The sequence below is a fragment of the Quercus lobata genome, chromosome 2 (assembly GCF_001633185.2).
Source record: "Quercus lobata isolate SW786 chromosome 2, ValleyOak3.0 Primary Assembly, whole genome shotgun sequence".
Taxonomy (NCBI): Eukaryota; Viridiplantae; Streptophyta; class Magnoliopsida; order Fagales; family Fagaceae; genus Quercus; species Quercus lobata.
The window spans coordinates 75,724,537-75,796,625 of NC_044905.1; the positions used below are offsets into that span (position 1 = coordinate 75,724,537).

The following is a 72,089-nucleotide window of genomic DNA, read 5'->3' on the forward strand; positions in this document are numbered from 1 at the left end:
TAAAAAAAATTCAGGTAAAATTCCAATTTATGCATATTATACCAGTAAATATTGACAAATACAAAATCATGCAAACAAATTGGTAGGCTGAAATAGTAATTTTACCATGGTACAATGGGAGGACTTCATTCTCTAGAGGCACCAAACCCAATATATAAATTTAAATGCACCAATTAGTGGTTAAAAAAAGAATTAAAAAAGAAAAGAAAAAAAAAAAGGCTCCATACCTCTCACGTGACTCATTATCATATCCACCATAACCCGAATCGTTACGTCCACCCGAACCCCCATCACGACCACCAAAACCAAAACCAGAACCCCATCATCCCACCACCACGAGAATCCATATCACGAATTTCTGGAGGGACACGCTGATTTGCCCCTTCCAAAACTTTGATGAGATCTGAAGCATACTTGGCATCCTGGTCATCGAAGAATGTGTAAGCCAAACCAATGGCACCTGCCCTCCCTGTCCTTCCAATCCTATGAACATAATCCTCCACTCCAGTAGGGAAATCATAGTTGATAACCACCTTGTGACAGAAACTATGACTAATCCTTAACATGATTTTTTACCCCAGGACACAATAATACAGGGAAAAGGAGGATACAGCCTTTTCTTTTCTGGTTTTTTAGGCCCCGTTTGGTAGAGTATCTTAGCAACATGTTTTCAATTTTTAAACAACATTATATGCATTTTTATACACTTTTTTACCCACATATATTTCAAAAAAATGCAAACAATATTACTCAAACTCATCTATCAAATGAGCCCTTATTAACTTAGAAGTTAAAAGCGTCATAACATACTTCAAATAGTCACTTCAACATACTACTATGAGTCACACACACACCAATATAATAAATAGATAAACTACAAATATTTAATTCTCCTACTCTCTAAGTAATCAATGTCGTGCAAAATGAATGTATATTCTCACTTCAATTTCCATCATAGCCAAAGTAGAAGCTAGATACAATCAATTTTTGGGATATAAGATATTTTACTCTTTGACAAGCTTTATCCTTTTCAGTGCATTCATAATTAACTGAAATTTCATTAAGCTACAATTAAAACTTCAACCACATAATGTGTTTTAAAAATTCTCAAGGGATGAGGGTTCATAAAAGACTTAAACCGATACCCCATAATATGTAGTAGATATTGTTTCAGGATTTGTCATTTGAAAAGCTTTGAACTAAGCTTGAAATGCTTCAACAATGGAAGTTTTCCAGTAAAACACTCAAAGAGAAAGAGAGGAAATTAGAGAGAAGAAGTTTGGGAGAGACGAAGAGAGAATTGGAATTTTCTAGAATAATACCACATTATCATTCATTACACTGATGTACAATATATATAATACCAGAGAATCAATAACTGCCTAATTAGAGATCCCTAAAGTCACGGGATTGATCCGTGAAATGTGGAGTGAAATTAGGAACTAAACAACTACCATCAACTACCTAATGAATTGAGCTAACTGACCAACAACAACTATATGAAATGCAACGTATCAATGAGTTAATAACATACAAACAAAATGCAACGTTTCATTAAATAGATTTACAACTCCGTGTTAAATAGAATGACACCGTTCTGGTGAATATCTGAAGTAGTTGTTGTGAACTAGCCGTTGACATCTAGCATTTGAACCTTGTTCTTAGCAATACTCTGTTGATCTCTAAGTATACTCTTAACATCCCCCCTCAAACTCGAGGCAGTGGCAGCTAAGAGTTTGCTGCGTAGAACCAGAAAATGAGGACCAGGTAAGGGTTTCATGAAAATGTCAACAAAATTGTCACGACTAGAGATGAATTTGATCCCCAAAGTGCTACAAAGAACACAACCCCTCACATAGTGATAATCAACCTCTATGTGTTTGGTTCTGGAATGAAATACAAGATTAGAGGCTAAGGCAATAACAGAGTTATTATCGCACCAAAGGATGGGAACATGAGGAAGAAATAGCTTTGATGTGCAATGAAAATTCGTTCAAGTCTTGTCTCGTCCATAGGCGTCGTCCAAAGAAAAGAGAGGAAGAAGGGAGATCCTCGTCCAAGTTCAACCTCGTCCGTCCATCCTTAAAGGACGGACAAGATTACTGCACCATGAACATGTTTAGCCTTGGACGAACATGTCTCCATCAGGTGTGAGAGAAAACAAATCGTCGCTAGTCAAGTCCAACCATTGTGGAATGTAGACTCAAATAATCTAACTTCCATAGCAGTTATGGAAGTTACCTCCGAGCCTTTTAGACTCCTCAACAATAGGAAAGGTTACCAAACAAGTAACCGCTCCCCGCATGCTATATAAACGCTCGCCAACGAAAGAGTAAGGGATTCTGATTCTAAGACTTCCAATTTACTGGGAATCACAAAAAGGCTAACTTTACCATCGAAGGTGTCTTGGCCGGCTTCCACCGGTCTCCTCTGATTTTTTGTTTGTTTTCTCAGGATTCAGTCACAAACTCATCAACGCCCGAGACTTTCAGCCCACTGATATCACAAGATTCATCAAGCTTAAGCTCCTTAAACAGAGTGCGAAGCCAAGCTAACTCTACCACAGTGGAAGCCAAGGCACGATACTCTGCCTCTATGGAAGAACAGGAGACAGTGGGTTGTTTCTTGGAAGACCAAAAAATGGGGCTTGAACCAAGGAAAACCAACATCCCAGTGGTAGACTTCCTGTCAGTGGGGTCTCTAGCCCAATCTACGTTGGAGAAGGCAGAGAAGGTAAGTGGACCAGGAGCAAGATGAATCCCAAAATGTAAAGTACCCCTCACATAATGAAGAACACGCTTGGCTGCCTCCAAATGAGAAGTAGTAGGAGGATTCATAAATTGGCATAGCTGATGGACACTAAAAGCCAAATCAGGGTGTGTGAAAGTCAAATATTGGAGAGCACCCATCATACTTCTGTACTCAGAGGGATCAACCAAAACAAAACCATCAAAAGGAGTAAGACGTACATTTGGGCAACAAGGGGTTTTGGTAGGTTTAGAATTTTCCATCTTAAATCTATGAAGTACATCAGAGGCATACTTGGATTGGCACAAAGTGAGACCAAACTTGGAAGGCACAATCTAAATGCCTAAGGAATAACAGAGAGCACCCAAATCCTTAAGCTCAAAGGCTTTACTAAGAGCAGTGACAAGATGAGATACTTGTGAAGAAGAATTGCCTGTGATTATAATATCATCCACATACACAAAGAGATAAATGATGGTCTGATGAGAGTGAAACACAAATAAGGAAGAGTCTGCCATGGAAGCTTCAAATCCAAGATGCAACAACTGAGAGGTAAATCTGTCAAACCAGGCTCTTGGGGCCTATTTTAAGCCATACAAAAATTTGTGTAATCTACAGACATGATGAGGAAATTGTTGATCCACGTAGCCTTGAGGTTGTTCCATATACACTTCTTCCTTGAGAAAACCATGGAGGAAGGCATTGGAGACATCCAACTGTCTGAGAGGCCAATTAAAACTCACAGGAATGGAAAGTACAATTCTCACAATAGCTTGTTTCACAACTGGACTAAATGTCTCTGTGTTGTCCACACCTACCTGTTGGTGAAAACCCTTGGCAACCAATTTGGCTTTATAACGAGTAATGGTGCCATCACTGTGTAATTTCAGCTTATACACCCACTTGCAACCCACTAAATTGATGCCAGGCATAGCAGGAACAAGAGACCAAGTCTTCTGTCTTTGTAAAGCAAAAAATTCCTCATCCATGGCCTTAATCCATTGAGGAAACTTACAAGCAATTCTATAGGAAGGGGGCTCAGTGTGAGTATAGTCAAGCACAGCCTTATAACACAATTTTGCTTGGAAATGCCATTCTTTGATCTAGTAGTCATAGGATGGACATTCACAGGAGCAATGGGAGATGCAGTGGCAGCAGGAGCTAAAGATTCATTGGGAACATAAATATTGGGAATAGACTGTAAAGATGTTGAAGTGGTAGAAATAGAAAGGAGTGGAGGTGTAGGATGAGAGATAAAGGCAAGTGGAGATATAGCAGCAGGAATAGAAGCAGATGGTTCAGAGTTTGTGGAAGTATCAGATTGGGGAAAAAGACAAGTAGGATGAGATGAAGGAATAGGACTAGGATTTGTGGAGTGTGACATAGGAGTAGAATAGGGTCCTAGAATAGAGTGCTAATTAGAAGAGTGCAAGTATAACAAATTGGATAACCAAGTGTCTGAATTAGGTGGAGTAGAAGGGGAAACAGAAGACAGAGCAGATAAAGGAAACTTGGTTTCATTGAACAAGACATGCCTGCAAGTATGCAGCTTGTGAGTGAGTAAATCAAGACACAAGTAACCCTTAGACACGGTGGAATATCCCAAAAAGAGACATTCTGTGGTCCTATGCTCTAGCTTGTGTTTAGTGTATGGTCTGAGAAAAGGGTAACATGCACAGCCAAAAATCTTGAGGGAAGTGATATCAGGGTGTTGACCATAAAGTTTGAACCAAGGAGACAAAAGACCTAAAGTTGGAGTTGGAAGGAGATTGATCAAGGTTAAGGCAAACTAAACAGCAAAAGACCAGTATGTGGAAGGTAAAGAAGCTTGAGAAAGAAGAGTAATAACAGTCTCAATTAAGTGTCTATGTTTTTTCTTTACCAACCCATTCTGTTGAGGTGGATAAGGACAAGAAATTTGATGGTGAATTCCATGGGAAGACAGAAAAGACTCAAAAGATTTAGAGGTATACTCACCACCACCATCTGATCTAAGAGTTTTAATGTTTGTAGAGAATTGTGTTTTAACCATAGCATGGAACAAGAAAAATTTAGAATAAACTTCTGATTTGTTAGTGAGCAAGTAAAGCTATGTAAAACGAGTGTAATGATCAACAAAAATGACATAATATTTGTAGCCATTTATTGAATCAAGAGGTGCAGGACCCCACAAATCAGTATGTACAAGTTCAAAAGGAGAAGTTGCTACAAATCTTGAACTAGGAAATGGTAGTTTGTGCATTTTTCCATGAAGACAGTGAATACAAGAATTGACAAAATTAGCACTATTATTACAGGACAGACCATTATTTATCAACAAAAGCCTAAGAGTTTGAGCACTAGGATGGCCAAGCCTGTTGTGCCACAAAGACCTACTAGAAGAAGAAAGCTTGACAGAATTGCACAATTTATTAGAAAGAAGTGCAATGGCCTTGTGAGGATAGATGGGGTAAACACCACCTTCACTCCTGCCCTTGTAGAGAACTTTCCCTGTGGCCAAGGCCTGAATTAACAAGGTGTTTTCATCAAAATAACACTAACAGTTATTATCATGGCAGATTTTGTGAACTGAAGCAAGATTAGAAGCAATGGAAGGGACTCTTAACACATTTTTAAGTTGAAGAGTAGAATTAGAAGAAGGGATTAGAGAGTTACCTATATGAGTGATAGGTAAGTTCTGTCCATTGCCCACTGTGAGATGCTCCTGGCCAGTATAGGGTTTGGGAAAGCTTAAGTGATTGAGGCTAGAGGTGACATGGTTAGTGGATGCACTGTCTGCCAGCCAAGGTTGCTCCTGAGTCATCAAAGAGTTGGAAGAGGTAGCCATAGCGACCAACTTTGTAGGTGGATGTTTGCCTTGGTAGGCATAATCCATTCTATGGTAGCAGTCAATAGCTAGATGACTTGCTTTACCACAAATTTGGCAGATTGGCCTTTCTGATCTTCCATTAGAATCTAGAGATTGTGATGGTGAAAAATGATTGAAGTGGTTGGATGATGGACCTTAACCTCTGCCTCTACCTCTTACATTGTTGCCTTTTCCTCTACCTCTATTACTTGACTGATTGAAGGTATTATAACCACCAGTATTTTTGAATCTTGGTGTGGTATTTACTGACATTGCAAAGGTAGAGTCTTTGATCTCAATGCCTTCATTCAATGACTCCTTTTCTACATTCAACAAAGTAGCCAACTCATCAAAGCCTAATATTGTGCTTCTGGTTCTAATTGCAAACTTGAGTGCATTGAATTCTTTGGGAAGACCTCTAATTGCTACATGAAGTAGCTCTTCATCATCCAAGATAACACCTACTGCCATGAGTTTGTCTCTTATCACCTTAATTTTCTGTAGATAGACATCTACAGAATTAGATCCTTTCTTCACATTATGCAGTTCTCCCTTGAGGTTCATCACATGTAACCTTGAAATTGAGGAGAATCTGTTTTCAAGAACCTTCCATACCTCTCGAGCAGATGAACAACCAACAGTTATAGCTAAAACTGAAGGAGTGAGGGTAGAACTGATAAAGGTAAGTAAAGCCTTTTCCTTTGATTTCCAGATAAGATAATTTGGATTAAACACTGAAGTAACAGTACCAATGAGATCCTTGAGAAATTTCTCAGGAGTAAGTGGAACTTCATCAAGAATCTCAAACATAGAGTATGTTTCCAACACCATCGAAATTTGATACTTCCAAACAATGTAATTGGAAGAGTCAAGTTTGACTGTCATCATGTTTGACAGTAGTAGCAGAGGCTGATTAGTGAGATCGATGGAAGTAGATGAAGAAATTGAAGGCATGGTTGTGGAGGTTGAAGACATAATAGTAGAGGTTGGTGCTGAAGTAGTTTCTGCCATTGTTGGATCTATACAACTTTGGATCGAAGTAGCTCTGATACCATGAAAAGCTTTGAACTAGGCTTGAAAATGCTTCAACAATGGAAGTTTTCCAATAAAACACTCAAAGAGAAAGAGAGGAAATTAGAGAGAAGAAGTTTGAGAGAGACGAAGAGAGAATTGGAATTTTCTGGAATAATACCACACTATCATTCATTACACTGATGTACAATATATATAATACCAGAGAATCAATAACTGCCTAATCAGAGATCCCTGAAATCACAGGATTGATACGTGAAATGTGGAGTGAAATTAGGAACTAAACAACTACAATCAACTACCTAATGAACTGAGCTAACTAACCAACAACAGCTATATGTAATGCAACGTATCAATGAGTTAATAACATACAAACAAAATGCAGCGTGTCATTAAATAGATTTACAACTTCGTGTTAAATAGAACGACACCGTTCTGGTGAATATTTGAAGTAGCCGTTGTGAACTAGCCGTTGACATCTAGCATTTGAACCTTGTTCTTAGCAATACTCTGTTGATCTCTGAGCATACTCTTAACATCATTGCCCAAAATTTTGATCCTTGGAAAATAATGTACCATAGAATGCAATACCAAAACCTAGATAATGCAACTATAAAATAAATAGTCCCCAACCTGATGTCTTTCATATCTAGCCCTCAAGCTGCCACGTCAGTGTCTACAAGAACTGGAGATCTCCCAGTTTGGAACTAACTCAACACATGATCCCTCTCACCTTGTGATTGTTAAGAGTGAAAAATCTCATTAACTTGCTTAATGATACGTGGCTTTGATCCTTATATACAATTAGAGACTAACTAACTAACTTAACAAACACAACAACTCCTTAACAGAAAAAATAAAGCACACACGTGCACACTCACGTGCATTACTAAAGCTATTTACAAGATTGACTAAAGTCACTAAACTACACACAGTTGAAGCTATATACAATACAAAGACCAAAGCTACAAGTCGTTTAACCATGAGTATCTGCACTTCTATAATTCTGCTCTGACTCTTCTTGTTGTGTTGAGTCTTCTTGTTGTTGCCTTGATCTCTGATACTCTCCCTCAAGATGGGCACTATTGGAATGAATATTCAAGATTCTCATCTTGACAATTAAGGCTGAAAATTGATTCAAGTTCAAGGCTTCTATTAACAAGTTTACCAATTGAGATTGACTCCTAATATTCATCAACCTTATAACTCCATCTTGCACCTTATCTCTCACAATGTGACAATCTTTTTCAATATGTTTTGTACGCTCATGGAACACAGGATTAGACCCTATGTGAATTGCTGCCTTACTGTCACTGAACAATAAAGCAACCTTATCATGTTTTACACTCAAATCCTTTAGCAAGTAGAGAATCCAAGTCACTTCACATACAACCATAGTCATTGATCTATATTCAGCTTCAGTAGTGGATCTAGAGACAATATGTTGCTTCTTAGACTTCCAGGAGATCAATGAGTCACCCAGGAATACACAAAAACCTGTAATAGACCTTCTAGAATCAAGGCAAGCTCCCCAATCTGCATTTACAAAGGCCTTTATATGCAGTGAAGAGTTTGATGGAAACAATAACCCTTGACCTGCAGTTCCTTTGATATATTGAATGATTCTATATGCTGCCTTTAAATGAGGCTTTCTAGGCTTAGACATAAATTGACTTAACCTATGCACAGAGTATGTAATATCTGGCCTAGTGATGGTTAAGAACAGTAGTTTACCTATTAACCTTCTATACATCCCAACATCATGTAATAACTCCCCATCATCCTTGCTTAACTTTAAATTGACTTCCATAGTTCTAGCAAGTTTACATCCAAGCATCCCAACATCATGAACAATTTCAAGGGCATACTTTCTTTGACACAATGAGATACCCTTTTGTGATTTTTCAACTTCCAAACCCAAGAAATACTTCAAATTGCCTAGATCCTTTAACTTGAAATGCTATCCAAATGCAACTTGAGATCTTCCACAGCTTTAGGATCGTTACTAGCAATGAGTATGTCATCAACATAAACAAGAAGTGCTATAAAAAGCTTACCATGCTACCTAATGAACAAGGAATAGTCTGGTTTAGACTATACAAAGCCATTCTACAGTAAAATGGTTGAAAATTTTGAAAATCACTACTTTGAAACTTGCTTAAGTCCATATAATGATTTATGTAACTTGCAAACCATCTCCCCCTTGCTACCCATCTCCCCCTTGTTGTGCAAACCTGGAGGAAGAGACATGTACACTTCTTCATGGAGATCACCATTAAGAATTGTATTGTTGACATCTAATTGTTGAAGATCCCAGCCTTACACAATAGCTAAAGCCAAGAAAAGCTTAACTGTGACCATTTTAGCCACCAAAGAGAATGTTGTAGTATAGTCCAGCCCTTCTTGCTGAGTATACCCTTTGGCCACAAGGCGAGCCTCATACCTCTCTATACTGCCATCAGCTTTGTACTTGATTCGAAATACCCACTTACATCCAACAACTTTTTTGTTGGGTGGCAAAGGAATAGTAGACCAAGCATGATTTTGTTCTAAATCCACAATTTCTGCTACCATAGTAGTTTCCCAATTAGGATCACCAACATCTTGATGGTAAAACTAAGGTTCTTTAAGAGCAAAAATGCTATTGCAGAAATGAGAATAGCTAGGTGATAACTTGTGAGAAGAAACAAAGTTAGCAATAGGATAACTAGTTGAAATTGTGTTGCATTTGTAGGATTGAAGATATGGAGGAGGTTTGGACACTCTGGTAGACCTTCTAAGTGAGGGAGCAGAAGAAGGAGTGGACAGAGAAGGAGGGATCGGATTAGGATGCAAGGTAGGATCATCAACTATATCATTAGGTAAGTAAACATATAGTTCTTCTGGAAGATCAGAAAAATGATCTTTAAGAATATGAGATGTGGGATCATCAACTTGATTAGAGGAAGGACCATTAACAAGAGGAACAAACTTAGAATGTTGAATAGGATCTCCTACAGGTAAAGGTGGAGCATTAGGAGTGCAAATCTAAGACAAAGGATCAAAAGGAGAAAGGAATGTTGAGGAAGGAATGGACTGAAAAGGAAAGATGTACTCATGAAAAGTAACATCCCTCGAGATAAAATTCCTTTTAGAATGTAAATCAAGTAGTTTATATCCCTTAACAGCAAAAGGATAACCCAAGAAAACACATTTGATAGCTTTAGGATCAAATTTAGGCCTATTATAAGCCAATGTAGAAACAAAACACAAACAACCAAAAACTCTAAGAGAACTATAATCAGGGACTTTGCCATAAAGCAATTCAAAGGGTGTTTTGTCATGAAGAAGAGAGGATGGAAGTTTATTGATAAGGTGCATTGTTGTGAGAATGCAGTCACCCCAATAGGCAATAGGAACATTGAATTGAATTCTTAAGACTCTTACAACACACAAAATATGTTGATGTTTCCTCTCCACAACAGAATTTTGTTGAGGAGTGGCAACACAACTATGTTGGTGTATAATTCCATGAGTCTTGAAGAAATCGGTGATTTGAAATTCAACACCATTATCAGTTCTAAAAAATTTAATGGATTTATTGAATTGAGTTTTGATCATAGCATAAAAGGATTGTAAAATGGACCTAGTATCAAACTTAGATTTCATGAGATAAATCCAAGTTGATCTAGTACAATCATCAACAATAACGAGGAAGTATTTGTGTCCATCAACAGTAGGAACTATATAGGGACCCCAAATATCACAGTGTACAATATCAAAAGGTGAATCAGACATGTGATTTGGAAAAGGGAAGGGAAGTATTTTGTGTTTTGCAAGTGGACAAATCTCATAATCTTTATTAAAAGTACAAACATTATCAAGAAGTACATTCTTTAAGGAAGAGAGTTTAGCATCAGAGGGATAACCTAATCTAAGATGCCATATAGAAGAAGGTACAACAATGTTATTGATTACATAAGATTGAGGTTTGTTGAAAATAGACTTGAAAACAAAGTTAAAGATGGATTGAAAGGATGATCCAAGAACCTTGGAGTTGATTGGAAAGGTACAAGCATCTGAAGGGCTGTGTTGTAGCAAATACAACCCATCATGAACTTCACCCACACCAATATTCTCCAGCAAATAAGGTCCTGTATAAAACATAAATTTGACAAGAAAATAAAGCAACAAGAACAAGATTTTGTGAGTTGACTAACTAACAAAAGGTTAAAAGAAAATGAAGGAACACAGAGAACATTAATAAGAGTTAAAGTCAAAGAGAAATGGAACCTATGTGAGTTACCATTGTTGTTTCACCATTAGGAAGTTCAACAACACAACTAATAGCAGTGAATTCAGTAAGCAATTGAACAAAATGTACAATGTAATCAGTTTCCCCAGTGTCAATAACCCAAGTATCTCCATTAAAGGCTGTCATATTTACTACATGGGCAGAAAAGATTGAATGCTTCAAATCAAGATCTCCAAAAGAAGATATACCTAACATTGTGAGAGCATTGTCAGACTTGGAAGCACTTGTAGAAGATGCTGATTAAGAATCTAAATGAGGCTTAATCACACTGCTAGCCATATGAACTTCCTTGGTTCCCATGTTAAGTTGAGTAGCAGCTTGCATCTGGTTGCCTAGCATGGCCAAAAATTGCTGACATTGTTCTTAAGTAAAAGAGAACTGGGTGGCATCATTGGATGATTGTCCTTTCTCTGTAGTGTCATGTTGAATGCCTACTTGATTCACCATTGAAGTCTTTCCTTTAGACTTGAATCCAGGTAGGAAGCCATGCAACTTGAAACACTTCTCCATGGTATAACCATGTTTCCCACAGTGAGTGCAAATAGGCCTATCCTTACCCCTTGAATTCTTTCCTCCGAAGAAAGCAAAATTGGAATTAATAACAATGGAATTGGAACCTTTCACAGCAAGAGCAGTGGACTCAATGTGAACATTAGAATTTCCCACATTCCTCTACCTTTCTTCTTGCATCAACAAGGAATAGACTTTGTTGATGGATGAAATGGATTCATTAACAAAATATGTCCTTTGATTTGACAATAAGAATCATTGAGTCCCATCAAGAATTGCATCACTAAATCTTGAAAGTGAAGATTCTGAATCCTTTGTGAAATATTACAAGTGCACTTTTCACAAGAACAAGTTGGAGTAGGCCTAAAATTCTTGAGTTGATCCCAATACACCTTTAATTGAGTGAAATAGGTAGTAATTGAAGAATCACCTTGATTGATTGATGCAATGTCCTTTTGCAGCTGAAAAACCCTAGGTCCATTGCCTTGAGAATGCGTATCCCTGAGATCATTCCAGATTTCTAATGTTGTGTCTCTATAAGTGATACTAATTTTGATCTGAGGTGAAACTGCCTTCATCAACCAAGAACCAACCACATTATCACAGCGAATCCAAGCATCAACTGCTGCTGGAGTTTTTATCAATGGAGAAGAAAGAGTAATAGTGCCATTAACAAAACCAAACTTGTTCTTCGCAATCAAAGCCTTCTTTATAGATCGAGCCCAAGCATGGTAATTTTCAACAATCAAGACCTCAGACACAAGCATAGCTCCAGGACTTTTAGCATGGTGAAGGAACAAAGGATTTGAGATGTCTTCTACCAATGCTAGATCTTGCTCAGATGAAGTGGAAGAAGAATTTGACGCAGAAGCCATTGAACCAGCTTCAAGGTTTCAAGAACGAAACCCTAGAAATTTGGGAGAATTTTGAGCAAACTATGGCTCTGATACCATATGAAAGATTGTTAAGAGTGAAAAATCTCATTAACTTGCTTAATGATACGCGTCTTTGATCCTTATATACAATCAGAGACTAACAAACTAACTTAACAAACATAACAACTCCTTAATAGAAAAAAATAAAGCACACACGTGCACACTCACTTGCATTACTAAAGCTATTTACAAGACTGACTAAACTACACACAGTTTAAGCTATATACAATACAAAGACCAAAGCTACAAGTCATTTAACCATGAGTATTTGCACTTCTATAATTCTGCTCTTAATCTTCTTGTTGGGCTGAGTCTTCTTGCTGTTGCCTTGATCTCTGATAGCTACAGCACCAAACTGGTGAGTAAGGTTGTGGGTAAGTTGATCACACATCTTCTTGGTTGAACAAAAGCTAATTATCTTTGATCCTGGTTCTTGAGATCGTAATATATCTGCTCCAGTCGTCTGTGTTTCTCCATGGATGACAACACTTCAATATGCTACAAGATGCATATATAGAATGTTAGGTTCTAAAGACTTAAGAACTAATGTATTTAGAACTCTAATGTGTATCGTTAGCAAACTATGATCAAAACAGGTTGTTTAGTCTTGTTTAGACTTACTCAAAATTATGTCTTTTATGTAAAGTTGGAATCGAGCTGTTGTAGAAGTATTAGTGCATTTCGGCCTAGCTCGATCGATCGAATCTCGGGCAGAATGTTTTTTTTGCAGATTTCTCCAACTCAGGCCTAGCCTATTAAAACATGTAGGGTTTTATTTTTTTCCCTAAGTATAAAAGACAAACCCTAGCCACGTTTTTAAGGTTGCTCTATTTCCTGTGTGTGTGAATCTCTTGTGAGATCTAAAGGTGGTTGCCTTCACACATGCTTAGGATTATAAAGAAGGAGATTTGATTGAGAGCTTGATGATCATTCAGTTACTACACTAAAAAGCTTAAAGAAACACAAGCGGGTGTGCTTGTACTTGCTGGAGAAACCAAGAAAGAAGGAATCCGTGGTCTCGGAGCTTGCACATGGTCGTGTCAGTAAGTTTCTACTGGTGGGTAGCAATAGGATGTTAGTGGTCTAAGTCCTATTGTAGAATTTTCATTCTTTCGTAGTGGATTTGCTTTTTACCTTAAGGATAACTAGGTTAAATCCTCCCCAGGTTTTTACCAGTGTGGTTTCCTGGGTCATCATATCATTGTGTTATTTATATTTCCGCTGCTATGCATGATATGATTGTTTAATTGTAATAACCTAGATCTGGAATTTGGACTAAGTAATAACTTGGCTAATTAACTAGGTTAATCCAATTGTGTTTTAAGGGGTCTAAAAACCGTCAAGTGGTATCAGAGAAGGTAGCTCTTTTGTTTTAGATCTTTTAATCTGAGAGCTAATCATTGCCCCTGTTGTCATGGATAATTTGAAGTGTCTTTCTGATCATGTTTCTACTCATGTTTTTGTTGATCTTATTGATGCCAATGAAACTCTCCGTAAAGAATTATTGAAATCTATGAAAATTGCTAAGAAATTCGAGGAAGAGTTAAAATTGGCTAATCTTGAAAAAGAGGAATTGGTTGCTAGATTAGATGAATATAATAAAAAGAATGAATTTTTGAGAAATCAAATTTCCTCTCAAGATGAGAAGATGAAAAGCTTGGAACAAGAGTTAGTTGAATCAAAAGTTAAAATTGAAAATTTGACTAGTACCAAGCCTGCTGATAACAGAAGTGTTTCTGTTTCTCTTAAGCCTAAAACTGAGAAAATTTATATCCCTCCTTTCAAAAGGAATAATAAAGAAAAGTCTTATTTTGCTAGGTTAGACAAAGGTAAAAGTTCTGATGTAGACGCTGAAGTTTCTAAACCTAAGTCTAAACCTACTATTAGAGAGCATAATTAATCTGTTTTTGTGCCTACTTGTCACCTTTGTGGTGTTGTTGGTCATATTAGACCAAATTGTTCTTTGTTCATGCAAAAACCAAAATCTGAGACTAGATTTGCTGTTAGGAATACTGATGTTCCTAAAATTGTTCCTGTTTGTCACTTTTGTGGTGTCTTAGGTTACATTCGTCATAATTGTCATAAATTGAAATTTAAGCATTCAGTGTTTCAATCTAGGATATGTGATGATATTTCTCCTGCCATAAGTTCATATAAATTGTTTCATATTATTTTGCAAAATTTAAGCTTGTTGGCTTGTGAAAGGAATTTGCAGGATTTCAGTCTTTCTCAGAAGATTGGTGTAATCCCTCAAATACACTGTGCTTCACATGGATTTTCACCTACAAAGCCGAAAACTCGTGCTAGATGGGTGAGAAAAGATTCTCTAAGGTGAGTGTTGCTGACTTGTCCCTAATTTAATTCTTTCAATTATTTGTGGACATGTTTTGTTTCTGATTGGTTGTTTTATTTTTCTTGAGGCTTACATAAATTATGATATCTCTCTCTTGATTTAAAACATGCTTGACATTGTGGAGAAACTTGAATAGAATGTGTTATATATGTGCTAAGCTATTTTTGATTTTGTATGAGTATGTACTAGTTTGTACATGTACTCATAGATTAATTAAGAAATTGATATTTCTTATTTGTGTACCCTCTATAGCTTAGTTAAGCACTGTCATGCATTGCATTTGCATTGTTCATTTAGCATAATGTGTGCTTTTTGTTTTTTGGTCATAAATTTTTTTTAAACCAAAAAGATTTTTGTGTTTTGTATTTCACATCTTGGATTTAAAATCAAGGATTGACCATATTATCTTTACATAACATGTTTATGTACCTTATTTAGCTTAGATGAGCTTCTTTTATTACGCTTTACTAGTTTAAACTTTGTAGTGCATATTGTGTGGGAGATGTTTATAGCTTTTGATCACTTTGTCTTGATCTCAAAGTCACATGTCATTGACTGTCGGACTTGAACCTTTTGAGAAAGGCATAAATAACCATCTCACCACTATTTACTAGCCAATCATGAACACTTTAGTGCATATCGTAAAATTTTGTGCTCGAGAAAGTGTAGCACATGCATAAAAAGAACATAAGGTGTAGTCTCGGTTTAAATGTTAAAATTGGTGTGTACATTATTGGACTTAATGTTAAATCAATCAAATAAAATTGGTGTGTATATTATCCCGGGTTTTTTAATAATTTTCTGCTTAAATAAAATTGGTGTGTATATTATGAGGTAAATCAAGAAACTTACATGATTGCAAGCTTGTTTTCTAGGAGATGTGGAAGTTATATGATGTAACTCTTTTGGTGATAGTCTCTTTCAAATTCTATGTGATGAATTTTGTAGAAATTGTAATTGATTTCTATTTACATATCACCTCACATATTTTTCAAGCTTTTGCTAGTTGCACACACTACACAAGTTACTCTTTGCTAAACTCGGTACATTATATTGTGTGTAATCTTGTTGTGGCCATCCAAGATTACATGCTCCTAGATTTTGATGCAAAATGTCTTTAATGTTTGAGTTTTGGAGACAAATTAGTTGAAAAACTTGTTTTTGGAAGATCTGGGTTGAATTCAAGTGTTTTTAAAAAACTTTTAATCTCATACTCATGCATTTTATTCATAAAACTATGTGCTTTAAGGAGTTTCTGCATTAAATTGCTCTATTTTTCAAAATTTTGATTTTTCCAGATTTTTGATCGATCGAATCTGTCTCTCGACCGATCAAAATTGCGATAAAAATTTATGGTTTGAATCTGCCTAACTCGATTGGCATTTGATCGATGCTCGATTGATTGAAACTGAAAAATTTCAGTTTTTAAGTATTTGACCAAATTTTTTCATGCATCATTTATGTTTAGGATTCACATGCATTGCATTGTTTTCTATATCCATCTTGCAGTTTTGCAGTCATATCTCTCATTGTTTTCACACATAACATGCATACACTTTGCTAAATTGGGTACTCAACTTGATTTAAAAATTGATTGATTAATTTTTGAGTTATGTACTTTTTAGTATATGCTATTTTTATGTGTGAACTACATAAAATATTTTTCTAAAGAGATATGATGGATAATCAATGGGCAAATATTTTCTCTACTCATACAACTGTTTATGGGTCACATAGTGTTAAGTTTGCATTTATTGAAAGAGAGAATATTTTTCTTCATGTATATCCTCAACTTAATTTTTTTTAAGTTTGGTCTGTGTTTTTTTATTTATCCCCACCTCCTAAATATTCCCCAAAACTGTTTTTCCCAAAACTTGTTTTGTTTTTCCTATTTTTATAGGAGGGGAAACTTGTTTTTACCCTTTGTTGTTCATAGGGGGAGTTGTTGCTCTTCATAGGGGGAGTTGTCTCTATTTTCTATAGAGCTGAATTGTTTTGTATTCCCTTAATTCTCTATTTTCTCTTATCCTTTGTTTACTCTTTGTATGAGTTTTCTTTGTCAATACATGACAAAAAGGGGGAGAAATAGTTGATATGTGGGAATCCTATTTGTTTTGTTTAGGGGGAGTTGAAATCGTTTTTGGGCTATTCATGTTAGGGGGAGATACATTGTTATCTATGTTTCTTGTTTCACTGCTTATTGATTTATATTTATGAGTTATTCATTGATATATGTCTTTATTTTGTACTAAGTGAAATCAAGAATTTATTTTGTTTACTTGTATTTTCCACACATGCGTTTATGTATTTTGTTTAAATGTTCCAGGAAATATACAGGTTGATTCAATTGAGTTGCTGTCTACACTTGCAATTAATGGATAGTAGTTAGGATTGGATTTGTTATAATGGGCAATTTTTTGTAAAGGGCTTTTCTTTGTAAACTTTGAGTTTTTAGTTGTGTTTTGTCACGGATTGCCAAATGGGGAGTTTGTTAGGTTCTAAAGATTTAGGAACTAATGTATTTAGAACTCTAATGTGTATTGTTGGCAAACCATGATCAAAACAAGTTGTTTAGTCTTGTTTAGACTTGCTCAAAGTTGTGTCTTTTATGTAAAGTTGGAATTGAGCTGTTGCAGAAGTATTAGTGTATTTCGGCCTGGCTCGATCGATCAAAGAACAGGCTCAATCGATCGAATCTAGGGCAGAATGTTTTTTCTACAGATTTCTCCAACTCAGCCCTAGCCTATTAAAACGTGTAGGGTTTTACGTTTTGTCCTAAGTATAAAAGGTAAATCCTAACCACGTTTTTGAGGTTGCTCTATTTGCTGTGTGTGTGAATCTCTTGTAAGATCTAGAGGTGGTTGCCTTCACATATGCTTAGGATTATCAAGAAGGAGATTTGATTGAGAGCTTGATGATCATTCAGTTGCTGCACTAAAAAGTTTAAAGAAACACAAGCGAGTGTGCTTGTACATGCTGGAGAATCCAAGAAATTAGGAGTCCGTGGTCTCGAAACTTGCACGTGGTTGTGTCAGTAAGTTTTTACTGGTGGGTAGCAATAGGATGTTAGTGGTCTAAGTCCTATTGTAGAACTTCGATTCTTTCATAGTGGATTTGCTTTTTACCTTAAGGATAGCTAGGTTAAATCCTCCCCAGGTTTTTACTAGTGTGGTTTCCCAGGTCATCATATCATCGTGTTATTTATATTTCCGCTGCTATGCATAATGCATGATATGATTGTTTGATTGTGATAACCTAGATCTGGAATTTTGACTAAGTAATAACTTGGCTAATTAACTAGATTAATCCAATTGTGTTTTAAGGGTCTAAAAACTCACATAAAAATATCAAATAATACCATCATTAATATCCATAAACAAATAATACCATCATGAATATCCATGTCATGTGTAAGAAACAGCAAACATATTAAAAGAAACTTGCTCAATATTTAAAATATGGATAGAAGTACATGAACAATTTCACTTTCTAAACAAAAAAGATATATAATAATATATTTTTACAAATGTAATTGGAGAAACAGGTAATCTACCGTGCAAGAAATTCTTGATGACTTTTCGAACTTCACAGCTTCATCTTGTATCTGTGTTGCCAACTCCCTTGTTGGTGACAATACCAGCACAATAGGACCTAATTGAGCATCATTACGGGTGCGCTTCAGATGAATAAATCCTGGAATCAAGTAACCCAAGGTTTACCCCGAACCGGTTTTGGCAATGGCCACTATGTCTCTACTTTGAATAGCAATTGGCCATGACTGTGCCTGAATTGGAGTTGGCGCAGAGAACTCAGAATTGTGTACCTGGAAAAAGCAAAATTCTAGCAACCCCTGTGAGAGAGGTACTGGCTTCAAGATTTCTGGTGGTTTTTTTTTAGCCTATAGAGGATTGAAAAACAAATTTTGGAATGAAATTTTTTAAAATTTAGGAATGAAAAACAAATTTTAATAAAATTTGGGAACTAAAATATTATTTTACACTAATAATTGTATACTCCACATCTATCATATAACCATGATAAAAATTTCATTAGGTAATTGTCCAAAAAAACAATCCCCCTTCTTTCACAAAACCGTTATTCCAGTTTGGTGACATAAGCCAACAAACGCACATAAATATAATAATGTCTTATCTAATAATAGACATAGCAATCATCATTGATGATGCCGAAAATCGTCAGTAAGTCACACAGTTCTCACGTGCTTAAGACAACACCTGCACAACACAGAAAAAGAAGACCTTAAGAGAGTACCGGTGTCGTACTGGCCAAAGGCTCTCCAAATTCAAGTTAGAGAACTTTCACAATTCTAAAGTGCCAGTGTTGGAGGAAATTACGTGTACCTTGGTTTGTAAGGGTTTTGGGGTTTTTATAGTAGGTAGGGATGACATTCGTTCCTTGGCATAGAGGGCTTTTCCTTGTAAGGAAGATCTTCATTAATACGCGTATCTTGCAAGATCTTTTCCTTGTAAGAATCCCCTCGATTAAGGTTAGTCGAGGAGTACAAGATGTTTCCTTATATATTCATGCGTGGAGACCAAGCAAGACCATGTCAGATTCGTTAAAGGATTACTTATCCCTTTCAGCTTCCTTCCGTCAACTTTTTATCTTGTCTATGTATTCTGGTCGTCTCACTCAAGTGTTGTTGCACCTGTCGACCTTGAGGTGGAACCGTCGGCTTTATGGTATCGTTGTTTATGGATGCACAAGCAGGGTCGTCAGGTTCATCAGGACCGTTAGCTTTGCCTCATGTGAACGAGTTTATCAAATTTTCAGAATTACTCTTATCAATCGTATAGTATTTCTTCACAGTTCAAAGGGTCTACGATTCTACGTTATATTTCGTAGATTATTCAAACCCTTAGAGCTATATATAATAATACCACACCTGCATAAGGGTTAGTATAAAATAATTTTGCACAAATGCATGCAATTGCAAGCTTCTCAAGCTTCATGGGATGCATAAGCAAGCATTCATGTCATCAAAGCGAGCCAAAAGCTGAATAAAATAGCAACATTTTTAAAATCCAAAAGAAACATAACATAGATTATAGCATACAAGATGCTAATTAATTAGTCCAAGCTAGTTGTCACCCATAAGTTGGGGATAATACAACACACAAGTCTGAAATTTATGAAAATACAAGTCCAAATCTTTTTGGTTTTTTGGAGGATAGGCACCCACACATACTGAAATAAAAATAACATAGATAAGAAAATGTCAGCAGAGAGATCCACCACTTACATCTTCATGTTCCAATGGTATACAAGCTTTGGAGGGCTGAGCAACTTGGAACTTTGGGAGATACTTCATCACCTTGCAAAAGAAGCCCACCAAGAATTCACATAACTCAATCGCCTCCTCGACCTACAGTTATCTCGTAGAACTCCATTTCCCTGCCCAACTGATCGAGTATCAAGTAATTAGTCATGTCCAAGGACATCTCAAACTGCCAGTTGCTATCATCAAAATCGGATATACAAGGCATCTCCTCATCCTCAAGCATGGGCACATAGAAATTAATATTGTTTTCAGGGGGCATAGCGTTGTTTAGAGACACACCAATATTGGCCGCCTCGTTGTGATTGTAGACGTTAGTTAGGAATGCTGCCCAGTTTGGGGAGGTGAGGTCTGAGTTCTCAAGTTGAACTTGGGGGTTGTTGGTCACCATATTCACCATGTACACGCTTGACTCTGAGAGATTGTTGTTTTTGTAGTTGATGGAGTTGTCATCGACGTGCATATTGGGTGAGGTCACTGCCTTGATGTAGCTTTGCAGGAGGGTGGCGCTAGAGTTGGAGTCCCTGCTGTTCTTCTTTGAGTTCTGCCTTCTTTTGGTTGCATTCCAGTGATTTTTGATGGTGTTCTCAGTCCTTCCTGGCAGCCTCCTAGCAATTTCTGCCCATTTGTTTCCAATTTGCTTGTGAGCTTCAATCAGGATCCTATCTTCTTCTTCGGTCCAGTTATCTTTCTGCAAACATGACAAAGACTAATGCGTAAGAAGGATGAATATAGAATCAACTTGAAATAGATTGTGGTCATACTATGGCAAAGATATATATATATATATGTATGATGCACTATTTAATGTGTCAATTCTTGTGTGTGTTGGTGTGTGCATATGAATTGATGGAAAGTATAATGAATGTAAGCTATACTCTTGTTACATGTATATCAAATTCATAAACATGAACTACACGAAAAGTAATATTATATACATCTACTACATAATTCTGCCTCATGTACTACATACTTTATTATATACAGGATTTCTTATACAAAGAAAAGAGAAAATTAGCTTTGAAACATGTATGCATATCATTGTTTTACTTCAAAATAATACACTCTATTTGAAACACACTCAATATACACACACACATTACATGTAATGTAACTTGATGTGATGTTATGCTACTCCACAGCTTTTCAATTTTCACTAAATAAGTATTTTTTACAAATTATCAATTGTTGGATTAAATTATCCTCCTACACCCTTTATGCTTGCGAATTATATATCAAAAAGATTAATTGAAGATCATTAACTATCTAACCATAAAATTTTTAAATTTAAGGTTTTCTAACTTTAAAATTATACACAAAACATAAATTTGTGATCAAATAATAAATAACATCTAATCAACACAAAATTTGAAACGTGTATGGGTTCTATTCGATTCAAGATTTGGAAAAAAAAAAATAACACTATAAAAATATACCGTAAAAAATGGAAATGAGAGGAAAAAAAAAAGTAAATAGATATATGTATTAGTATATTACAAAGTTGAATGAAATTCTAGACTAAAAAAATGACTATGTATGTTAAGTTATTTCTCTATTATATTTCCACTTAGTATGATACTTATATTGTCTTAATATAATTTTAAGATTATAAATTAAATCAACTAAATAAATATTGAATATATTTAGTTTTTTTTTTTTCTACAATTTTTAATTGTCGTTCTCAAGCAAAAATATATAACAAATAAATGAAGATATAATATTTAATTCTATTATTTCTGTCACTTAGTCCTAAAAAAAATTATTTAATGTCTCATAATATTATAATTTAAATTATTTTATTTTTATATTTCAAAAAATAATTTATTTTTTATTTACAATTCAATATATGTATATACATATCAGATGTAGCAATAACATCTCTATTCATTCAAATCATAAAAAATTCTTAATAGATAAAAGAAATTCAAGTTTATAATAAAAGTAAGAAAATATTGGGTTTAATAGAAATAGTAAAATATGGAATTAAAAATATTGATTTTGATAATTTCATTATTGTCTTTGATGACACATCTTAATAAAAGAAATAATTATATATATTGCCAATAAAAGTATTTAAGTTTTGTCAAGTTGGAGTATTTTATACAAGTATAATATAGGAAATTTTTAATTCATGTTTAGTACATTTAATTAAATAAATATATAGTTTTAGAGTATTTTTGTTTCATAATATAAATTAAACAAGTTTCTTAAAAAAAATCGTATGGGTAATAATGTAATATATGTTAAAGTACACAGATATTACTAATCATGACTTCGTCAATTAAAATGAAAAGATCATTCTTTATATTTTTTTTAAAATAATTATGTTCATTATAATGAGAATCAATACAATTAGCTTTAATTTGCTAATGAGCTCGATGTACATTAAAAATCCCTTGCTGTGTTGGACTTAGGATATAACTTGAAAAGGAAATTAAGGCAAATTATATTTTAACCCCCAAAACTTATTGTTAGAAAGATAATTAAGTTTACAATATTGAAAACCAACAATATTAAGGGCTAGTTTTATTATTTAGCCTAATTTCAATAATACCCTTGATGAAACTTTACGAATTTGCTTGTAGTGTTGTGCCTAGGATAAAACTTAAAAATAAATGGATAAATTATATTTTAAATCCTATACTTTAGAGATATTTTTAAGTTTAACTCTATAGTTTCAAAATTTTCTATTCAAAACCTTAAAGTTTAAGATTTGTTATAAATTAAACCCTACACTTTCGCTAAATTCAAATTGGGCCTTGAACTTTTGAACTTGTTATCAATTTAAACATCCAATCAAATCCATAGGTTCCAAACTAGTAAAATATTTTGTAATCGAATAAGAGACTTAGAGTTCAAATCTCACCTACATTAAAAATTATATTTATTAAACCTCACTCAAACATTGACCCAATTTATGTGTCGGGTCACTAGTTCACCGGATAGATTTATGAAATCGGTTATGATTCCTAAAAGAGATACAGGTAACTAGGGATATTATGTAATTAATTGGTTCACCAAGTGAATTATCGGTCGAACTGTTGGGTCAAATAAAAAATTTTAAAAAAAATTATATATATAAATTAAGTTTAAGAAATCATAACATAAATATGTAAATTAAAAAAAAAAAAAAAAAAAAGGAAGAGCATATACCTAAATTCAACTTGCAATTATGATTCAAAATCAAGGTTTCTCAATAACATAGTAGTATTTGGGTAGGATAAGAGTCTTGCAGGTAGATAGATAGACAAAGAAATCCACTTTAAAAAAATTTCTAGGTTTTATACTCTTTAAATTACCATATCATAACATATTAAACAATAAAAAAATTAATAAATTAAACTAATAAATATAATTTTACAAACTCAATTGAGTTATATAAACCCATCTGAGTTTCTCAAGTCACCATAGACCCACTAGGTTTGACTGAATCATATGTAGAAATGATCCATTTAAACACCTGAACTGGTCTAGGTTTCGAGTCACCGAGTTTTCAATCCAATTGGCCGGATTGGTTCGGGTTTAATACCTATAAAAAAACCAGTTAGTGTATTAAGGGTAAGTACATCAAGGGCCAGTTGTTTTGAGATTAAGAAAAACTAGACCAATTAGGCACTCATCGGGATGCATGTTCATGTGTTGTCAAGCAAACCGACAAATGCTGGATAGGGTAAGTATTCAAATACTTTTGAAAAAGCATAGACAAAAAGAAAAAAGTAAAACAAAAATGCTACGTCATAATCTCCATACATTTGATAACATGTGTTAGAAAAATAAATATAATTACCAGAGTCTTAATAAATGAAAAACTACAAATGTACAACGCGGCATGCAAATATATGTATATATTTGTAAAATTATTATTAAATAAACGAGTTTTGCTCTTATATATATGAATTTATTTTCATAAAAATATGTATATATGTATGGATTTCTGCATAAATGGAAGGTCATATAGAAAGAAGAGATGAAAAAAAAAAAACCCTAATGTCAGGCCGCAAATGGTTGTGCCATCTCTCCCTGCACTGCTTCCCCACTCTCCCAGTAATGATCCTAGCAATTTGAGACCATTTCTTTTTACCAAACCGGTCTACCAACTGCACCAGTAGCCTGCTAATAGAGATTTACAATGACCAATTCTTTATCAGTAAATAACAATACCAAACATAAAACCCTAGTTGGAAGGAAAAAAAAATGGAGAGAATATATTCCTGAATTTTCCAAGAAATAAAACAAACAAAAATGAACTAATATAATTCTCTACTGGCCTGTCTTCTTGTGGAGTCCATTGCCCTTTGATTATGTTAGCGTATTTCTTTCGAGCTTTGCTTGCCTTCCTCATGTGCAGTCGCTGCTGCTGCTTCAGATCAACTTTGCCAAGATATTTATTAGTTTCAGCTGCTGTGCATGACATGTTTTCAGCCAAACTACCATTTGCTGATCCGAGTTGTTGAGTATTGAGAGGCAGATATGCCTCAGTTTGGACTACAGAATGGACCAAATTTTTTTGAGGATTATCCCTAAGGCCTAGGCTAATATCATTCTCAAGGCCATGCATGTTTCCATTTTTGCCATAAGGTGCAAAAACAGAAGATGCATAAGCATTGAAATCACTGCAAAACTCATTTGCAGAAAGCGAAATTGGATGGTGGGGATTCAAGTTGGACCCATTAAAGGGAACAGCATGATCAAAATGGTGAACATTATTAGGAACCAAGGCATTAGAGGAATTAGAGCCTGCTATGGAAAATCTATCTCCCCCCAACTCATTTGGTATCTCTTGTTTTGAGGGACTACCAGAAAGAAGGTTGGGAAAATAAGGAAGATCTCCACCAAACGCCATGCAGCTGTATAAGAGAGAGGAAATAACAAAAGGCTAAAGAAAGGAAGGATAGCTTAATGTTGGTGTGAGAGAAAGGGGGGGTCCCTGGGGGGGTATTTATTAGTGAAAGAAAGGCTAGTCTGTGGGCCCCACTGACTCCAAAACCATTGATTTTCTATATCCTAAGGCTAAGATTGCTTGTTGAGCGTGACTGTTGAGCTTCCACTCTTAGTTTTTTTCACTATTTTCAAGTGCGGATTGCGGAGAAAAGAAAAAGAAAAAGAAATTAAAAATTAAATCAATTTTTTTTTAAATAAAAAATAAACGAGTACTTTTTTTTGGGGGGGAGAAATGAACGAGTTGTATATAGAATGATTAGGTAGTTATAATGTTTGTACTTTATAAGAAAAATTCTCGGAAAGTGAAAGACACATGGAAGACATGGGTGATGCCTTTTGCTCCGTTTTAAGGCAAAATAACCCACCAACGGCATGAGTCTAATTTCTTTTACTATATAAATTTTGTTTGTTTGTTTATATATTAGAGCCATTCATAATGCCCTCCAAGCAAATATCACGGTTCTACTATGAAGAATCATATAGTGGAAATTAAGTATTAGGTGGGACAATGCAACAATTTGGTGGCAACAAAAAAAGAAAATTTTGTTTTGGCTTCATGAATGATCAGATTTCTAAATTCTAATACCCTTATCATGAGCTTAAAAAAATTAATATTGCTTGCTTCATTGGATTTTTTCTTAGCAAGTGCCAACTAATTTTTGAGGACTTTTTTTTTTTTTTTTTAAATGTAGCTTTAAATGCTATTTTATATTAATTATAATTGTGAGTCAAAGTGCAAAGTAGTCGAGATTAATCAATTTTGTTGAGAAAGAGAGTTCAATTTGTAAAGATTTTTATAACAAAATGATATTTGTTAGGCAATGTTCACATCAATTAATAGAGTTACGGTTTATTTATAGACCAATTAAATTATCATTCGGATCTCTGAAATGTGTGTGTGTGTGTGTTTTTTTTTCAAATAAAAAAATAAGTCCCAACAATTGATCAAACCTGTATAAAAATAAGCAAGCCAGCAATGTGAGTGTAACAAGGAAATTAAGGTCACTTCTGGAGGTTCCTCTTTGAAGCTAGCTCAACTCTCATAACAAAAAGGCCCTCTTATTTTCTCCATATTTTTATGGAATTTGAAAGCAATTTTCTTTTGAATTTTTTTCATTGAACATATATATTCTTCACTCTCAATAATAATTTCATGCATCTGATATATGTAATCCCACTTTCATAATGTGTGGACTTCACAATCGTGTGAGATCCACGCGCTTTAAGAGAACACACACATACATATATCTCCTATTACTAAATACCCAAAAAGTAAAAGATGCATTTTAGATACTATTCACAAATGTTTTGTCTTAAAGTGAGTGTAATAAAGTCATTCAAAACTCAGGTTGGCAACCATATTTATCCATTAGGTATTGTTGTTTTTTTTTTTTTTAATTTGATAATTGGGAGAGGGGAAATTTTAAACCTAGATATCATCGCTAGAAACACTAAAAAAATGTGACAATCAATTGAGCAATAAAGCTTTAGGTATTGAGGTTGAAATTTGAAATTAACCTGAATAGGCCTTTTTTTTCCTTTTTAAAAAGGGATGGGCTTGTTTGAAGCCATGCATGACTCATAAGCTATGTGTAATTTTGTTTTCGTAAGAATGAAGGCTGTGTGTAAGTTAATTAAAGGGGATCAAATATTTAAAAACAATTTACTTTTGAATTGCTTTCATTATTGAACCAACTTGTGTGTAAGCTAATTAAAGGGGATCACTTATTTAAAAGCAATTTACTCTTGAATTATTTTCATTGGACTAACTTCATCATGTTATGGGAACTTGTTTTATATATTCTTCACACTTTCAATAATAATTTCATGCATTCAAATATATGTACTTTCATAATGTGTGGATCTCACAGCCACGTGAGATCCACGCATTATGAAAGAGAGTATGCATGCATATATCTCCTATCACTAAATACCCACAAAGTGAAAGATGTGTTCTAGATATTATCCCAAATTTTTTTGGTCTTAAAGTGAGGGTAATAAAGTCATTTAAAAATCAGGCCTGTAACCATATTTGTCCTTTAGGTATTGAGGTGTTTTTTTTTTTTTTTTTAAATCTTATAATTTGATAATTGGGGAAGGGGGAGATTTGAAACCTAAATGTTTCCATTGAAAATACCAAAAGGTGTCAACCAATTAAGTTACAAGGTTTTAAATATTCACTTCTTCTTCTTTTTTCTTTTTTCTTTTTTCTTTTTTTTTACAAATGTACACCACAATCTCCATTCATAAGATGTGTACTTATTTTTCTTCTTAAGAATTAAAGCTTTGTTTAAATTAAAGGGGAGCAATCAATTTGTAATTGAATATTTCACATCACCTTAATTGGTATCTAATTTAATGGCTATATGGCCACTTCTTCTTCTTCTTCTTTTTGTAAACAAACACACACACAAGGGAGAGAGAATGAGGTTCTAATACAAAGGTACACCACAAGCTCCATTCATAAGATGTGTACTTATTTTTCTTCTTAAGAATTAAAGTTGTGTTTAAATTAAAGGGGAGCACTTAATTTGTAATTGAATATTTCACATCTCCTCAATTGGTATCTAATTTAATGGATGTATGGCCACTTTTTTTTTTTTTTTGGGAGAAACAAACACAAACACAAGGGAGAGAGAATGATATTTTAACACAAACACTACAAGCTCCATTCATAAGATGTGTACTTATTTTTCTTCTTAAGAATTAAAGTTGTGTTTAAATTAAAGGGGAGCACTTAATTTATAATTGAATATTTCCCATCTCCTCAATTGGTATCTAATTTAATGGTTTTATGGCCACTTCTTCTTTCTTTTTTTTGGAGAAACAAATATAAACATACACACAAGTGAGAAAGAATGAAGTTTTAACACAAAGGTACACCACAAGCTCCACTCATAAAATGTATACTTATTTTTCTTCTTAAGAATTAAAGTTGTGCATTTAATTTAAATTAAAGGGGAGAACTTAATTTGTAATTGAATACTTCACATCTCCTCAATTGGTATCTAATTTAATGGCTATATGGGCTCTTCTTCTTCTTCTTTTTCTTCTTCCTTTTTTTTTTTTTTTTGGGAGAAACAAACACAAACACACACACACAAGGGAGAGGGAATGAGATTTTAACACAAAGGTACATCACAAGCTCTGCTCATAGGATGTGTACTTATTTTTCTTCTTAAGAATTAAAGTTGTGCTTAAATTAAAGGAGAGCACTTAATTTGTAATTGAATATTTCACATCTCCTCAATTGGTATCTAATTTAATGGCTGTATTTATTCCTAATTAAGTTATTACTAAAGTTAGAAATATGCAGTTACTTTACATGGATATTGCCAAAAAAAAATTATATCTATTAAACTCTACTTTTCTTCCTTGAGTAATGCTAAAGATACAAAAAAATTTACAAAAAATTGTACAAACTACTGATATGATAAGTGATTATTGGTAAATGAAAAAATAATGTTAATGATGGGCCTAAATGAAAACTAATAAGGAGTTGATCACATCAACAATTTGTAAAAATATTATAAAATAGTATGTATCTATAGCTTTACTCTTCTTCCTTTAATCTATAGTGCAAGGAATATGTGCATATTTTCCTATTTGGTATGCAAGAAGCAATAAAAATGAAGTGTAAATGGTATTTCATTGATTGTATGGGCTTTAAGAACAATTAGTATTAGACTTTAATGTGCTTTAATTTACTTCTAGTAAAATACTTGATAAATACTCCATTTTGAAGTCAAATATATTGCCTCAGAAATATCTATAGGCGAAAATACCATTTTGGTCCCTACATTTTGATTTCACAGTCAATTCGGTCCTTACATTTTGATAGCAGTCAATTTTGTCCTTGTTATTTTCAACTTGTAGTCAAATTAGTCTCTCCCATTAACTCACCAACGGAAAATGCGCTTACGTGGTTAACGGATTACATAGTTGACACATTATGTGGCTAATAAAATATTTTAAGTGTTATTTAAAATGCCACGTCAACCTCATCAAAATTCATCATGCCAAGAAAAAATTTGAATTGCTAATTTAAAAATAGAAAATAAAAAACAATAACAAAAATCAACTTAGAATTTTATTTTTTTTCTTTAAGTTTCTTGGCTGCCAAACATATTTAAAACTATTATGACAAAATAATTCCAATCCCCAAACTCACATCAAATCCGAAATAAGAAATAAAACAAACCCATAGTCAAGCGATGATGAACCACCACTATGAGATGGGTGCTTCGGATAAATACACTCTTGGTTATTTCTCCTTCTATAACTTGCCAGATGGAAGGGTTGGGATACTAAGGTTATGTTTGGTAACAATTTTTATTTTCTATTTTCAAAAACTTGTTTTTGGGGATATAATGAAAAAAAAAAAAAAATTCTTGTATTTTTGAAATCAAAAACATGTTTGGTTAGTTAAAATTAAAAAGATAGTTTTTTGAAAGAAAAAAAATAGTATTTTGTTACTAGGATTTGAACTCTAATGCTAACTTATTAAATGAGACAGATTCATTATATTAAATACGTGTTTTCATTGACCTTTGAAAATTAGAAACTAAAAACAACCTTTTGTCTGTTTTTAGTTTCCTTCACAAATTGAATTGTGAGAACAATTTTTGTTTTCTGTCCATTTTGGGTAGCCAAACAAGTTTTTTAGTCTAAAAAATAGAAAATTGTTTTTGGAAATAGAAAATAAAGGGAAAAAAAAATTACCAAACATACCTTAAATTGTCAGGATCTTCACACAAACCAACTTGCTCAAGTTACTCTTGATATATTTGATTCCATAAACCCTTGCTTCCTCATGGTTATCACTGGATTTGGTACCAATATCAAGATCATGATAGTTCAATGAGGCATGTGGTCTTTGATTTGGGCTTGGGATTAGGCCGAAGATGAAGATGGATCAGACGGTTAGTGGTTTTGGCGACACTGTGGCTGATTGTTCAATGTCGATTTTAGAGGTTGAGGTTCAGGGTTTGGACCCAGGTCTGAGAGAGGGGAATCAAGCCCATTACGTATGAGAGAATTGAGCTATGAAGCACGGGTGCATTTCAAGACTCAAGTGCGGGTGCGGGACTTGGCAATTTTTGAAAAAGGTCGGTGCGGGTGCGGCGATTAAAAAATTATTAAAAATATTTTTATTTATATTTTTAATATATTGCTAAGCATACTTTTTAAAATTATATAAACATATACCAAATTTAAGAGTAATAGTAGATAATAACTAAAACATGATGTTCATAAATTAAATACAACCCACAAGATTGAAACTAAAACATTCCATGATGTTCGGAAATTAGAGTGAGATTGTGTGAGTGTGAGAGTGAGTTGAGAGTGGGTTGGTGAGGTTGTGAGTGAGTTGAGAGTGAGATTGTGTCGTGTGAGTGTGAGAGTGAGTTGAGAGTGAGATTGTGTGTGTGACTGAGTGGCTGAGTGTCTCAGAGATAAAGAGGCAGAGAGCACACAGCACAGAGAGACGAATGAGAGAGAGCTGAAGTTTGAATGAAGTGAGAATGCATGAGAGAGTTTAGGTCCTTTAGGGTTTGTTATTAAGTTCAAACGGTGCGTTTTGCACCTTTTTTTTTTTTTTTTTTTGAATTTCAGCCTGAATCAGCCGTTTCGGCGATTTCGCCTGATACGGCCCAAGTTGGTGCGAATCAGCCCGATTTAGCACGATTCAACTCGAGTCTGAGTCGTGTCAGCGCAAGTAGGCCCAAGTCGTGGAAAAAAAAAAAAAAAAAAAGCTGGACACGTCACCGACGCGTGAGCAGTGGTGTCCCTCGCACGTCACCGCGTCAGACATTGGTGCGGCATAGGTTTTGCCATGTCCGTGCATCCCAGGAATTGAGTGACTACTCATTTCTTTTATGCTTTGAGTTTGGGACATTTGAAAAAATTGCAGATCTGAAAATTTTGCAGATTTGAGCAGGAAAAAGTTTGGTCGAACAATGGTGGCTGGGGTACTTGTTGAGTAAAGTTTGATCTAAGCAAACACATCCACAGTGATTTTAGATGTGTTTGGCATCTAAGAAATTGAAAGAAAAAGGAAATTGGCATCCAAGAAATTGAAAGAAAAAGGAAATTGCTAAGTTGATTTTTTTGATTCATTTATATTTTTCTTTAAAATTAGCAATTCAATTTTTTTCCTGGCATGATGAATTTTTATGAGGTTGATGTGACATTTTTAAAATAGCAATTGAAATTTTATTAGCCATGTAAGCTTTAAGTGTGCCAATTGTGTAATCCGTTAGCCATGTAGGTATTTTCCGTTAGTGAGTTAACAATAGAAGCCAAATTGACTGCAAGTTGAAAATAATAAGGACGAAATTGACTGGTACCAAAATGTAGGGACCGAATTGATTGTGACCCCAAAATATAGGAACCAAAATGGTGTTTTCACCATATCTATATTTTTTGCCATGAATAATGACTGAATTTTGCATCACTTGCTTTTGAGTCAAACTCCTTGAAATAGATCAGAGCAATCTTTACTTCCGGATAATTGCTGTTGAAAGATGAAACTTGCGAAGGACAATATATATATATATATATAGGACTCGTAATATTTCAGAAATATTTGAATGATGCCGATTTTAGAGCCTTTTGGCTTAGAAATTGAAATCTTTTACTTGCACTTCATCTCTCGTTTTTTTGCTCATGAGTTGTTTCTTTTCTTTTCTTATCTTAAAAGGAAAAGGAGAAATTCAATTTTTACGAATATTTTGATGACAATTCAGTTGTAATTGCTCCTTTTTGCTATTCATGAATAAGGTTCCTTCAAATCCAATTTGAATAATAAACAGGATTTGAAATAAAATCAGAGAAGTGCATCTGCTGTTCAGTCGTTTGCAGCTTCAAGAAGATTCTCAAATTATTTCTACACAAGTTTGAGACATTTTATTGAATTATAGATAGAAAAAAAAAATGACGGTTAATATTTTGACAAGTATTTTCTTTTTCTTTTTTGTGGGGGAAGGGTTGGGGGGGGGGGGGGGTTCATATTAAGGCCTGATTATTTTAGCTTAACTTATTTTTAATGTCCACTTGTACTTAACTTCTTAAAATCTCTTTTTTTTCTATAAACTTTTATTGTGAGTTCTAAATTTATAATTAGCTCAACTGTTAAAATTTTTTATTATCAAATAAGGTGCATGAGTTTGAATTCAATCCACACAAAAAATAAATACATTGCTATGGACAGAAGGTTAAGGGAAATCATCTTAAAGGAGACACCATAAATTTCAAACCGTATCTTATGAGTGTGTGTATTTGTATGTGTATATATATGTGGTATTTTATGGATAAACTATGTATTTGTTCTCTATCTTATACACCATATTTCAATTTAGTCCTTAGCCTTTCAATTGTGTCAATTTGGTCTCTAACCTTTCAATACCATGTCAATTTAGTCATTATTGTTATTTTTTGGATGAAAATTGATGACACGTTTAATGGCCAAAATAAAAAATTAGCTTTTATTGATGTGACAATATACTAAAATTTTATTTTGGTCTTTTACCATTTCAGCAATTTTCATCTAAAATATAACGACATGGACTAAATCAATACAACATTGAAATGTTATGGACCAAATTGGCACAATTGAAAAGTTAGGGATTAAATTAAAATATGGTATAAAGGTTAGGGGCCAAATATGTAGTTTACTTTATTTTTATTTAATTTATTTTTAAAAAGGAAAATTCAAAGCTAAAAGTTTTGTTCCTCCAAGCACAGGCCAGCCAATCATATCAAAAGAAAAAGATAAAGGTCGACTTGGCTAGCAGGAATATATTATTATTTAGATGTATGCTGATTATGTGGCGAAATGTAGTGCATGAAATACATGTGTAGCAACTCTAAGACAAAATAATAGGAAGGACCTTATCTCACGTTACAACTTACAAGTGAGTTGGAGCTCCAGATGCCTTCACAAAAGCAGGGTAGCTTTGTCCCATTTCTCACCAGTAGTGGCATTTAAACAATAAGGCCTCAACAAAATCAGAAATAGCAAAAATACAAGTTATTGAGAAATAAGAACAAAATTGGCTTCTGCCCTTTTCGGGAAAATTAATTAGCTTTTTACCCTTTTTCCCAAACTAAATAGGGAAATGCCTCTCTTTTGAAAATCGACTTTTTCAAAATCGAGTTAATCCCTATAGGTCCTTAAAAACGTAATAATATAGGGTTATTAATGCAAAAATAAATGTAATTTGGCTAGAAATCAACAAAATATTGAATTTGACCATGTGCAATAGCTGATTCCAACTCAAAAATAAAAATTCACAAGCTTGCAATGAGTCCAAGTGCCAATGGACATTTGGACTACTCGTTTGTTTGCCGATCAACCCCTCTAATTCAAATTTTATTAGTTTTGGCTCCTATTTCTTGCTCCAATTTCAATTTAGAATTCAAATCCAAACCAATTAATCTACAAAGGCTCCACCCTCTTATAGAACATTCTTTCCCTTTATAAATAGAGGATGAGACTCATCATTCAAGACCCCGATTCCCCTAGAGTTCTAGAGGAAGCAACAAGCACGGTCCTTGTGCATTCAGTCTTCATAGATATGATTTGCAACCAATTCTTTCATTGCCTTTTCTCTAGAGCTCTAGTGAAACCCCCCCCCCCCCAAGGTTTTTGCTTGTTAAATTTTATATAAGTATAATTTAGTATTGTTATCATGTTGTTATGTTATGCATATACAAACATGTTTTGTTGTGATGTTGCCATGGTAGCTAAGATCGAAGCTTGTTAGTATTTGAACAGAGTTTTTGTGTTTTTCATTTGTTCATATATAGTTCATGAAATATGTCATGTTGATCCTAAATTTCCATTAATCACATATGGTAACATGTTTGTCTTTCAATTCTTTTATTATATACATATGCTAGATCCATGATTTTCATAGATCACATGTTTTTCTTTTAAGTTCTTAATCATGTTCATATGCTATATTCATCATTTCACATGTTTCCCTTTTCAAACTTTTCAATCTTGAGCACATGCTAAGTTCAAATCCATTTTCACTCGTCACATGGTAATTTATTGATTCACCATTTTATTCTTGTATATATTCTTTGCAATTTCAAGTTTTTGTTTTGATCCATTCTCAATAACTAATGGTATGCTTTGTGTTTGTGACATATTGTTTAAGTAATGTGACATACCAATTGACCATTATAGTTTAGAATACCAATTTATTGGGCAAAGTGGGTGTCTAACACTTTCATACCTTGTAAATTTGCCTCCGAACTTAGATCAAAAGTTCATAGACTAGGGTTTTATCCATGTAATTTTCATCTTTTTAGAATGTAACTAGGAATAAAGTCATGAAAATTTTCTCTTAGATTATATCTAGGACCCAAGTCATGCAATGTTTTAAGTTGCATTCAAATTGATGTACATTTTATCAAATCAATGAAAATGAGACATTCTATCAAATGGTTTTCTTATTTTTCCTATGAAAATGAAATAAGTAGCAACTCTTTGTAAAACCCCCAATTTAAGGGAGGAAAAAAAAACAATTGAATCAACATTTTGAGATGTACTAACAAGACCTCACACATTTACATAGTTTTGGCCAAATAAAAGAAAGGCGAGCTAAAGTTGAGGTATCTCATAGATATTACTAAAAGTTCACAATTACTAATCTCAGTATGATCTGAATAATTACCATGTAGTAATTAGTCAAAATGAAATGATTTTAACTAAAAGTGAATATGCTTAGAATATCCAAATATAAGTTAGTGTTATATTATTTGGCGATAAACAACTCAAAAAAATTCTTGTGGCCAATACATTTCTCCTTCCAACATGTAGTTAATATATGAAACTAGTTCTACAATAATAAATACATTATATCCATCCATAGTTAAGCAATACTATAATTTGAGTTCTTTGATTAGAATTAGAATATAAAAGAGGATAAAATTAGTGTATCTTGAAGGCAAAGAAAGTATGTGTATTGTTGTTCACAACAAAGCTTCAAACAAACTCCTTCAAACAAAGCATACTTACATGATAATTCTCATTCAATGTTTATAGTGAATGCTCTTTAATGGGAAATGGATGTATATCAACCAAGAGATTTTGGCTAGGGGAACTTATTGTTTTGCTCTTGCTATGCTTCATTTTATAGTCTTTTGGGAATGGGTTGGTGAGCAATAGTAGAGACAGCAAGAAGTGTGGATACTTTATTTTGTTCCAACCTACACCCAAGGTCCCCGATTCTAATGAAGAAAAAGCCTCAATCTCCTACCAAAATTATCAACACCATGTATCAAGTTCCCATCCCAAAACCCAATGAAGATCCTTGACAGATTTGGCATCCATCAGTCATTGCTGTTGTACGCTAGTGATTAAGTGACGTACGTCACTTGGAAACAACAATCTTAAAATTACTCAATTTCATATCTAACTCAATGTTGTTTAACTTTCAACTGGCCATCATGTCCACCAACCCTTAGGGTACAGTCTTTTAGCTATAATTTCTCTTATTTCTACAATTTCGAGAGATACACAAATATCAACCGAAACTTAGCCTAAACAAACCCTTAAGCTACCATTCCCTCATTTTCAAGGTGATAGAGCAAACTTTTGAATATTGTACTTGTTAGGTTCTAAAAGTTTAGAACAACTAGCAAACCATGAGCACAAACTTGTCCAGATATAGATTCCTAGATCTATAGGTTTGATTAGATAATGCTTAAGGTATTACAAGTTAGAACACAAGAACATACAAGCTGCAGAAAGAAGAATTTGAAACATGCTAGGTTCAAATGATCGAAAGACAGCTTTGATCAATCGAAACACAGGTCTACAAAATTTTAATTAAGCCCATCAGCTTGTTAAGCCCATTAAGTAATTAGGGTTTCAAATCTATTTCACATAGTATTTAAAGGAAACTCTAAGGAACGTTTTGAGAAGACTTTGAAGGTGCTCTTGTGAGATCTAAAAGGTATTGTACCTTCCTCTTTCAAAGTCACTACTGAAAATTATTCTCATACCATTAGAACCGGTAGATTTAAAGTTGTTGTAACAAGATCATACATAATTGATTATTTAAACTTTCAATGGTGGTCTTAGAATCACAAACTGGAGAGTTTGTGTTGCTAAACCTCTTAGTCAGATCTCAAAGTCACAAACGTGGGTGTTTGTGCAAAGCAAATCCAAGAGAGAATGAGTCTGCACGTGGTCATGTCAGTAAGTTACTACTGGAGGTAGCAATAGACTTAGGGTTAAATCTTTTGTAAAAACTTCAATTCTCTATAGTGAATTTGTTTTCCTAAGTAACCATATCGTTGTCTTATTTATTTTTCTGCATTGCATGATATGATTTATTATTGTTTAACCTAAATTTGAATAATAAACCTAAGTATCAACTTGGCTAATTCATTAGGTTAAATAATTGTGTGTTCAGGGGTCTAAACAGAACAAACAGTACTTAATTTTTTAACTTTAATCGTTGGAAAGCTAGTGTCCTATTTTCAGCCAACTCTACTCCACTCCCCCACCCTCCCCCCTTAATCCAAACAGGCCCTAAGTTGCGGTTGGAGATTCAACAAATGGACCGTCAATAAATCAAACCAAGTATAGACTAAATTGAGGCATGGAACTTTAACATAATCCATATTCTCATCTATTATTTTTGGTTAATTTTAGGAATCCTTCCAAAGTGGCATACGCCCAAATTAATGGTCGTGCCGTTCAAGGACTAGCATGAGCCATATTTTGGGCATATCCCGTTCAAGGCATCATGGCATATGCCACTCAATAGAAGTGCAAGCCATTTAGGAGTGGTGTATGACATTATGGGCATGAGCCCTAATTTTATTTTGTTTCCAATTTCTGATTATGTACAATTTTATTTGATGTCTAATGTATTTTTTTTTATTTGTTTAATTTTCTTTAATCAATAAAACCAAAATTACAAAAAAGAAATTCAAATTTCTTCAATTAATGCACATTTAATTCTCCTTGTTTTTAGGGATAAGTTTTCTTCATTTGGTAGGATATTTAGTGTGAATTTAACAAGGAAAAGACATAAGCATTAAATGGTGAAGATTTCTTAATTAAATGTTAATTTGAATTTGAATTCTAAAATTCTAAAAAGGGAAATTATTAATCACTTAAATTGAAGATGAAATTTTTTTTTCCTTAAACGCAATAAATTAAATTATATTGGTTAATTTGAATTATAAATTTTTTTCATAATTAATAAATGGATAAATTACATATTTGGTCTCTATCATTTAAATCATATTTTAATTTAGTCTCTAACCTTTCAATTATGTCAATTTAATCCCTAACTTTTCAGTGTTATATTAATTTAGTCTTTACTGTTATCTTTTGGATGGAAATTGCTGACGTCACAAATGACCAAAATAAAAAATTAGTTTATTGTCACATCAAAAAAAACTAATTTTTTTATTTTGGCCATTAGTCATGTCAGAAATTTTCATCTAAGAAATAACGGCAAGGACTAAATTGACATATAATACTGAAAGGTTATGGACCAAATTGACACATTATTGAAAGGTTATGGACCAAATTGACATAATTGAAAGGTTAGTGACCAAATTGAAATATGATGTAAAGAATAGAGACCAAATATGTAGTTTACCCTTAATAAATCAATCAAGATTTAATTAAGGAATAAATGTTAAATACTATTATAATTATACAAAAATAACATTCTATAGCACAAAGTATTCATCCAACAAAACTAAGATGTCAAACATGAGAATAAAAAAAATCAAGATACTTTTGTGGCATCAATTACCTCTAACTAACATTTACTTCATTTGTAAAAACTCTAGAATCAAACATGATGTTTAGAAGTTTGGTTCTTAATAAAATATTACACAAACACACGGGCAATGGAAATAAAAATATGAAAAAGATACACAAACATAGAATATTAAAGAAAAATTATGAAAAACAAAAGTAACTCCGAAAGAGAAATTCATGTAAAAAACACCTTAAGACTTGAGGACAAAGGGTTTGTAGAAATAAAAGAGCAGAAATGACATGGAGATGATAAATTGCATAAAGGGTTTTGGTGTGGTGATGTATATATATACTAGCAGGTTGGTGTAGTTTAAAACTCTTCATGTGCTGAGCAATAGTTGGTTTATAATTTTCAGTTCGCTGAGTAGTAGTCAATTTAAAAATCTCAATTTGGCCTTGATAGATTTAAACGCCTGAGACAAACAATGTTTAACCAGTTTTAAAGTCAAGTTATTAATTAGGTCAACTTTGCAAGCCTTAGGTTAAAAAAAATAATCAAACATATCATGCATAGGAAAAATGTAAATAACACAATGATATGATGACCCAGGAAAACCAATGAAGCAAATTAGTTTCAAGGTAAAAACCTGGGGGGACCAATTCCAAGATGAACAATCCACTTTCAGATGGAGATTTATAGTTAAGAATATCAATACGTAGTAAATTTAACTAAAGTTAACAAACTTAGCTCTGAATCCCACAGACTTCTTTGATATGGATCTGTTCCAGACGTGAAGCCCCAATCCACGCACTTCACATTCCCATTGAAGCTTTGAATCAACGTAATCCTCCAGTCTACAACTTCAAGACTACCCTTGAAGATTTAGATTCAGCACTTTTGATGACTGGCTTGCAGCAACTTCAGATCTACTGGTTATGATAGTATGTAGATTAATTTCCGATAGTAACTTTGAAAGGAAAAGGCATAGAACTTTTTAGATCTCAAAAGAGGAAAGGGTTTTTCTCCAAACTAGTTTGTAGAGAAACCCTTCAAACTTTGTTGATATGTTTTTATTGGGTTTAAATTTTGAAAATCTAACCGTTGGATTGCATGTTCTTATTATATCCTCTATGCTTACAAAATTTCAAGAAGATCAAATATTAATAGTTATGTCATCTATCAAATGTTCATGTTTCAAGTTTTTGTAATCTAAAATTATGCATAAAAAATAAGCTTATTGATTGAATAGTAAATAACATCCAATTTAAATGTAATTTAACACACGTGTTAAGAACATAAATTACATTAAATTCAACAATTAGATTTTCAAAATTCACATCTAAAAAAAAAGATATAGGAGGAGTTCAAAGGATTTCTCTCCAAATTAGTAGTTTGGAGAGAAACTTGCCCCTCAAAAGAGAAGCCCCAAAGTATTCTAAAAATGTGTCTTGGGGTTTCCTTTGAATACTATGTGAATTAGATCTGAACCTCTAATTATCTGATGGGCTAATGGGCTATTGGGCCGAAAAATAAATTCAGCATAATTGACTTATGATCAATCAAAGCTTTCTTTTGATCGGTCCTAAAATCTGACTCCATAAAACTGTAGCTTCCTTATTCTTGTACTCTTACTTGTAGTATCTTGAGTATTGTCTAATCATACCTATACACTATGATCTATATCTAGACAAATTTGTGCTCTCGTGATTGCCAACAAATCTATGCACCTATGGGACCTAATAGGCCTAATAATTAAATAAATTATGTGTAAAACTGTGAGATTACCAAAACTTATGTGGCAAAATATTAGAAGATCAACTAATAGTCAAACGTTTTTGGTTTGGTTTAAAATTATTCATGTTGTTGAGTAGTCATTGGTTTAAAACTCTCCATATTGCTAAGTAGTAGTCGGTTTAAAAGTCCCCATGTTGCTAAGTAGTAGTTAATTTAAAACTTTTCAATTTGCTGAGTATTAGTTGGTTTAAAACTATAATTTTGATATAATAAATAAACTAATAAAAAATGATGTGTAAAATTATGGGACTACCAAAGTTTATGTTTTAAAAGTCCCCATGTTGCTAAGTAGTAGTTAATTTAAAACTCTTCAATTTGCTGAGTATTAGTAGTTTTAAAACTCTCATTTTGATATAATAAATAAACTAATAAAAAATGATGTGTAAAATTGTGGGACTACCAAAGTTTATGTGGCAAAATATTAATAATTCAACTAATAATCAAACATTTTCAGCTATTATAAATTATATCGATTATGTTTAATAAGTTAGATTTAATTGGAATCATATCAATATTTAAGTCAATCAAAACTTAAATGATTTAATCAAATATGAATCAATTCCCAATCAAACTAAATATTAAAATTAAAATTTTATTAAGGGAAAAATCATTCATCGATGGTGATTAAAAGTCATACTTTCTCTAAAATATTTTGAGGATTGAATTTATGTAGATGATGAAGAACATTAATGACTAACTAAACATGCAAGAACATTTTCCAAAGTGATAAGAACTCATCTAAGTAAATCAATTAAGTTTAGGACCAAATTTGACAGCAAACTTGGTTGTAGCCTAAGCCTACAACTCCATTCAATATTTTTTTTTTTTATTGAATATGAATTCTGGGAAATTCACAATTGGATTACATTATCTTCTTATATCTTCTATACTTGCAAAGTTTCAAGAAGATCAAAGACCAATAATTATATCATCAATCAAATATTTAAATTTCGGATTTTTGTAGTCTAAAATTATACCTAAAAAAAATTAGTTTATGAATCTAATAGTAAATAACATCCAATTGGCTTGAAATTTGACATGTGTGTTAAGAATATAAAGAACATGAAATTCAACAGTTAGATTTCTAAAATATGTAGTTGTGAGTACACAACTCGCACCAATCGATTTTTGTCCGCTTTGGGGAGCCAGTCCCTCACGGTTTTGTCCTCGTCCCCGAGTGTAGAGAGGGTTCTCTAACCGATGTGGGACTTGCGGTTGGTACGCGAAGACAAAGTCTTTGGCTGCCCCCTTCCTACACTCGGGGACGAGGACAAAACCGCGAGGGACTGGCTCCCCAAAGCGGACAAAAACCGATTGGTGCGAGTTGTGTACTCACAGTAGTCATGTTAATTTTTTTAATGAGAGTTATAGTATTATGCTACAACTAAATTTATAGCCAAACTTTGCCTTAAGTTTAATAAGGGAAGATGTCCAACACTCAATGAATACTTCACTTCAATTAATGACTCTTTCTCATAAGACTTAAGCATTAACTCCAATTAAAGATCCATCCATCTATTTGATGCTCACATGTCAATATGTTTGGATACTCATGTACTTGGATGTTCACATATTTACACATTTGGTTGGTAATAATGTTTATGTTTTCTACTCTTTTGCAATTCTTTTAGCTAGGTTGTTTTCCTTTTGTGTGATCAACATTTTAGTTTAGAGAATAGGGTTAAGGAACAGATGCACGCTTTAGGGCCAACTTAGTCAAATATGTTTTAGTGTAATCCAATAATACAAGTGAGACTCAATTACGTTTGGACAATCTTGGATTCCAAACATCTTCCTAAGAGTGTACCCTAACTCTGAACTCAGGTATTAGACATTTTTTAAAGGGATTCAAGTTGGTTCCTAGATCTATAACCAGATGGCAACTCTTGGTTAAGAGAATATTATACCCATTTTTTGTTCAATTTAAAGAAATAAATATGAATTGACATCATAATTAAGAGTAAAATTGATAATTGATAATTTTCTAATATAGATGGAACCTTTCCTCCTCCAAATCCTCAAATTTGGAGGAACTAAAAATGAGGGATTTGGAGTGGTTGCTTACCTCTCCAAATCTTCTCAAATCCTATCCCCCCACCCTTAAAAAAAATTCAAATGAAGTCAATTAAACAGCCTCATCCCCTTCCCTCTCCTGCCCTCCATCCAAAAGCACTGTAAAGTGGATAATTATCTCGACAATAATCTATCTAGGCTTGCCTTAGCGGTAATGAAAAAGGCTTTTCAACTACAAAGGATTAAACTCACAATAGCCCTCTCAAGAGCACACTCTAAACGTAGATAATTTTATTGCTAATAATTTCAGAAAGTATGAAGTTCTGCTCCTACTTATCTTGTTCCAAGTAATAACCCTCGTTGTTCTCTTACTTAGCCTAAGACTACTAGCATCAATTCAATAGAGCTTTAGCCAAATCTAAGCAACCCTTAATCCACTATTCACACATACCTACATTAGCCCCTATACTCTATTCGTATTTCATTTAAATTTTTTTTTCTTTCATTCTTTATTACACATTCAGCCTATTCACTATCAACTACCAAGACCCAAACAAACTGTCAATTACCAAATTTTACACATTTAACAAATTCAGTACAATCCACAAACTCTCTACATTTCACAACCCAGATTACACATTCAACTAATTTGAATGTCCTTTACACTGATCTGAATTCCCCATTCAAACTAGATTTATGCATCAACCAAAATTACACATTCATCATAGATTTACGCATGTTACAAACACAATACAAAAAATTAGCTACCAAACACCAATAAAAAACAACAGAGCGTCATACCCATCATCAATTGCTCAAAATTTCACATGCATTTATCAAATTACAAAGATTACGAACAAATTTGGGGAGAGTCGGAGCCTTCCAGTCTGAGCTGCCTCTGTGGAGACCATAGTTGACCAAGCTGCAAACAGTGTGTTGACTAGAGGGACCGAATCGGAACTCAAGTTCCAGCCCGAATTTTCTTGATTTATCACGAGAAAGAGAGCTCTGGTGCGGGGGGAGGCCAAGAGAGAGAGCGAGATGCGTCAATAACTCAATACATGTTCAAAAATTGCTTTTTGTCGAAAGCCTACTGAGCTTTATGTAGGAGCTTTTAGGTGAATTTAGCTCAATTTTAGCTTAAAAAATTATTTGTTGAGCCTAGGGTAAGCTCTCAAAATGCCTCGCAGTTGTGATAGAGGTCTTAGAAAGAAAAGTAGAACCTCAAGCACAAATGTAAATTGGTGCTATCAAATTATAGATCAGCAGGGGAGGCTAGCATGTCTTTCTGCAGGATTTGCACTTACAATCCCTGCAGACTCCTCTATCAAAACAAAGGAATGGGGGAGCTTTATGAAGCATTTTCAGGCTGAAGGTTCTCGACAGAAACAGGGTATTTTGTTCAATTTATTTTCATACTTAGCATGAATAACAACACTCCTTTGTGTGTACCTCACAACAACCCAATGAAATGGCAAATCACACCATCGCAGGAACTGGTACCAGAAACAATGAGCATGTTATATAATATTCCTGAGTTTTTACATTTACACAATGACAGCGTCAAACAAATTTATCAGACCATAAAATATGGATATAATAACTATGACCATGCAGGTCACCGTATTACAAAGCAAATACATAAAAAAACACTCGTTGAGTGGTGCTTCATGCTTGCCCTTTCTTTCCTACCAAAAACAAGAAAGAGAAACAAAAGGTTGTCAAAAAGTTTTAAGAGGGGTCTGGTTTAATTTTTAACCCTCAAGACCATCCAACAAAAGTCTTCCACACCCCCAGTCACCCTAGTTACAAGCCCTACTTCCACTTACAACACTAAGCCAAAGCAAAAACAACAGCGTTAGAAGACATGCTCAAACCATTTTAAAGTACCCCTCAAAACTATTATTGTTCAAGGGGAACGATGGGCATCTTCATTAGCTGCACGGTACATGTCATCATCATCCTGAGGTATCATGCCTTCCTCTTCTTCTTCCCCAAAATAAGAAGAATGAGATCCATTGGCAAGTCCCCTATCATCCTTCCCACTACCTGAGGATCTTCCCCACCCTTGTGGTGAATCCTTGCGTTCCCTTGCATTCTCGCTATTATAAGGCGGCCCACGCTGGTGTTGAGGTGGTGAGGATGGCCGACTCCTTTCCATCATTGCTTGGTGAAAACTGCGTGGCGGGCTGCGCTCACGACTGCGGCTGCGCTCACGGTTCAAACCTTTATTGCGGTCACCCCAAGCAGGCCCCTTCGGGCTCCGGCTGCGACCTCTATCTTGTCCATAGTTATTTCCACGGTCAAACCTGTCTCAAACAGTAAAAAATCACACATTACTTCTCAAAATACTCTTTTTAGGGTGCAAACTACACATTATCATAGCTCTTGTTTTTTTCTTTGATAACTCAGACAATAATTCCTATTATTTGAAGTCCAACACACACACAAATTATATATACAAATAAACAAGTGTTTGAAACAAAGTCCTGACTAAATGCTTCCCCAACCCACTATATATACAGAGAGAGAGAGAGAGAGAGAGAGAGAGAGAGAGAAACAAGCTTTTGAAATTAAAAGACCTAATTGAATTGGTTTTACTCCCCTCCAAAAAGCTGTGGCCACAATGACAAAGAAAAGAGGAAAACACTTCCACTGTGCAAAATGAAATCCAAAAATGCAGATAAAAAAAATTCAGGCAAAATTCCAATTTATGCATATTATACAAGTAAATATTAACAAATACAAAACCATGCAAAGAAATTGGTAGGCTGAAATAATAATTGTACCATGGTACAATGGGAGGACTTCATTCTCTAGAGGCACCAAACCCAATATATAAATTTAAATGCACCGATTAGTGGTTAAAAAAAGAATAAAAAAAAGCTCCATTACCTCTCACGGGACTCATTATCATATCCGCGACCTCTTCCACCATAACCCGAATCGTTACGTCCACCCCGACCCCCATCACGACCACCAAAACCAAAACCAGATCCAAAACCAGAACCAGAACCAGAACCAGAACCAGAACCCCATCGTCTGGACCTGCCCATCATCCCACCACCACGAGAAGCCATATCACGAATTTCTGGAGGGACACGCTGATTTGCTCCTTCCAAAACTTTGATGAGATCTGAAGCATACTTGGCATCCTGGTCACCGAAGAATGTGTAAGCCAAACCAGTGGCACCTGCTCTCCCTGTCCTTCCAATCCTATGAACATAATCCTCCACTCCAGTAGGGAAATCATAGTTGATAACCACCCTGTGACAGAAATTATGACTAATCCTTAACATGATTTTTTACCTCAGGACACAATAATACAGGGAAAAGGAGGATACAGCCTTTTCTTTTCTGGTTTTTTATGAACTTAGAAGTTAAAAGCATCATAACATACTTCAAATAGTCGCTTCAACATACTACTATGAGTCACACACACACCAAAATAATAAATAAATAAACTACAAATATGTAATTCTCCTACTCTCTAAGTAATCAATGTCATGCAAAATGAATGTATATTCTCGCTTCAATTTCCAACATAGCCAAAGTAGATGCTAGATACAAACAATTTTTGGGATGTAAGATATTTTACTCTTTGACAAGCTTTATCCATTTCCGTGCATTCATAATTAACTGAAATTTCATTCAGCTACAATTAAAACTTCAACCACGTAATTTGTTTTAATAATTCCCAGGGGATGAGGGTTCATAAAAGACTTAAACCGATATCCATAATATGCAGTAGGTATTGTTTCAGGATAGATCATTGCCCCAAATTTTGATCCTTGGAAAATAATGTACCATAGAATGCAGTACCAAAACCTAGATAATGTGACTATAAAATAGATAGTCCCCAACCTGATGTCTTTGATATCCAGCCCTCGAGCTGCAACGTCAGTGGCTACAAGAACTGGAGATCTCCCGGTTCGGAACTGACTCAACACATGATCCCTCTCACCCTGTGATTTGTCTCCATGAATGGCAGCAGCACCAAAATGGCGAGTAAGGTTGCGGGCAAGTTGATCACACATCTTCTTAGTTGAACAAAAGATAATTATCTTTGATCCTGGTTCTTGAGATCGTAATATCTGCTCCAGTCGTCTGTGTTTCTCCATGGATGACAACACTTCAATATGCTGCAAGATGCCAATATAGAAATATCAAATAACCATAGCACAAATGACCATAAACTTTACCAAAGCACATACATAATGAAGGATTAAACAAATAAAGAGATATTTCCACATATGCTTCACACTAAATTATGACAAGCAACAATACTAAAATATGTTTCATACCTGTGTGATGGACTTGTTTGCGACAAGCTCATCCACATTGCCAATGTTAACCTGAACAGGATTGACCAGCAGATCTGCAGCAATTTTCCGAACCTCCTTTGGCCATGTTGCTGTGTACATGAGGGTCTGGCGGCGAGCAGGCACCTCCTTTACAATCTTCCTTATCTGAGGTTCAAAACCCATGTCTAGCATGCGATCAGCCTCATCAAGCACAAGGTAAGAAACTTGATGAAGGCTAATTCTCTTCATCTCAAGAATATCATTCAAGCGGCCAGGAGTGGCAACCACTATATCTGCTCCTCTCTCTATTTCCCTTAACTGGGGTCCCTTTGGTGCTCCTCCGTACAAACACTAAAAGCATAAACAAATAATACCATCATTAATATCCATGTCATGTATAAGAAACAGCAAACAAATTATAAGAAACTTGCTCAATATTTAAAATATGGATAGAAGTACATGAACAATTTCACTTTCTAAACAGAAAAGATATATAATAATATATTTTTACAAATGTAATTGGAGAAACAGGTAATCTACCGTGCAAGAAATTCTTGATGACCTTCCGAACTTCACAGCTTCATCTTGTATCTGTGTTGCCAACTCCCTTGTTGGTGACAATACCAGCACAGTAGGACCTAATTGAGCGTCATTACGGGTGCGCTTCAGATGAATAAATCCTGGAATCAAGTAACCCAAGGTTTTCCCCGAACCAGTTTTGGCAATGGCCACTATGTCTCTACTTTGAATAGCAATCGGCCATGACTGTGCCTGAATTGGAGTTGGCGCAGAGAACCCAGCATTGTGTACCTGGAAAAAGCAAAAATCCAGCAACCCCTGTGAGAGAGGTACTGGCTTCAAGATTTCTGGTGGTTTTTTTTTTAGCCTATAGAGGATTGGCTAATGGCAGAAGAAGCACCATCCCCCATATGCAGGCGGCCAATGCTTGCTGATGCAAGCTAGAGCAGGAGGAGGCCTCTTCTTATGTTTGGACCGAGTGGCAGACTTAATCATCACCAACGGCAGTCCCGGCCACGAACTCCGGTGATTCGGAAAGCCCTTCCCAAAATTTGGTCCACCATAAAAGGGCGCTCCAAATTAATGGCAAGCCCCCCACAAAGAGGGCACACAGCGTACGACATTAGCTCCTCCCAGGAGCAAATATCGCACCTGCGACAAAAAGTACAGACGGCAAAAAATATTAACATGAGTCTGAAACTCAACATCGGACCTCCAGCAATCACAGACTTTGCACAAGAAACACTCAGGACATAGTTTAGCAAACTTACATGAAATCTTGGCAACCAGTATTACATAAGGACCAAAAAGAAAAAATAACAACACAACCAAAAGAGAAACAGAAGTCCATACCTCTCTAAGAAGCTCAGCTGGAAAGCCAGAAGCTTCAAATGAAATAAAAGGTGGAGGAACATTATCACCCTGAAAATAAATTAAGGAAAATAGATTGTCAACAATCATAAAAAGAACACATCAAACCATAAAATAGATGTAAAAATTATAAGCCTGTGTTTCTGAACATAATTTTTACATAATAAAACGAAAGAAAATACAACTTCAAACACCCAAATGGTTCATTAACCCACAAGAAATAGTGTTGATAACAGTTAGCCTGCCCCACTTTTCACCATACAGCTGCTAATGAAAAGTGGAAACAATAATGGCATTACTTCGGTATAAGTGATATTAAATAATATAATTCAGGTATGTGAAACTTTGTTTGTGGAGGAAAAAGAGCATACAGCAGTTTGTTATGATTTAAAAAGTGCCAGCAACATAAATCCACACATATTCGGCCCAGCAACAGAAATTCATTAACCCTAATATCTACTCTCCCCCTTCTCTTCAAGGCACAATAGAGGATAATCTACAATCACATCTTCTATGCCTCATAATCAAGACAAACAACTTAATATAAATAACTAACCATTATCTAACTCAAATTAAGTTTACAAATTCTGAAAATCTACAATGGATCCAGTAATCATTGAAAGGAGGACTCAATGTGGCAGACAGTTTTCAATTATCCAGTCAGATATAAGGTCAAGATCACTAAAATTTAAACATTAGTGTATCACACCCAGTGCATGAAGTTTTTCAATACTTACAGAAACAGTTATTTCATGCCGGCGACGGTAAGCCTCAGGTGACAAATCAGCTCCTACATCTGAAGCTCCATGTCCTCTTGTAGAAGATCCTCCATGTCCGGCACTGAGTGTGCCATTTGGACCATTACTGGAATGCAAAGTTCCACTTCTTGCACTCTAATGCAAAATTATAGACATTTCATTAGACCCAATTGAAGAGTAATGGTACAGAAAACACGTAAATACATAATATATCCTCATAATAGTTTAATGGTGGGCAGGGGAACCTTCAGTCTGTCCCCTCATTCCTGTTTCAGATAAGTGTTACTGGTCATTTTGAATTTGATTTGTCCACATTTTAGGTTTCAGGTGTTAATCTATTCTTAGAATTTTATACTTTCATATGCAAAATGCAACATGAAACCATCTTTACATAATGTGAACAAGAAACATAGAGAATCTGAATCAAGGCACGTAATCAGACACCAACAAAAGACACAAATGTGTGGATTTGAAGCTCTTGACCAAAAGCAACAAAAGCTACAACTACGCTCATTTAATGTGATACGACAAAAGCTACAACCATGATAGTTTTGATTATTGAAACTCAATGCCACACACTAAGCCCATTGCAAATTGTCTCTGCCAAACTCTTTATTTCTTGAAAGGAAAATATAATTTGCATACCATGGAATTAGCCCTGTGACTTCACCAACACTCCTTATTTTGGAGGATGTGCCATTCAGTCCAAGGACCATTGATTTCTATGGAACATCTTTCATTACTCAACAACACAAAAATAGATATAATCCAACTTTTTAGTAACTTTTTTTGATAATTCAATCGTTGGGGGAGGGGGATTTGAACCCTAGATGTCTCCATTGGAAACACCAAGAAGTGCTGACCAATTGAACTACAAGGCTCTTTGGCATATCATCCAACTTTTTAAAAACTTAGCAATAGATATCATCTATCCAGCATGCATCATATTACTAGAACTGCATCTATCACAAATAGGGTAAATCATATACAAACAAATTTTTTTTACAAGTAACCCAACAAATCTTCATGTATGTCCATGTGAGCTCCAACCTCTTAGAATGTGCAAGAGTGGATGCTGTCTTAACAGAATTTTTTAATTTCCAGACTCTACACCCACTAAAAGCATAAGTATAATTAAAAGAAAATCATATAAAATTAACACTGGGCACACCACATAACCATACATGAAACAAAGTTAGAATATGAGTGGAACGCAAACCTGCTGGCTCCTTGATCCAGCCTCAGGTTTTGACCCTCCATTGCTGCCTCTGGCATACTTATCATCATCATCAGGACTATAGCCACGTCGCTGTCCTTGAGAAGATTGTTGAACTTGGACAGAAGAACTAGGCACTGAAGACTTTGGTGGGGCCGCCGAGTGTGCAGGCCTCTCATATTGAGTGACATTTGTCTCTGGATTCCAAAAGTAAAGGTACCCAGTTTTACCATCAACAAGGCCTCTCCACGGTCTGGGAAGCGTAGGGTCCTCTGGAGCATAACGTGGACCTGAGGAAGAGGCAGTCGCAGTGGCAGCCATTGCAAGGGAACAACCAAAACAATCCAACACAAACCTATTATACAAAACATGTTAACTTAAAAGATAAGCATTAAATCCCAATAGAAAAAAGAGAATCACAAAAAAGAAACAGCACATAACCTCAAGAACACTAAACTAAATCTAATTCCCACTTGTCAACAAGCTCAACAATCAGCAGAAGCAAAGAAGCAAAAAAAATTACTCTAAAAATGAGATGGGTTTATTATAAAGATAAACACTTTCCCATTAAACCTAGAAACTGAGTCAACTAAGTTCTACTTTAGTATGATAATCTTCATTATCTGAGACCCCAAACAAAGAAAAAAAAATGCTCTAACCCAACACAAAGAACAACAACACAAGATTAACAAAACCCAATAAATCTGAGCAAGCCCTAGCTCAAAAAAACCACAAAAAAAAAAAAAAAAAAAAAAAAGCCAGAGACTCACACAAATCCAAAACCCCAGATCCACAATCTTCCACTAACCCTAAAAAAAAAATTTTTTTTTTTTTTAATCTTAACTTCACAAAAAAAAAAAATTTATATTCTCACAACTTCCCGTTTGGTTCCGGAGATCAAAATCCCAACATGCAAATAGATGACCTAGAAAATTAAACCCAAAAAAAAAAAGTTCATTTCCAAGTAACCATTAGAAAAAATTAACTAACCCAAAAAAAAAAACCCTAGATGCAATCTTTTGTTTGTTTGGTTGGTTATGGGTCGCAGATATAGAAGAACGAGAAAATCGAATTTCAGATCTGAGAAATAGGGATTTGATGAAACGAAAAAGAAAAAGAAAAAGCGAAGTGCACCTGACGACGTCGTATAGAGAGGGAGAGAATATCTGTGATTTGGTTACAACGTTAAACAAACCCTTTTTCCCTTCTTTGTGAGAGAGAGAGAAAGAGTAATGCTCTACGCTTCCGAAGGGTAAGAAGCGTAGAATAAGTTTGGAGAAGCAAAATTAGTTGGATATTTATAGAATAATTTTTAGACAATTTGACACTTTTTTCCTTCTTCTTTTTTCTTTTTTTGTGTGTGAAGGTAAGTGAGACTTGGCCACTTGACTTGAGTTTTGTTGGTATTGGTTAGCTTTGTGACTATAGTTTGGATGCTTTGGTTTTGGCCTTTTTTGACTATGGTTAAGTCATCATTGGTGCTTAGAAAATCAAAACATCAAGATACTAATAGCAATGGACCAATTGGGGTTTTTTTTTTTTCTTTTCAACAATATTTGTGACATAAAATTTTGGTAAAAATATATTCTACGAAGTTTGATGAGTTTTTCGTTTTGGTCAATTAAGTTTAAATCTTTTCATTTTAGTCTTGTTAATTCTAACAATGTTGTCATTTTAGTTATTTCATCCATTGTCGTTTGTGTAAAATTTTACCTATCTTAAGACCATGTTGTTATAAATTATTTTTTAATGTTATAAACGTGAAAAAGTGCTGTTTTAAGAGAGTTGATGACATCTTTCAAATAGTGATGGACATTAGCACAAAAATGACTGTGTTTTCGAAGTTAACAAATTAAAATGACAAAATTTAAACTTGGTAGACTAAAATGACAGTGCACCAAACTTATAGGATGTATTTTTCTTTTTTTGTGCCTAAATTTTGTATTTTTTTCATACTTATTTAGTTGGCATGTTATAACATGTGCATACTACAAAAAATAGTATTAATAGAGACTTATGTGAAAATAATGTTAAACTAATCATAATTTATTATTCAGCAAATTATTGTGAAACAAAGGTTTTTTTTTAACCTCTTTTTTTTTTTTTGTGGTTATAGTTAACTTAACTTATAGAATTTTTCGTTAAGGAAATATTGGATTCAAGCCTATCTACACTAAAATTAATTGATCTTTTGACTTGATGATGAAAGAGTAATCTACTTAGATTAGACATAATAGAATTTCTATCTTGTAAAAAAAAAATTAAAAAAAAAAAAAAAAAAGAGCAATCATTATAAATACTGTATCTATTGAAAAATCTCCTCTCTCTTTTTCACTAGATAAAAGTAAAACATTCCTATTTTTGCTGCTTCTTTTTTCCACTTTTATTTTTAGTTTGGAAAACATAGACTAGAGTAGTGACAGGAAAAAATTAGGTAGGGGAAATAAAGTCATAGGCGTTAGAATCGTTCATGTAACCATTTCTGACTCTTTGCATCTTTTTTTGGCAGCATTTTTTGTTTAATTGAGGAACGAGAAGAAATGGAAAGAGTAATAGGAACAAGAAATAAAAATCTGATGTTAGATTAGTTATGTTGGTCAGTGTGACAGTGAATACGTTCTACGTTGATTTTTTTTCCCCTAAATTGTTGTAACCTCTAAAATTTTGTCTTAGATTTTAGCAATTTGAGACATTATTTTATTGGTGTTTTCCATCCACCCCAATGTATTTTGATTTATTTCTCTTCTAAGAGAGTGGGATTGGAAATATAAATGATTTGCATTTGACAAATTTATTTTACAATGAATAGCATGATTGTGTGTTTAGGAAATAAATAAATAAATTTCAAAATTTCTATAATATGGTGTTTTTATGAATATGTTCAAGATTCAAAATCTCTTCTCTATTAAAAAATGTATAATATATATACACACACTAGTCTCTAAACACACGCATTGCACTTGCTCAAAGTCTCTTTTATTATTTTTTATTTTTTTTAAAGTTAATAATTTGCATCTATTATAATTTTAAAAAAAAATTTATCAAACAAATAAAAGTTACTAGCCTCATCACACGTGCTTTGCACATGCGATGAGGCTCTTTTTAGCCTTATCACACACGCTCTGCATGTGCTATAAGGCTTTTTTTTTTTTTTTGAGTTTAACGTGATTTTTCAATTTGAATTTATCTACTATTAGTGAGGTTACACTAGAAGAGATTTTTAAGAAACTCAAATTTATGATTTGAAATATAATAAACTGTTAAGTTTAATGTGTGCTAGTTTTTAGGGGGAAAAATGTTCTAAAGTTGTAAAAATGTTGTGGATATATCTTTTCTCATATTTAAATAGAGAGTATAATAATTTTTAGAAAAAAAGTTTCTTTGATATTTTTTTTTTTTGAATTTTATTGAATTACAATTTTAACCTTATTTTTTATTTTTTAAGAGTAAGGATTATCCAATTAGATTAGGGATATTTTTGACATTTTTTAAAGCCATAACTAAAGTTTAGATAGGAAAATAAGATGAACGTGAGAGGAAAAAAGGTTCAATTTTAGGAGTTCTCTTATTTTTATTTTTATTTTTTAAATTGGGGTTGTTTAACTTTTATTTGGATGAAAAAGGAATAAAAAATGCTAAATTTTAGGGAATAAAAATATGAATGTGAAGGAAAAAAAATACTAAGGGTACGTTTGGTATACTGAATGGAGATTACGACAAAAATTGTAGTCTCTAGTAATAAAATGTATTGTAATGTAATAGCTAAACATAATCATTAGTTTGGTTATGAGTTATAACATTAGAATGAAACTTAACATTTATTTTAGGAAATATCTTACTCATACAATTATATCTCTTTAAAAATTATTTATTTTAAATTTAAGAGAGATATGTATTATTTTTTATAATTTTTTATTTTTATAATTGTTAGATGTATATGGAAAGTTTGTTTATTTGGAAATATATTAAGTTTTGAAATTATTACACTTACTAAGGAATAACTAATACAACATTTTAAAGAGGAATAGTTATTCCTCATTTTGAAGAATAGCTATTCATAAGGAATGACTATTCCTTGTAATAAAAACATAACCAAACTAAAGAATAACTAAATCATAGGAATAACTATTACATTACAGCGCCTATTACAGTCTACCAAACATGCCCTAAATTTTAGGAGGTTTTTTTTTTTTTTTTTGAATTCAAAATGAAATTTATTATTTGACATTTATGACCCTATTTCTAAGATAAGTTACCCTTAATTAATGAGGGTATTTTTGAATCACAAAAAAAATATAGTTGAGAATGTTCTTATAAATAGTATAGATATATAAAGAAATATTAGTAAGATCACAAAGGCCACAAAATATTCAATTTATAATCTAATATCAAAATATCAAAAGGAAAATACTAAAAATAATATCAAAAGCAAAATGAATAACTGGCATTACTATGTATCTTCTTTCCTTTCCTTTCGATGTCCAAATCCTACTCACTTAAAAAATGTATTCAAAATATGAATTTGACTTATCTTCAGTACTTTTTTTAACTGAAATCTCTTATTATTTTTATAAGAAACTGGCACATTATCTGCTAACAAAATAAAGTGGAGATTAAAACCTATTACTACTTGTCATGGTACATTTAAAATAAAATGATATATCCAGTTAAAAAAGTACTGGAGGTAAACCAAACCCTAAAAATACTATATAAAAATAATATTAGGGAATACTACCTAGATAACAAGGGCCACAAAAAACCCTATTAGTGATCAATTTTGATTACAAATTGACTTAGTAATTTTTTTTTTTTTGAGAAAGAAGTAATTTATGTAATTGATGTCACGTTTTGACGGCATAATAAATACTTATTTTATTTTTATTTTTTTATGTTTAAAAGTTACACATTAGATTGTAAACACATATAATTTTTTTTTTTTGGTAAGCTAAACACATATAATTTATACTATCCTAATGCCACTTTTATCAAAATGTCACACCATTGTTTCTAGAACACTTAGGTTATGCTTAGTTGGAACTTAGGAGGATAAAAATAAAAAAAGTGTAAAGATGGATAATAATCTTCTATTATATATACTTATTATAAAAGTGAAAGATAAAAAACTGGATAGGTAATTTTGTAATTTTATTTTAAATGTCAATTTCCATTCCATTTTTGAAGACAATTTCCATTCCATTTTGTTTAAATACTCCAGCCACTTTTTTTTTCCCTCTTCCTATTCACCCCCAGCCAAATAATAAAAAGTCACAATACTCTCCCTTTCCCGTCCACTCACTTTCTTCCTTTTCTTTGCTTTTCCCTTTTTTATTTTTTAAATTAAAAAAAAAATATTTGGTGAAGTTCTAATAACATTTTCTTTTTCACCTTATAACAATGTTTGAAGGTCGTAGGTGAAGGCAATTCATGCTTTGTACCCTTAACAATTAATCGGTCTTCATGGTTGTTGTCTATCATGATTCTTGAACTACTAAGCATAATAGGCCCATTCACCATTATGAGTCAAATATAAATTGTACCCACAAATGTGTCAATAGAGGTAATTGTCCCAAATGATGATTGTCCACTTGTTGCCAACATGTGAAAGAAATTGGAATCCATAATTTCTCAACTTTTTCATATCCTCTCAAGAGGGAAAGAGTAAAAAAAGAGTATATGATCAGCTCCTAACAAGTAACCTGACTCTCACTTCGTTTACCTTTGAGAGTTGTTTTATTTACCCCTTGCTGCCTGGCAAATCTAGACAAACAAGAAACAAACATGCTATGCAAAACAAATCTTGGGAACCATGGACTCTACTAAGGAACATTCTTTCATTAACTCCACTCTTACCTTACCACAAAAAACGGGGACACAATGATATCTGATAGTATCGGAGTATGAGATCAGCAGCACTTGTTTCTCATAGGATTTTATCAGCTTAGGCAGAATGCCGTGCTGAAATGCGATTGAGAAAATTTACGGACAATTCTATTGCGTTACAACTTTTATCACAACCTTTACCACAACCTGATATGAGTAGCGGAGAAAAAGTAGTGTATCTATGAAAAAGTAATAAACAATCTATGTGAAAGTAATAGTCAAACCACATTTAAGGTGGAAATTGCTGTCCCCTCAATGTAATTACTGCAATTTCTTGCAAGTACAGAATTACATAGATAACCTTTGTTTTGACAAACAAATGGTTCTAGAGATTCTCAGCAGGGCTAATCCTTTGGGGAAAAGGTGCAATCCTTGCTACGGGTGCGAGAGGTCCTGAATTCAAATTGTTTCAGATTTGACCATTCATTCTTTGAATGCCCCTGCCCAGCATCAGATTTATCACGCAATTCCAACATATTCACAGCATAAGAAAATAAATTTTACTACAACGAAGTGCTATGATCCTCAAAATGTTGAGAGGACACTTCATGTTGGTAAGATGTCATTAAAGAGAATGCTTACTCCAACAGAATACTGGACCAGCATCACAAACATGGAGAGATATCCGGTCAATAACTTTTACCTTCCTTTACTAATAATTCCTTCCATTGAAACAATCAGAAGCTTAAAAAGATTTTGGCAGGTCATGTTTAACTTAAGAGAGAAAGCCCCTTTACAAAAAATTCATTGATTTTTTGTCATGATACATTTGACCAATTCTTGACCAAATCTAGAATACGAAAGTAATCATAGAAGAGTGCAGACTCTTTACCCTCAAGTCCATCTCGATGATGCCTGTTGCTACCTGCAAGATTATTACATGGGCTCCCACCAACTACAAGATCAAATCCACCAAATGAGTTCATCAACTGCTCCAACCGGTCACCATTTAGCTGCTGCACATCTGCAAGGTCAATCAAATTCCCTTTCTGGTTTGTTTGCTCCCACCAACTCCTGACAATATTTCTATTTACTTCTGAAATCTCAACCGACACAACATTCTTCAAAGGGATACCAAGTCGATGTAGGGCTACTTCTGCACCACCTATCCCAGAGAAAAGAGAGAGAAGATTGATGCCTCCTGGGAACATGTCTTTCAAGACTGAGAGATGGTATGCTACTGTGTCAACCTGAAAATAATTTATCCAACAGCCTAAGTGACTTACAATTCCCAGGGATATTCTCAAGCAAAGAACCACTCAAAATTGGAAAAAATTCAAGGAGAAAATTAATTAACAAGCATTTCTGGTATAAAATAGCTAACATTCTACAAATATTTTGAAATCATGCAACATTTCAAGATATTCATGATTATTTCATGTATTATTGACCCATCTTAAAAAAGGAATAATAAAGAGATGGCAACAAATTCCCACCTGGAATGAATTACCAAGTGATTTATATCTATCAGTTCGACTTATTCCACCTCCCCTTGTGTGGTTCCTTGGAAACCCCAAAAGCATTTCTACTTCATCAGGTTCAAGTGGGGCAACCTTATTCCTCCCAACCCAGACCAAATTCCATTTTCGACATTCATCAAGTACATACTTTTGAACTCTTAGAGGTGGTTCACCATCATAGTCTTCAAGTGCCTTTCGGATCCTCTCTGTCAGTTTTGCACTACCAATACAAGTTTGTAAGCAATTCAACTTTGTTCTCTCATCCCATGAAGGCCACCATTTCCTTGTTAAGGGTAATGCCTCATGAATGGTGTGTGGTGGAAGTGGAAGGAGAGGAAACCTGTTTTGGATTGGAAGATTGTGAACATAGCCCCTTTTCCTAGCAGAAGCACAAAAATATTTTGAATCAACAAATTCTGGCTCCACGTCATATAGGAACCGTGAAATAGTGGTCCAAACGCCTTTAGGAGCAAGCGCCACATTCTCATAATAGAAATAGGGAGGTCCAATAGCTGCCTCTGGGAGTGTTCTATGAATTGTAGGGTGTGATTCATTAGGGACACCAAATCCAATCATTGGATTTGGGAGACGAATTGTTTCATCATCATCAAGGAGTGCCTGCTTTTTTCTTTTCCACATCTCATAATCATACTGCTTTCTTTTCTTGAGCTTAGCGGAAACTATGCATGGAAGCTTAGGCCTCGGCTGTGAAAATAGATGAAAAAAAAAATCACCTTTGACTCTTGATATTCAATATGGTATAAATAGAATCAGTAGAAAAAACTATGGTTCAATACTCCATTTATACAGGAAAACAAACTAAACATATAAAAATAATTACAAAGCTTTAAGTTCAATTTTTTTTTTTGGTGGTTGAATTTATACCCACTTAAAATAGTCAAATTAATTACCTTTTCTTCAACAGGCAGATGAGCATCCTCTACCTTAGAGATTTGAGCAGCACAGATAAAATCTGTCAACTCCACAAGCGATGCGTTGAGACCTGAAGTATTTGGAGGGCATAATAAGGCCAAGGACAAAAGAAACAGCAGAAGCACATTCTGATATAATAACAAGAGATTGAAGAAGCTTTTTGTACAGTCAACTAAGATAGCCACTAAAGAAGACTGAGGAGAAGGAGCCATAGAAGTACATATATATTATCATTATTATGGATAACACCACCTAGAAACCAAGGTCACTGAGTAAACTCGGATAAAGATGGAAAAATGTCCCACCTCACCTAGACCAGCCCTGCGCAACTTCTCCCAATCCCATCCCACATGAAATTTATCTTTTATACATAGAGATAGATTTTACCATCTGCAAAATACTTTTCTTTTTTCTAAGTACTCTCACCGTTGCCTATTTCCCAAAACTAAACCTAATCTAGTCATGCTACCAAAATATTTGAATTGCTGCCTCAAAGACTAACAAAAAAATGAAAATAAAAATAAAATTTTTCATTTACTTTGTATTTTTGGGAGATTCCATTTGAACGCCACCTATGTTCTTGCACAACACTTCCTTTTGGTGTTCTTTCAAACCTTTTTTATTACAAAAACCAAGTTTTAATCTCAAAACATTGAGGTCGGCTATGAATCCAGATAGACTAATTAGGATCCTAAAACATTTTTTATTACATTAAAATTCTTTAAAAAGGGGGGTAAAATGGAAGTATGGTTGCCATAAACAACTGTCAAGGGTTTATACACACTTTTTCACTCAAAAAGCACTCCATTCAAATAAAGCTTTTACTCAGCAAAGGCATGCATCATCCCAGAAGTGTTACATAGAGCTTCTCAGTAAAAATAAAACTAGATGAGTGATACGCAACAAAGATACCTTGAAACTGAAACCTTCATAGGTTGTAGGGAGGATCAGAGGAGAGAAAGGAATGAAAAAAATAATTTTAGAATATTCCTTCCTTACCCTTGTTTGGGAGTTTAAATGGAGGGAATGGAAAGGTCCATTCCCTTATTTGGAAGTTTAAGTGAGAGGGAATAAAATGGATAGAAGGAAACACTCGTTTCTCTTTATTTCCTCAAAACCTCAAATTTTCATTTCTCCCAAAATTGAGAGGAATCATAGAGAATGGAATGAGGTTTAATAAAATTTCACTAAAACTCCCAAATACCCTTATATATTCAGCCCTTCATTTTAAAACCAGGGTCTAATATTAATTTTGTGATTAAATGATTTCATTCATTTCCCTCTATATTACTCCCAAACAAGGTTACTTACCCCTCATTCCTTTGCATCCCTTTATTTTAAAACCTCTAAACAATGTTACTTCATTCCTTTCTTTTCCATTCCTTTCCATTACTTAAATGCATTCTATTCTATTCTATTCCATTCCTTTATGAACTCCCAAACAAAGTGTCAATGACCAATATAAATGATGAAAAATTTAAACACTCCAACCAATACCTTGTCATGTGAGATATGGATGATGCAAAATGAGCATTGATAAAATACAAGCAGCAATGCAGCATAGCTAGAGTACTTGACTTAAACAGCTAGATCCTTTGTTTTAATTTTCCAGGGCTGTTAGGGTGTAAAAAACCCAAATCTTAAATCTTCTTAAGAATTTTTCCCTACTAGGGGTCGTAGTTGGGGTGTGGGAAACTAAATCTTAGATCTTCACAAGATATGACATGATCATGGACAAAAATGAGTAAAAAACTAAACCATTTCAAAATATGCATAACACTGAAATACGCACCACATCTCTCCATTGCTATTGAAGCCTCATCTCTTGTGTACCCCATACTCATTAAGGATGATAATTTATTATCCTCATCAAACACGGTATTTGTGATTTCCTGCAAGATAGATCCAATGTATATGCATATTATCAGCAAAAAAAAAAAAACGTAATTGCAATTGTCATGATCCTACATGTCCCTCGTATGTGCATCAATGATTGCACAACTTTCAACAATATTGCAGAATTATATTTCCATCTAGGTGGGTAGGAAGACAAGAACCACTAGGAAGCCATGCATAATAAAGAGTTGCTGGTGGGCTCATATTTGCAGAAGAGTATATTAGATGAAAATTGGTTCAAAAGTCCATACAGTAAACATCATCTAAGTAATTAGTTTAGCCCAAAAAAATAAAAAATAAAAAATCTCTACCTCATGCATAATAAAGAGTTGCTGGTGGGCTCATATTTGCAGAAGGGTATATTAGATGAAAATTGGTTCAAAAGTCCATACAGTAAACATCATCTAAGTAATTAGTTTAGCCCAAAAAAAAAAAAAATAAAAAATCTCTACCTCATTGTCAGACCAACTGTCAACATCAGAGAAACCATCCAGAAAGCTCCCATCGCAATCCAAAGAGTAATTATCAGAATCAATATGTTGCTGTTCTTGAGGAGATGTTTCAAGAGTCTGCAAAAATAATTAATATAAAGGTCAGAAATAGATAACCCCAAATGGCAGATTAATTCAAGTTGTGAAAGGTGAAGCACTAGGATGTTCACAATAGAATCATATGCCAGACCACAGACAATAAATTCTGGTCTAACAAGGTAGCCAATCATTAAGCCATACAAAAGAATTTTCAGTCCAATGTGATAGACAATTTATTAGGCCACTCAAACCAGATAGGGAATGAGCAAAACGTAAGTAAGTCTTGGAACAGTTTACAAGTGAATACCATCCATATTTACGGTTCCCCACTCTCCCCTCTCTCGAAAAGATGATCCCCAATTTTTAAAGAGTCCAAAAATACCAGGTTACTGAGTTGGGTTTGTGATAATTTCCATTTTTTTTATTGGTAAGTTATACATGCACCCAATGGGTCCTGAATCCACAACCTCATCCTCTACCTAAAACTTCTTAAGGGGAGGAGATGCTAATTGAGCTAGAGCACATTGGCAGTTTGTGATAATTTCTAGAATAAATATGCTTGTAACAAGCAAGATGAGTCCCAAAAAAATCAGGGAATTCTTTATTAATAGTACAGATGGACCTTTCATATAGTTGAAGTCAATTGTACTTTATATGTTTTATCAATTCTTTCTCAATTTGCTTCATTATTGTAAATGTACTTATTAATAATTTTTTTGGTCACTTCAAGTGCAGATTCCAAAAACCAAAAAAAAAAAAGAACTTACTTATGTAATTTTTATTTTATATTATTTAGTTATAAAGAATAATACATACACATATATTTTAATATTTATACAAAAATAATATAATAAAAATATTTATTTAATTTATTACTTAAAAAAATGCATTTGGAGTTAAACAATATCGTTTAGTTCATAGAAATAGAATCTGCATGAAGAGAACGGGGAATAACATGGTACTATGTAGCCAAGACAAAAGTAGCAACTACATCATCTGAGAATTAGGAAGCTATTAATAAGTGATGCGAAATGGGTTTGCATGAATAAGAATTAAAATGAGAAAAAGAAAATCTTAGGCTACACCACCTATGGGTGCTTGGAATCACCGAAGCTATAGAGAAAACTCTTTTAACTTTTTCTTTTTTTTAAATTCAAAATTGTCTCAAACTATACCTATAGCAGATTCTTCCCCCACCCCCAGCCTCATTTTTAGGGCTTCAAGGATTACATAAAGTCACAATTACATCCCATTAAATCCTCAACAATATCGAAGCCCAAATTTGAATTCAATAATTAATAACTGATATCATGTATAAAATGAGTAAAAATCTAAAATAATTTTGGTTGTACTCCCCACATCACTCCTTGGTTGGTGAAGACCTCAAATTTGAAGCGCTTATGATAAGAACTTTTGCAATTAACACTTGCAAAAACTCTTGGAGCACTTGAAGTTGTACTAAAACCAAAGAAGCTTTTTGTCCCACTGTATTAAATTCATTTAGAATGATCATATCAATGGGTGGAATAAATTATACAACCTTATCTTGACAGTGGGGGTGTGGGTTCAGTGGTGGTTTTTACAGTTTTGGGCTATGACAAAGACTTGGAGTACACTATAAAACGGGTTTGCATCAATAAGAAATAAAAAAGGGTAGGGGTGGGAGGGAAGAAAATCCTAGGCTTCACAACCAAGCTTTAGAGAAAACTCTTAACTCGGAGATTTTATATTCAAATTGTACTGTCTCAAACAATTCCTAGAGGTTGTTTTTAATGGCTTCAAGGTTACATCAAGACATAATTACGTTGCATTGAAAAAAATCCTCAATAGCATTAAAGCACAAATTCAATTAAAAAATTCAAATATGAGATCAGGTATCTCAAATAAGTACAAAATAAAAATAATCAATTCAAAAATAATTTTAATTGTACTCCCTGCATCACTAACTCACCGAGTATGTAAGGAGTGTATTTAGAATTGAATCTGTATTGTCCTCTCCTGGATATTCATCAGAGAAGGGTTATTTATAATGCTTATAAGTTAAAAACATGTGCACAAAAGTAAGATAGAGCTTATACCATTTTCCTGAATTGCTTTTGCAACCATCTTTTCAGTAAAGCCCATCCCTATGAACTTATCAAATAATTTGGAGTTGGAGGAACCAGCAGATGAGCTTGCCTTGAGACATAAAAACAAAGATAAATAGTTATTTAATGAACAATCTGTATTTCTACATAAATCTTCTTGTGCACATAAATGAATGAATATAGTATTTTAGTAGTAAGCAATTTTGTATAAAAATCATTGCATGTGGTTGAAGCCAACCAGAAGGAAGTATTTATTATGAATAAATGAGGCATAAATAATTATCTCAAACAAAGGGAACATATAACATATGCATATGCATTCTTATGGATGATGAAAAGTAAAAATAATAACCGGCTGGATTAACATATTATCGGAAGCCAACAAGTCTATGCAGCTCAATAGAAATGCAACAAGGTACCCTACAAAGTAAATAAATGCATCGAAAATCTTCATAAATTCCACAATATGAATTCAAGCAACAGAGATGTTGGTTTCCTTATGGAAAAGAACATATGGTAATCCTTTTGTATATTATGAATTATGAGAGGGCATTTAAACAAGAAGAGATAGAATTTTGTGATATCCCTCCAAGACTAGACCACAAATGGAATACCTATAGACGCTAAAGATTTTTATGATCTAGGGAAAATCCTTAAGCTTAGTACAATAAAACATATGCTTAACAAGAATGAACCTCAAGAGACAACATTGACAGTCACACTTAAATCTTGGATAACCAATTAAATTATATGCTTAGATATCTACCACATCTATCTGTTAAGTTACTTGAACCATTTTGGTTAAACATGTTCTTTTTTTTCCTTTTCCTTTTTTTTTGTTTTGTTTAAATTGTCGGAGAAATGCATTAACCAGGAACATCCAACAATAAACTGACTAATGAAATTAAAAATGCATAATCTGGTTAAATTACTATCTAAAGATGGATGATAAAACCATATGAACAAGTACATACAAGATTTTTCAGAAGCTGGTTCAGGAGAGAAATATTTTCAATAAGAATTGGGCAATTCTTTTTTAACAATATTAAGTATATGCATGACACTTGACCAGAAATCAGTATCTCATTTCTTTTGTATATCATTCCTTGATTTAATATCCACCAGATGCCTCAAATTCACATTTGAATATTTCCATGATACTAACAAATATGAAGTCTTCCATCTCAAGCCATCTTCATAATTAAACCATAAAATTCAATAACTGGAACCCTTTTGCTACTAATTTCAACGCCTGTATATAAATATTTTGAATGTTGAAAACAATAAGGAAATTCAGAATAGGCTGCTATTTACCTCCCCAGAGCCAGTAACAGTTTCTTCATTTGGAGGTGTCAAACTTGAAGAAGAAGATAAAGAGAAGTCATCAATTTCCCGCTCGTCTTCACTGTTCCAGTCACAGTTGTCACCCTCAACACCAGAAGCATCCCCATCCTGCTCAAGTATAAACAAAAACACAGACATGCATGATGTATTGAATTGAAATCACAGTTGGCAGAAATATATAGATAACCAAATCGGTTTTGTTTTCCCCAATATTTAGTTATTTACTGGTCATTCAAGCCATTTTCGTTTGTAAAAAAAGAAGAAGAATTATTATGAAAGTAAAATAATACCAAAATTATATCTATTAACAAATATAAAGCTATAATGAGTAACAAACAGTACCATTTCTCTGTAATCTCTAGCTTTGTGCAAAGTTGAGGTTTCCAAGCTGCTCAGGAATACAAATAAGGAAATAAGTACCAAATAGAGGCATATTATCGTGCAATAAATCATTACAGAAGTAATGACAAATATTAAATTCCAAAAGTTTACATTATGCACCTTATGACTTATATAAACTGTTTGCTAATAGTAGATCAGGACCCAGGACAATACTCAAGTCCCATAATAAATTTATGAGGTGAGATGTTAGGATGATCACATAACTTTGAATATCAACATTTTCTTTGTTCAAATATACGCTAGAACTTATCAAATCAAGTGGGGCCATCAGTTTTTAGTCCAAAACAATTTGACCAAAATCTTTTGGTCAAATTTGATCAATATCTTACAGAGTACAAGCCATCATAACCAATTCACTGTAACGCATAGAATCAGTTGTATATTCTTATAAGCACAATGTAAAAACAAAAATATCTTCTTCTTTTTTTAAAAACAACAATTTTCCACTTTTCCATCATCTCTACCAAACACACATGATAGAAAACACAAATACTTTCTATCCTCCCACTTTTTTATCCTCTCAACAATTTCCATCCTCCCAACCAAACAAAGCCTAAAGGACAATGTAACTAAATAATCATGACTGTAGCCTACAGATTTTCACAATCATAATGACAACACCAAGCTTACATGTCTGATCATACAAGGTTGGTCATGTTTCCTGAAAGCATTTCTACATACCCAGCAGAGCTACCCCAAACATGTAGCTAAAAAATGGGAAAATCATAAAATTTATGATAATTGACATAAACATTAAATTAGCAGCTAAAAATCTTTTAAATCGATTTCCCAATCCAAAAAAGTGAAAGAGTCCATAACTTAAACAGAAATACTCTATTTATAAATGGAGTCGCCCAAAACTTGGAAGAATACAAGAGCTTGTGGATTGCACTAACTGCCATACATCATCGTATGTCTCTTCCAGAAAAAAAGAAAATGAGAGTACAGAACCCTCTGAAATGAAAAAGTTCGAAATTGATCTGACCAGGTTACAAGCAATATATAGCAATAGCTATGTCTGCAGATATAGGCCTACCAATCATCTGTCTATATATCCTAGTCCATAATACTACTAATTATTAACATACTTTGGGTTCATGAATACCTGCATTTGTTTTCAGTGTCCAATTTCATTAAGGATAGTCTGTGTACTTACTTAGTAAAACAATACAAAATGAAAAGTTTCTCAGATTTTGTCATCTAACATGAACCAATGCAATGATTATTTATCTACGCTTTCCAACAAATGTTTGTACTTAAAAGGACTTAACACAGAACACAGAACTTCAGATGCTAATCACACCAAAAATCAGGTCAAGCATGAATTTATTAATGTTAAGACCACTTAAAACGAATCTATCAGATCTCTAATCTCCTATGTGAACTCAACAGCATTGATTTGCAATCAACCAAACTCTCTCAAATATAACATTTGCACATGTACACATTTTCCTCCAAACCAGTTTTGAGGAATCTCTTCCAACCCATTATGTGGTGATTCATAAAACCATCCAGGTGTGTTAAATAACATGACTCGTTAAATAGGATATGTGACTAGAAGATTGTGTGAATGATCCACGTAGTGGTTTGGAGGAATTCTCTCCAACCCAGTTTAGAGGTAAACTCAGTCATTTGTTCATACAATGACTCGATACATCCTTTGCTCATACATTGACTACTCAATGCCTTATCCAAAACCAATTACAAACCTCGCCAAACACAGCCCGAAGAAAGAATGTGACTAAATTAACCCTTATCAATCATATAGATCCCTAACTAGAGCCTCACAATTTGAGAAATGCTAGGGACACACCCATTTCCACACCCAAAATCCACACCCTGCTTACGTGTCAACTTTTGATTGGATTCCAACACTTTCCCATGGGTCCACCACATGTACTTGAAAAAGCTGAAATCCAATCAAGAGTTGACACATAAGCAAGGTGCAAGAATGGGGTGTCCCTAGCATTTCTTTTCACAATTTATTTCCCAAATGTTCCAAAACCCTCTTGAAGACTTGGAACAACATAAAACCCTAATTTTCAATATCCCAACCTCTTTGTTTTGCACCAAAAAAACAATTATCCTCCACAATATTCAGCAAAATAAACCTAACACATCCGTTTATTTGCTAAGAAAAATCTGAGAAACTCATTTCCAAGAAAAAAGAGAGAATCCCAGAACCCCCCTCCTATTCTGCATGTAGTTTAAAATTCAATGAAATGAAAACCCCACTTTCAAGTGAATCGTACAGTCCAAGACATTCTCTTTCCCCCAAATTCAAAACACAAAAAATCCAAAAACCACAAAACAAAAGAAATACAATCTCTCCATTTCTTGGCAACCAAACAGAGAATAACAAACATGCTTAAAAGTTAACATCTCTAATTATCAACAAAAAAAAAAAAACCGAAAATCTTACTTCCAAGAATAACGGTTAAGAAAATTTACCTCTCCCAGACGAGAAAGCAAGAAACCCTCTCTGATTCTGAAGCTACTTCCGGTAAAAACAATAATGTACTACTACAAAGCCTCTGTAAAAACCTCCATGGTTCAGTTAAAATTTGAACCAAACTTCTTCTTTTTTTTCTTTTTTGGGTAAAAACCACAAAAGAAAATTTTGGTCAGAGAAAGAAGACCAAGCTACATGCAAAAAAAAAAATAAATAATCTAGAGCGAGAAAATCTAGGAGAGAGAGTGTGTGTGTGTGTTGTTGTTGTTGATGTAGGTAGAGAGAAAAGAGGCTGTGAATTTTTGAGAAGAAGAAGGCTTTGGAGCGCGAGTAGTGTGGTGTGGTGTGAGACCTTCTTTTTCCTTTCGTTCGGAATCTGGTGCTCGGGTTGCGGTTAAAGCGATACTGTAGAGTACATTCTACTCGCTAATTTGAAAAAAGTATTTATACTCGCTCGTTCCGACTCTCGTTTAAAAAAACGTGAAAGGTTCGAAAAATGCTGAAACTGCAATGATCATAAATATATAGTTATTTTTATATGGAGCCCACGAAAATATTAGCTATTTTCTTTTTCCTTTCTAATTTTTTTTAAGTTATAATAGAAAGATAGGAATGAAAGGAATGGAATGGATGAGCGAGTACGACAAATTTGTACTCTTGAAAGTAGGACCAAATGTCTTTACCACATATTTGTTTAATGCAAGCTGACACATATGGAGGAGAGAGAAAGAAAAAGAGCTGTTACAGTCAAAGGTCCATGATTATGTTCACATATGAATTTGGAAAATTTATGAAAAAATAATAATAATATGTTTATTGAATTAATCCATATGTAAGTGATGTAATAGAAAGTTTTAACTTTTAAGTAATTATATTTATGCTTTATATGCTGAATAAATCTTTTTTTGTAATTAAATCTTCTAATGTATTCTTCTTTTATCGTTTTTGCTTTTTAACCACAAAATAATTTTTCATATTGCTCTTCAAAAAAAAAAAAAAATTTTCGTATTGGACTTTAATCATAAAGTTGAGGTTTTTAAACAAATAATATTCATGATTTAATTAAGTATATGAGTGGGTTTCAGTTAGTTTAAATAGTAAAATTTCTGATAGTTGAATAAGAGATATATAGTTCAATCTCCTGATCGGTGTCTTGGTCTAATGATAAATAGCTATCATCAGGAGCAGACGCCATAAGTTGAAAATCTCTCAAAAATTAAGTATATGACCTGCTAACTTTTTTTTAATATATAAATATAATAAATTTTTAAATTTATAGTGTGTGATGATTTTTTTTTTTATCACAAATTTCTTATATCATTATAACTTGAAATAGAATAAAAAAAATAAACATATAGCTTAATTTCGTAGTTGGTATACCTCGTTCCCCCCACCCCCAATGTCATAGGCAGACAGGCTCTCACGGGTTTCAAATAACGTTATTGTGTTTTGTAATATTGTATGATTATTGAACTAAATCGATAGTACTACAATTGCAATTATATATTACTTTTCAGTTTTTCATCAAATAAGCTGTCTCAGTGAAGCCTTGAACTCAAACAGCATGATTGTAGATAGAAGGAAAAATAAAAGTTATAAAAGAAAGTTATATGAATATATGATTTAATTATTAGTTATGACGTACAAAATCAGTTTCTTTCCTAGCAAGATTCTTCAAATCTTCCACGTACCTTCTTGCCTTCTTGGTAGGTAACGTATAATTGCCTCTAAATATTCCCTTTTAACTCTTTTGAGTTTTGAAACAAAAGCAAGAATTACCAATGTGTGTTTTTTTTTTTTTTTTAAATATAAAAATAAATAAATAAAAGCAATTGATGCCCGTCTGCACCAAAAAGCATAAAAAAATTTGAAATTTAATCCTTATTTACATCAAAAATCAATTAATATTTTGAACTGATGATAAAAAGTAATTATAAAAAACAGACACTATAGACTAAAAACTAAAATATTGGTGTGAAATATGACCGCTTAAAATCATCTGAAACTTTGGGGGAACCAAAAAAAAAAAAGACAGTTTTGTTTTAAGAGCTTTTATGATCTTTGGTAATAACAATCTAATCACATCATCATGTTTGGCCACAATCTCTTATCTTATTTTGTAGTGTCTCTCTATTTATTTGAGCCAATCTTGTTTTTTATCGGTCGACTCTAGCTAAAATACCCAAATGAGTCCCTTCTTTTGAATTAAAATCACTAGGAAAATAAAGCCCAAAAATGTAATTACATATTTTCCTTAGCTGGTCTCCACTTTCCACTCACCAATTATCAATGCATGTCACTGTCACCATCACCACTACTGTCCACCAAACTTTTAGAGGATAGGACATTTGATCAGTATGCATTTGATTTAACTTTTTTACGATGTATAAATTTTTAAAACCTCACAAAATTCACACTCTTTTTTCAAATATAAATATTTATTTATAGAAAATAAGAGAAATGGCTCAATAAACGATTAACAGTAATTTTTACGTTTTATATTTATTTAAGTTCGATACAAACCTTCTGTTGTTCAAAAAGTTCGATGCAAACCATAGCTTTGTAATCATCAATACGAGGATGTCTCTATAAATGCCAGACAGCTTGGTGAACAAAAACTATTGAGGTGATTCAGACACCAAAGTGAAATCTTCTTGATGCGTTTTACTTTTACGCATGACCAGTTGAAATAAAAAAATATAAAAAATTTAAGAAGAAAAATATATACAGATAAGGGTTAATTGAATAGAATCTTCTTGTAATTATTTGTTATATGCGTTAATTTTTTTTAAGAAAGACAAAATATGTTTGTTAAGATAATTAATAGGTTATTAAAGTGAAAATTACACCTTACATAACATAACCAACTATAAAGATGTTGAATGTTTGCTGGAATTTTTTTTTTTTTGGAAAAAAAAGGGGTTTGGCCAAGACATAAAAGTTTTATAACTCAATTAGTATAGATGTCCATGATTCAAATCCTTCTTCCACATTATACTTATTAAATTATAAAAAATAAAAATGAATTGTTTGAAAATTTTGTACCGGAAAATAAAAGTGTAAAGGTGTATATATATTGGATAAATTGATGTGTAATTTTTATTTATTTTTTTTAAATTGAAGTCATGGTGTTCTCCTTATAAAGGAGACCAATCAACAACTGAGTTACAAAACTCGACATTGTTGTAATTGTAGTTATTCATAGCAAAAATACAAAGGTGTTACTAAAAGATTTTGCCAAGATATTTATGCAAAAGAAAAAATTTATATACAAGACCTTAGGTGCAATACATTAGATTTCCTAATTAAATTTAAACAAACAGTTGCATTTTATTTAATTGTCCTTGAAAATGATAACATTATTTGTGTTTATATTTGTTGGTTAATATAACCAAGTCTAAGCATTTGAATTTGATTAGTGAGTCTAATATATATATATATATATATATATTGCACACCTAAAACATTGTATTTAAAGTTTAGGCACAGTAACTATGAAATTAATTGGCCAATAGTTCTAAATATATTAATCCGTCTGAGATTTTTTTCTTCTATCCTGTTATTTTGATGAATGAGATTTATAAGTTGAGAAGGCATAAAATATTTACCTATAGGGCATAGAGGGTACAAAGGCTAAACACATGAAGAGTTTAAAAAACTATGGCTTTGCATTTGTTTAAAAAGACGGGAGAAATGTATTAAAAACATGGCACGCCTATTCAAAAACAAACATTATAGGCCTTATCTTGAAGAAAAAAAAAAGGTTAGGAGTAAGGAATTTTGAACTTTTGAACATCAATATATCAAAAACACCAAGAGATGCCGACCAATTCAACTACAAGACTTTTAGCCCTCTTAAGAGTCTTCTTAAGATTTTAAGAATGCCTAACTTGTTCATGATAATTACTTGACGTGTATGAGATTAATGGTCTGTTTGAATTAAGGAAGAAGGAGAGGGAGGGAGAGTAGAATAGAATAGAGTAGATTTGATTTAAAATTAGTCTATTTGCAGCCAACTTTACTCTACTCCCCCTTCTCCCCCCCTCAAATTCCACCTTACCTCCACTGTCTGTCTATCTTAAAAGCTAATTTGCAACCAAGTGTTTTAAGGAAAAATACATTTAACCCCCCGTGATCAGACCATGAATATGGCACCTGCCTAACGTAATTTGTAACTCACAACCCCTATGGTCGAACTTAAAAAGTATTTAAGTCCAATGATGCTGATGAAATTGACGATGATTAACTTGAAAACAGGAAAACTATATAATTGTATTTCAGATTTTGTCATTTTGACTGAATTGGTAGGATGAGAGAGGATGCAAAAATATTGAGCGACATAAGCCGTGGGTTGCCTTTTACACTTCAGAGATAATCATAAAATGAATGATTAATTTAATTTAACTAAACTCATGGACTTAAGCATATGTGACTTTTGGGTTAAGATGGTACTTTACACGTTATATCAAAGCCTCGTTTGGAGGCTCCACAAAATGTTTTTTTTTTTTTTTTCTTTTAGATGCAAATATATCGGGGAACAGAGTTGTTATCCGAGACAAACAGGGGTTGGTTATCGCATCTTTGGGTGCAGCAACTTCCCCACGCAGCTGAGGTGGAGGCTATGGCTGTGGCAGCAGGTAGAGCTATTGAGTTCGGCTTGGAGGTCGGCTTACAATGGGTGCTTTTAGAGGGAGATTCGGAGGCTGTGGTTACAGCACTAGACGGGGGATTTTGGATGAGCAGCTTATGGGTTGTTACTCAGGGATGCTAGCCTCCTTTCTAGATCCTTTTCTAAATTGTCTCATTCTCATACAAAGAGAAATAGCAATATTGTAGCGCACACTTTGGCAAAATTAGCTATTAGTTTTCCAAAATGTACGGTTTGGATGGAGGATGTTCCATCTCAAGCCATTTGTTTTGTTCAAGCCGATATGGCTGCTTTAAGTTTAGAAAGTTGACAATCTTCATTCTCAAAAAATATAAATAAATAAACAAACAATAAAAAAGAAAAAGAAAAAAAAGGGAGATACTAGCATGCATTCATTGTAGCATATAAATCGATCATCATCATCATCATTATGGCTAAAGAGGTAGAAATTCATCTTGATGCATTTGTTGAACCATTTTCCTTCCCTCATGAGGTCTCTATGGAAGAAAGACGAGATATAGAGAGAGAAGAGAGCTATACAATAAGTGATTAATTTATGATTACAGACACGATCAAGATAGAATCACTCCGAGTCTTTTAGCAGAATTATATGTGACCATGGCCAACAGGTAAACACCAGCATCATTTGTCAATCAAGTACTTCAAGTTGAAACTAGATATAACAACAAACAGGGCGGCACTAATCTGTGCAGAAAACATACAAGGCAAACATGGTAAAATATAGCAATAATTCCATTGTTTCAGCACTTGTTTTAAAATCTACAAACCAAGGAATGGGCATTGCTTCCGGGCATGCTCTGGTATCAGTCTGGAAAGAAGCTCCAAAGTTGCTCCTTTCAGCTCTAAAAATGCCATGTTATCATTCAAAGCATATGGTATTAGCAGATTAGTTCAAGCTTTTAGAATAGTTACACTAAGAAATAGAAAAGGTGGGAGAGAACAAACCTTGAGGTTTGAAGTTGAAGAGAGGTGGCAAGGGACGCCCATGAGGGAGACGGATATTAGGATCACGAAGTTCATCAAAAAATGGGTGGACACAGGCCTCCAACTGCAAAAGATATACAACAGCTGATTATTGGATTGATAAAGAAAATACCATAGCAGCAAATTGGTTATTCCATGGATATAACCATTTCCGTTGTTCTTTAAGGCAATTGCAATGAGTATATTTCACTTTGCATAGCATTCAAAGAAGTATATGATGCGGGCATATGATCATAATTTAAGATCTGAGAAATGAACAAGGAATCATCCACAAT

The 72,089-nt window shown here is 33.7% G+C and overlaps 4 protein-coding genes across 7 annotated transcripts in view; all 4 read right to left on the minus strand.

The window, feature by feature from the left end:
- Nucleotides 1-19,760: 19,760 nt before the first annotated feature.
- Nucleotides 19,761-24,928, minus strand: LOC115978269 (transcription factor MYB118-like). Its single transcript, XM_031100293.1, has 4 exons — nt 24,288-24,928; nt 24,003-24,129; nt 20,302-20,710; nt 19,761-20,143 (listed from the first exon to the last, which is right to left on the minus strand). Exons 1-4 carry the CDS (start codon nt 24,860-24,862, stop codon nt 20,052-20,054), a joined length of 1,203 nt encoding a protein of 400 aa, XP_030956153.1. The 5' UTR covers nt 24,863-24,928; the 3' UTR covers nt 19,761-20,051.
- Nucleotides 24,929-43,007: 18,079 nt separating this feature from the next.
- Nucleotides 43,008-50,458, minus strand: LOC115976631 (DEAD-box ATP-dependent RNA helicase 14). Its single transcript, XM_031098050.1, has 9 exons — nt 50,312-50,458; nt 49,181-49,532; nt 47,941-48,096; nt 47,186-47,254; nt 46,355-46,624; nt 45,815-46,165; nt 45,375-45,652; nt 44,406-44,777; nt 43,008-43,819 (listed from the first exon to the last, which is right to left on the minus strand). Exons 2-9 carry the CDS (start codon nt 49,496-49,498, stop codon nt 43,420-43,422), a joined length of 2,214 nt encoding a protein of 737 aa, XP_030953910.1. The 5' UTR covers nt 49,499-49,532; nt 50,312-50,458; the 3' UTR covers nt 43,008-43,419.
- A 5,158-nt stretch (nt 50,459-55,616) lies between these two features.
- On the minus strand, nt 55,617-66,627 carry LOC115976632 (DNA (cytosine-5)-methyltransferase DRM2). Its single transcript, XM_031098051.1, has 10 exons — nt 66,161-66,627; nt 63,650-63,695; nt 63,278-63,415; nt 61,955-62,054; nt 61,828-61,874; nt 59,799-59,915; nt 59,243-59,342; nt 57,429-57,520; nt 56,494-57,222; nt 55,617-56,247 (listed from the first exon to the last, which is right to left on the minus strand). Exons 2-10 carry the CDS (start codon nt 63,650-63,652, stop codon nt 55,816-55,818), a joined length of 1,758 nt encoding a protein of 585 aa, XP_030953911.1. The 5' UTR covers nt 63,653-63,695; nt 66,161-66,627; the 3' UTR covers nt 55,617-55,815.
- A 4,577-nt stretch (nt 66,628-71,204) lies between these two features.
- LOC115976634 (shaggy-related protein kinase epsilon) overlaps nt 71,205-72,089 on the minus strand; it is an 8,019-nt gene continuing 7,134 nt past the window's right edge. For all 4 annotated transcript variants that reach the window (XM_031098055.1, XM_031098052.1, XM_031098054.1 and 1 more), the window contains exons 12-13: nt 71,776-71,878; nt 71,205-71,672 (exon numbers count right to left, since the gene is read on the minus strand). In XM_031098055.1, the coding sequence (XP_030953915.1) occupies nt 71,590-71,672; nt 71,776-71,878 (186 nt within the window). In that variant the 3' untranslated portion in view covers nt 71,205-71,589. The remainder of the gene's footprint in view (nt 71,673-71,775; nt 71,879-72,089) is intronic.

What these genes read in the sequence shown, in the direction of transcription:
- LOC115976632 (XM_031098051.1), bottom strand. An exon ending in ATACACTCCTTACATACTCG is followed by an intron (nt 59,916 to 61,827) that starts GTGAGTTAGTGA and finishes TTATTTTTGCAG; the next exon opens with ACTCTTGAAACATCTCCTCA. An exon ending in ACAGTTGGTCTGACAATGAG is followed by an intron (nt 59,343 to 59,798) that starts GTAGAGATTTTT and finishes TCTATCTTGCAG; the next exon opens with GAAATCACAAATACCGTGTT.
- LOC115976631 (XM_031098050.1), bottom strand. Translation starts at nt 49,498, where the DNA reads ATGGCTGCCACTGCGACTGCCTCTTCCTCAGGTCCACGTTATGCTCCA. An exon ending in CATCAAGAATTTCTTGCACG is followed by an intron (nt 46,166 to 46,354) that starts GTAGATTACCTG and finishes TTATGCTTTTAG; the next exon opens with TGTTTGTACGGAGGAGCACC. An exon ending in CAAACAAGTCCATCACACAG is followed by an intron (nt 45,653 to 45,814) that starts GTATGAAACATA and finishes GGCATCTTGCAG; the next exon opens with CATATTGAAGTGTTGTCATC.
- LOC115978269 (XM_031100293.1), bottom strand. Translation starts at nt 24,862, where the DNA reads ATGGCGTTTGGTGGAGATCTTCCTTATTTTCCCAACCTTCTTTCTGGT. An exon ending in TGGACTCCACAAGAAGACAG is followed by an intron (nt 24,130 to 24,287) that starts GCCAGTAGAGAA and finishes CTCTATTAGCAG; the next exon opens with GCTACTGGTGCAGTTGGTAG. An exon ending in CAACGAGGCGGCCAATATTG is followed by an intron (nt 20,144 to 20,301) that starts GTGTGTCTCTAA and finishes ATACTCGATCAG; the next exon opens with TTGGGCAGGGAAATGGAGTT.